The sequence below is a fragment of the Brienomyrus brachyistius genome, chromosome 23 (genome assembly GCF_023856365.1).
Source record: "Brienomyrus brachyistius isolate T26 chromosome 23, BBRACH_0.4, whole genome shotgun sequence".
Lineage (NCBI taxonomy): Eukaryota > Metazoa > Chordata > Actinopteri > Osteoglossiformes > Mormyridae > Brienomyrus > Brienomyrus brachyistius.
Genome location: NC_064555.1, coordinates 15,732,171 through 15,804,259, shown reverse-complemented (window position 1 = coordinate 15,804,259; position 72,089 = coordinate 15,732,171). Strand labels below are relative to the sequence as shown.

Here is a 72,089-nt window from a genome sequence, read left to right as displayed (position 1 = left end):
AACACTTCCTCCATGTCTCTTTCCAATGTATACATTGTACAGAATACACATATTGTACGTGCAATTTGAAGTGTACTCTTTAGGGAGTCACTAAAAGGGCTTATTTCAAAATGTCAACACATTGCACAAATTTTCCAACATTTTGCTTTGAGATCCAACATCTTCAAATAACGGCAGACGAAGGATTTAGCCATTAAAAAATTTCCCTACCCTTGAGGTCTGCAAGAATGTACTGAAATCATGCGCAAATCAAACTGAGACTCGCAAAGTCAAACACCGACATGGAAACGCTGCAGACAATAAAATCTCGGCAAAACAATGCTTACAGTGACCTCTGGTGGCCATAGTTGGTGGCGGACTATACAGGGAAATGTCGTTTGTCTTCCCACAGAGGCGTTTACGCCACATACACATAAAATGAGGCATACGTGATGTGGTATATATAAAACAGACGTACGTAACAGAACATGGTATTCTGGGTAAATGAAAATACGACGTTCAAAACATTAGCTGGATACCTCTAACTACAGTTACCTTTGGTCGAGGCAGAACAGTATTGTACTAACGCAACAGGTTATAACGTCCCTCTAGCATGGGACGAGGGGGAGGGGAGGGAATCCTGTGGAAACTAAGGCAGTTTCTGTCGGGGACTTACCAACACACCTGTTCGGGATTCCGTTACATCGCTGAAAATGAAATGAAGGGAGCATTACTCCCTTTAATGTTACTTGGGTGAAAATTAAACTAATTTTAACGAACATCTAGCAGAAACGCTATTATATGTTGGCAAATACAAAGAAGTACTTACTGAAACCTTCTGATGGCTCTTCCAAGAAGACCGACAGACCATTGTAAGGGTTTGTTTATTAATAATTTAGCAAGGAAGTCATTCGTGTGACGAACAAAAGCAGTAAGGAAAAAAATAATCAAAACAAGGAAAATATGACAATATGAAGACAAACTAGAACACAACCACTTTTGTTCAAAACAACAGTTTTCCCCATTTGGCTTGAACCAATTTATAATGGGGGGGGGGGGCGGGGGGGTGGACCCCTAAACACACTTGAATCCAGTGTACAGAATTCAGCATCAAGGGCTGGGTATTTTGGATATTTGTACCCTGCTTGCTTATGAATACAAGTGTCCCAATGGTGAAGGAGAAGTCAAAAATTGGCTGTCTACTGGCACACCCAGGCATGGTTCCCATAACATCAGGGACAGACTTCGCTGGAACCTGATCTAGATGGAGTCCATCATTGTTCCCAGCCATCTCTGGCTCCTCCTCCTCCATGTCTAGCAATCCCATTTGTGCTGCTGCTCATTCATCCCCTGCTGGAAGGTTCTCCTCGATACGTTTGATGAACTTCATCCGGATCTCCGTCACGTTATCACCCCTCAGCATGTCCTGAGCAAACCGGACATCCACTGCCATCTGGACCTGTAGGAAAGGGTAACGTCAACTGGGACGTTGAAGGCCAGAGTGTAATTTTCATTCTTTCACTTATATGCTTTGAATCCTCCCTCTCTAAATCACATCCATATGCTCATTCACAACTGGGCTACTGAAGGAAACCCCAGTGCGTCCCTCCCTTGGCCAATTAACAACCAGGAGTCTGTGTAAGGTTTGATTTTTATTGGCCAAAGGGGCAGTTTGGAATATCGTCCCTAAATCTTTCAGACATCTCTACACGACAGGACCATTTGAGGGCAACAAATGATCTTCTCACCATCTCCAGTGCTCCCCGCAGAACACCACACAAGAGGTTGGAGTACACAAGGTTGCTGTGGTTGTCTGGCAGCTCTACAAAGTCCACCAAGGGGTTACTCTCTAGAATGAGGGAGAATTCATCCCCCGCTGGGCTCCAGTTGGTCACACTTGGGGTGATGCCCAGGTACATCTTAAATGCCACCTGAGGGGAAATTCAATGAGTACCCAAAAATCTCACTCTACCAGTCCCCAGTCATTATTCTCATACCGATTCAGTTAACAGAATTTCCCGTTGCCTTTTATAAGCTCAATTCAACGTAGCCATCTGAACAGACTGAAACCAACAACACTACAAAAAAGGATCGACACTAAAATTGTAGCAGGGACAGCAATGCAGGTGACTAATATGTAAACTTTCAAGTTTATGGTACAGAGCTGACTGCACTGATCACAATTACAATCTTATAGAAAGTTTCTTGAGCCAATCCTAGTCATTTTCAAGCAGGTATAATTACTGTCTTTCCTGTTAGTTTCAAAAACTTTACACAACGTAGCATAGCGGCCTATTTAGTTTGTAATATTTTAAGCTAAATTGTATCATTTTTTGTCTAACATCCAATTATCTCATCATTTTAAAAGCTAAGGAACAAAAGCAGATGAACTATGAAGGTCCTCGTCATGTTTATATTACCTTGGCAATGACATCGGCAGTTTCTCTGAAGTCGTGGCAGCGTCCCACGCTCGACCGCGCCAGGAAATCCTCTATGAGCCTCACTCCGATGTTGTAACCCCTGCGAAAGAGGCGAGGACAAAATCACCACTGAGGGAAAAACAGCACTAAAGATACCTTTGCTTCAGTTTGTTTGTTTGTTTTCTTAAATTGCACAAATGTTCTAATATTTCCACAGGCACCTAGAGGGCCACAGTTTAGAGGCTTGGAAGTTCTCACTAATCTGAACGGGCACCAAACTGCTTATGGTAAGACCTATCAAAATGCCTGACAATGGCACACGTACTCGCACAAAACATAAAACCAACACACCTGGACATAAAAACAGAAGGACAAGGGCAAACATACATAAATAAATAACATAACCCAACCACTAACTTACCATGTAATTTTCCTCAACATGTGTATGACACTACTTAATATTGCTTAATTTTACGCAATTGAAGATGTGGGTAATAGTTTTAAATATGTTTTTCTCATCTTGGCTAGAATATAACAAGGAAGCCATCCAGAATATTCAAGACCTAGCAAATCGAGTGTCTGTGGCATCTATATACGCTTGTTTGATTCGGATTTACTTAGCTGTCTGACAAAATTAGAGAATGAATTTATGAACAATATCAACGACAAAAAAGGTGATTACTAAGCAGTATCAGATAAAAAAAATACAACCAAGTTCCTTCAGTTCCATACTTCTCCTCCAGGGTTCCTGGATGCATATATACAAGTTTTCATCTAACATCTCAGTGCCATGTCAAAAACAAACTGCTCCACTGTGACAAATGAGCCTGGATTTTACAAGAATTTGCGCAGCACATGGCTGAAAAACTTGTGCAGCACCCCAATGGTTATTTTTCCCCCAGTGTTATTGTAATATGTGATGTCTGTGCTGGGAGTAAAGTCAAGCTGCTGCCTCAAACATATGAGGCCTTCAAGAATGCAACATGGCCGGAAAACTTGGCAACACAGAGACGCACATCTGGCGGGACGGAAGGTTATGTGTCAGAACTGAAACTCAAAGAGGCTCACTTCACAGGCTGCAACTTAAGACACATTGGACCCAGGTAGGAATACAGGCATGCAGGGTGCCAGTTTTTGAGTAGGTGGGGGGCGGGTAATCAAACTTGATTAACTCTGATGAACTTCCATAAACACAGATGACAAGATTATGGGGCAGATTTACCATGTACAAAAAAGTGTGTACTTCACAACTTATTTTAACCATGTTTTAACTTACTTTGTACAATTATTGGGTATACTATTAAACAGATTATTATTATTATTATTATTATTAATTCCATGCCACATTTCACATTAATGATTATACTTATATATATATGTATAAATGCAATGTTTCATCCCCCACCCCTGTTTTTGCACTGGATGGATTTTACTTTGACAGGGACTGAGAAAGGGGTTTGCAAAATGCCTTGTCTGACCATAGGAAGGAAGCCGCAAGCCACTTACATCTTGTCCAGCTGTTTGTTCACCTCCTCGTCATTCTCGTAATCCTTGCAGAGCTGGGTGACCAGTGCACCATACGTCAGAGTAAAGAGCTCTGAATTCTGTACAGGGAAAGGGACAGAAAGACAGCAAGGTGGGTGACCCCCCCGAACAGATCAACGCACCACATTATGCTCAGGGAACGCAAGGAAGAGGAGGAACGAAAACAGGAAAACACCATGGGTGACTCCCCCCCCCGACCTCCCCGGAATCAGCCATGAAGAAAGTCCGCAGATGGTGCTGTGATTCGAACGTCTTACTTGCACACCCTTCTGTGATCCACATGCAAGAAATAAAGCAAATAAACAAAAGTTCGTAATTTGGCACCCATCTAAGCCATGCTTTCTTCATATTTGAGTAAAATTTATTTGGAATATGTAAACAGAAAATAATGACAAATACATTTAAATATTCATACCTACAAAGAAATATGCACCAGGAGAAATGGTCTAATTTTCATTCTTCTTAACCATACAGTTTGTCTGAGTAAACCTGATTTCTTTTTGCAGCTCGGCCTTATCCCTGAAGGACCTTACCACCCAAATGGTGCTGTACGCCTCAAATTGTTCTTCATGATCACTGCACATCTTTGGGAATGGAAACAATCTCTTACTACATCTGATCTGCGATCTGAAACCACAACCAGGTGTCAGAAAGTACTCGGCTGCAGAGCCACTGAGCCTGTTTCACATGGAACGGGGAAGATGAGGAGGGTATGTAAAGCACAAGCCCAGCGAAGAGACAGAACTGCGACCTTCCCCAAATTCCCCTAACAGTACTGCTGCTGTCTGTTAGATGACTTTGCGAGATGCTCCATCTTCAAGCACACAGATCTGCGCATTAAATTAGCTACAGGTTTATAAATCCCTGAGAGGAAGAAAAGTGAGGTTTCTCACTAGCTAAGCTCACAGTCTGATTTTCGATGCCAGCCGTGGGTCATCTTACCCTGAGGAATCGTGCTGACACTTTGCAGAATTAAAGATTGAATAATTTGCCCTGCTTGCCAAATACGCTGTTTTTTTTACATCCACTTCCAGAAAGTGTATCATGACATTTTAACTTTCTGACTGCATTAATAACAAAATGGTAGTAAGTCTTACTACCACATGATAAGATGAAACACTAACACACCCCACAGAACACGCATAACTGTTTTGCTGAGATTCTAAATTTAAAACACAACCAAATATTTTTACACACCAAAAAATATGAACTTGAAAAGAAGGACTGGGGGCCGGAGACTATCTCTGAACATAAAGCCAGATGAGTCCGAGGTCAAGACATGCCTTATTTAAAGCTATCAGACAAATGAGCAACCTACCATGTGACGCATGGATGCAGAGGGTGAAATAAATGGCAAATACCAAAGCTAGGCAATGAGAAGCGGAAAAAGGGGACAGGCAGGATAAAAGAGAGGAGAGAGATAAGATCAGGCACAGAGGTAGTGACAGAATGGACAGACATCCATACCTACCTATTACAGCGCAAGGTACCTAGCAACTACTCTTTATCAATGATTTCAAAATTAGACACTGGTTGGGATATAAAATAAGTTTATTTATGTTGATGCACATCCAAGCATATTTCTAAATGTTTAGCAGTCGTGTATCAGTGGAAAGCAGCAGCGGAGCCAGGAAGCAAGCTGCCCCATTGTCTTACAACTCATACTGAAACCTGAACAGGTAGTCCTGTAATCTCAGCTTTAGAAAGTGCTGAAACGTATCCTAAACTACACAAACTAGGAGTAATATCAGTGGATGCAATAGAAATGCAATGCTAATTTGAAGTTTCTTTTTAGAGAACTCATTATTTACCATTTGCAGTCATGGACCTCATTCATTGGTGGGCCATTCATATGTAGAATGGCAAATGTGCAAATTCGGTATTTTCTAGATGTATGCTGTTTAACTTGCGTCAGCGAACCACAAAAGGCTGAGTTAATGAATGAGATCGGATCAGGTGTCCTCGTGCTGCGCCGGCGTGCATCCCCGCGCCTATACACGTTAACAGCAACGCGCCACCTGGGGGCGGCCTCATAAGCCGGTTCTGACGCGCGCTCGGGCCGCCTGGCCGCCCCGGCTGGCTGACTCCTCCGAAAACATCCAAACACCCAGCTTGTGTACATGTCCGTAGTTCTACCGCAGAAACATTCATTGACAAAACCGCCCGGTACATGCAGTAGACATTGGTTTACTGTTAGTAAGACATCAAGTTAACTGCGACTAAATCAAGATGCTTCCTTATTCCGTGTAATTTAATGCACTGACAGCTTCCAAAGAACGGAGATTACTTACCATCTTCTTGCTCTCCGTTGTTCTGTTGGACTGCCTCGACATTATGTTTCACGTTGCAGACGCGTTAACTTAGTAACAAATTTATTTACGAGTTTATTTTCCCGAAGAGAAGAGTACAGTAGACCTTATATCTCCCTGAAGATGGGAATTATCCTACTTCCTGTTTGTCAGGAAACGGAACATGCGAATGCCGGAAGTTTAAAACGACGTTTATGGGGTGTGTAGTTTTTAGCTTGTAGCTTATCGCAGGTAACGTCATGCACAAGGTAGGGGTACACCCTGGACGTGATGATTTACATAGGAGTAGTCACCTTACCCTAATAGTTAAGTAACTACCTCGAATAAATCAAGCGGAAAATGATGCATGAATGGCTATTTATTTATTTATTTATTTGTTTGTTTGTTTATTTATTTATTTAACTCATTCACTAAGATATTGAATGTACATAATGTAATAAACTACTTTGAATGTTATTGAGTTTGAAGAAAATGTTTTTCAGAATTAGTCATATCATTGACAAGATGTTTAATTATAAACAATTAGAGGTGGATAGTTCAGGTCAAGTACAAATCAAGACCAAAAATTTGTTTCAAGCAGCCATTTGCGTACTCTGTGAATGTAACTCCTTATGTTCAACTGGTTAGTTGAAAGAAAATCTTGGACTGGATTTGCATTTTCTGAACCTGGATTTTCCACCATTGCGTACAAATACAGGTTCTAAAGATGTATATATGCAGACACCACAAGGTGTCACTGTGCATTCTCTTTAAATGGAAAGACCACATTCTGGTATACCTGCAGTACTTCAGACCAGTGAATAATCTCCATCTCAAACAGGCCGCCCATGTAAATTATCTGCTGTCGTCACTAGCAGAGAGATGCTGACCACCGATCATATAATGAATCAATTGCATCAATGTTATTGTTTTTCTCAAAGACCGAATAGCCGTTATAAGAGCCACTTTGGTGTGAATTACGTACACCAAGGTATGAGAGTCTCTTTTGCTGTCAGCGAATCTTTGCACCAATTAGAACACAATGAAGGAGGACTCTCTGCTGCTGTACTTTGGGGCATAAAAGTCCAGTGCTTAGATCATGCGGTCTCACGTTGCCTGGGCTGTTTGATGCCAAGAAACTCGACCATATTATGCAGCCCTTTGAAACTGTCCTATTTTTAATGGTACCGGACACAAATGCCACGAAAACATCCTGTCAGTTCTCTCGTATCATTCATAGGATAACAAGTAAAAAAATAACCCAATAAACTGCAACTGCATAACTCAACCCATGGTACTAACTCTCTTGTCAGTTGTAATGCAAGTGATCCTTCAGCCACTGGCCATATCCCTCATGTTGCCCCAAACAGATCTCAGCCAATGAACAGCAGAGAAGAGAAAACAGACTTGAGAAGACAACTGTAGTTAAACAGGAAGATTCATAAACACAGAATTTCGCGTTTTCATCAACTACACCATTGGAATTCCACAAAGAAGATTACGAACTTTATTTAATCCATGCTGCACGCAACAGTTTCGAACTCTTGGAGGTGCTGCAGGCTCCTGATCAAGCATGAAAAACCAGAGAGTGGCACGTTCATAGTCATTTTATGATTCTTTTTTTCAGTCTCATAAGATGAAGAAATAAAATTGGGAATCAGACCCACAGCCCCGCAGATATGAATCGTTGTCCTGAGCCACTATTGTTTAATATGTTTCTCTGAGCAGGGTTTCTATAAATAGTGTATTTGAAGATAAAGGATATGTTGCAGGGTAGTATTCAGTCAGAGGGTGGCACTGTGGCTTCAGGCCTCCAACTTTGGCGGTCAAAATCCTGCCTTGGCTCCGTGTGCGAGGAGCCTGCACGCTCTCCCTGTGCTGTGTGGGTTTTCTCCAGTTTCCTCCTGCAGGTCAAAAACATGCAGTTTGACTAATTGCTGTCTCTAAATTGCCTGTAGAGTAGTTGTGTGTGAGTGTGTATATGCATGCACCCTGTGATGGACTGGCATCTCACCCAGTGTGTACCCCAGCTTTGTGCCCTTTGCCTGGGGTACACTGCAGGCTCCCCATGACCTAACTCAGAGTTTCCCATCCCGGACCTCGGGGACCTCCCTTGGAAGGAGCAAAAATGTGGACTGTCTGGCAAGGAGCTGGGAGGGAGCAAAAATGTGGACTGTCTGGCAGAGAGCTGGGAGAGAGCAAAAATATGGACCGTTTCTGGGTCCCCGAGGACTGGATTAGGAAACAACGAGTTAAAGGTTGGATGTGTCGCATTCTTGTCCGTGTTTATATATTTATATTCACAGAGACACTACAAAACTACTTCTTCAAAGATTCACCCTGTTTTCTGAAAGGTCAAGACTATTTTGAGCAGTGATATCAGATTTTGTCTGCTTGCTCGCTCACACTAAAAGACGTTTTACTTTCTATTATCTTTCCCTAAAGTGAAATAACAGACAAAAGTAAGAACCGACTTCCTTCTGGGCAAGGTATGTGGTGTCTGGGCAATGGCTATGAGATACAGATCCACTCAGAGAAGCCATGAGGAGCTGGAACACATGCAGAAAAAATTGTGCTGTGATATGTGGTTTTACAAAGAGGCTGTTTTTTGTCACCTAGTCCTAGTTTCACATTGAAGGCACGCTGCACTCAGACTTATAGATGAGCATATGTTCACATAAATGGTAAAGTAAGCATGCTTTGTAATGGAGAGGTGGCTCAGTGGGCTAGGAGGCTATGTCTGGGATCAGAAGGTTGTTGGTTCACTTCCCAGGCTAGACAATAATAATTCTCCCATCGGGGTTCTGAGTCAGGCCCTAAATTCTATGCCACTTTAGATAAAGCAGTTGTATGTCACTTCAGATGTTTCTCCCTGTTTAGATAAATAGAAAACAAAATAAACACCTCTGAGCACCTGGGGATGTTCCACAAAGCAGAGTTTCTTGCTTAGTCAGATAACTTGTTTGATTTAAGGTAGTCTGGGCTAAGTAGACTTCATCTTGGTTCACGTACATTTAGCTCAGACTAAGTTATCCAGCTAAGCAAGAAATCCTGCTTGGTGGAACACCTCCCAGTTCTGTTTATTAACGTGAAATATAGCCTCATAATTCACCTCTATTATATTAGACATCTTGCAAAATAGCAGAGTCTTTTTGGGTCACAAATATATAATGTAACTCATAAGATAAAGACAGGTTTATTGACTGATATAGGTCTGAAGGAATATATTTGAGCTGGTCAGGCATGCGATAAACAAGAATGAAGGTGAGTTATTTGACAGTTCATAGTCTGTGACAGCTAAGCTTTTGAGTGACAATGTTACTGAACTACGTTGATCCTTGACATGAATTTGAATGAACGATACAGAGTTGTGCATGGAAAATCAGGGTACAGCTGGACCCTGGACACTTCCTGGCCTCCATAACTATCATACATGGGATAATTTGTTGTATTGCTTCCAGTATGAACATCATCGAGCCAAGGCTCAAGCAATCATTTGATAACATTTATAGGAATTTGTCCAGAATCACTTGAAGGCTATGCTACGCTATGATACCTATCCCTGGCTAAATTCTGTGAAGTGTTGCTTAGCAGAGAAACAGAGAAACATTAGAATTCCCTAAGGTAGTTTTAAGAAGTCAAGGGTAAGATTATTTATGAACTGCTCTTCAGTACACACAAGACCTTGCGTTTAGATCCTGAATGAATTAACAATGTTAGTCCTGCCACCTGGACCTTAAATGTCATATTTCAAAATACAGTGCATATGCTCTCTAATGCCACAGAAGATTAAAAAATCTATTTAATGCAACGAAAGTCTGAAAGAAAATGATAATCATGAGTACAAGTCTGAAAAGTCAGTGAAACATGTCAGTCCTGCCTTGCGTGCGAATTCCTTCGCCTCGTTTTCTGGGGAGAGACACCCTGCAGCTGGGAGTGTCACCTTGCCAATAACTGAGGAGCCCTGTGTAGTTTTAAGCCCGAAGTCAAGTGAATTTCCAGCTTCTTTGCATTAAGTTTTCAGCTAATGCTTCCTTCCAGAGGGACTTATGATTTTCACCCAGTGTGCACAAACTATTTTCCAAGATCGCTATGCTAAAAAATATTACCAGCAAGGCTTCTCTAGGGACTGACTATGTCTGTGTGTTTAAACCCTTCTAGGAATAACTATGTCCGTGTCATTAATTACTCCAAGGATCATCTATGTCAATATTGTGAACCACTCCAAGGAATGACTATGCCTATAGTCAATTATGCTGTTAACTATTAACACAAACTTCTCGCACACCGACCAACTACTAACTACTAGAACTCTAGTTAAAGGTACCTAAATAATATTTTTATCTGGCCTGACAGGAATAACAATGGAGCAACAACGTTTTTCGTTTAAAGTAAGTATAATCAATTGCATTGAGGCCTCACCACTGCCTCTCCGACTTCCGGGCGAATGTTAAAGCGTTTTCCGAGGAACCAGATGACTTTATTGCTGTCAGAGCATTAAAAGTGGACCTGTACTGTACTGTGTACTGTTATGGTGCCAAATCTGCTGAGTGTTTTTGCCCAAGTGTTGGGACATATTGAAACACAAATTTCCAAAATTCACTCAGTCCATCCTTGATGTGTTTGAAATGAGACCACCAATGACCTAACGTCAGGCTTCCTCATCATACGTTACAGTACCGGGAACCAAATCTCATTTAGTCCTCATGTACTTTAATGAAGAACATTTTGGTGAATTTTCATAACTCACTCAATCCAGAGAAATTTTCTTCGGAGCATATCCTGCGGACTGGAGTGAGTTTTGCAAATTCACTCTTTAATCCTTCCAACATGACGTCAACAAATGTCAAGTAAAGAAGAGACTGCGAACGATGGAAACAGGGTAAGCTGGTGAGGATGGAGGAGAAGATTATAATGGGGCATACGTGTTTCCAAGGTGACGGCCACCTGGTGTGGTGTAGCCCATCATAACCATATTGCAACTACAGCCATAGACACGTAGGGACAGCAAGACATTGTGGGCATCCAGCAATGACCTATCACTCACAAAGCAGTTTATATCTGAACAGGAACCATTGTGATGCTAAAAAAATAGGTGATGTCCATAAAGGGTTATAAAGTGCTCTAGGGGTTACAGAACTACAATCGCGGCCAAAAGGCTACACTTCCAAAGTCAAGGGGAGAAGCACCACTGCACAGCCAAGCAGAGTAACACTTAGCCTGAATTACTTTAGCAAATATCTAGTGGTGCAGAAGTGAAGTCTCTGCAAAGTGAATTTATGATCTCATGCAACGTTCCTGGAGAGCTGCAGTTCAGCTGATTTTATGTGGCACCATAAACGTTTCTGGAGAAATCAGAGTTTCCTGCTGATAGCTGAAATTATGCCAGGTATCATGGAAAAAGGTCAGGGACATCAGACATGAATTTTGTTTGATGTGACTGAATGACGCTTCAGCGATTCAATCACTTATATTCATGTATCTGTAACATCAGTTGGTGCTTTTAGCAAAATATACTTTATCCCACCACGTCTAGACAAATTCAAGCCCTCTGAAGCACTGTAAAAAATATCACTGCTTAGGTTACTCAAATGTGTCCAGCAAAAATACAAACAAAGAAACAATGATCTTTCCAGAACCTGCAGAGGTATAAATAAACTGTCTACCTTTATATTTAAGCTTATTTCACAAACAGCATAACATCATACCATGATAATGATTTTTCAGAAAATATTATTCCATCTGCTCAGATTACAAGCAAGACCAACATCGAACATGTGGATTGTTAAGAAAGTCCATTAATAGAAATATAAACTGTATAGAAACTGAATATGAGATTATGACAGCTGCCGGATGATGGACAGGTTTCCAAGGTGATGAGGACCAGTGGATACAGCATAAAGCTGTTGCAAGCAGTGACCATATACATTCATACCTGGGGCCGTGAAATAACCATCATCAACTTTACACGTATGAGGAAAAGGATGAAAAAAACAGGCAGTAAAAACACAGATGTGTTCATGGGGGTTAGGGTGCTGCCATTGAATTAAATGTTTATATGCTTAATGACAGTTATAATGTTAAATCCTGCAGTCACAGTATTCTCTCAAGTCTTGTTTTTAAGTAGATCCACAAACGAGGACCGCCTTAATGAGGACCACTTTAAAGAGGACCGCCCATAAAGAGGACCGCCTTAAAGAGGACCACCTTAAAGAGGACCACTTTGAAGAGGACCGTCCATAAAGAGGATCACCTTAAAGAGGACCACCTTAATGAGAACCGCCTTAAAGAGGACCACTTTAAAGAGGACCGTCCATAAAGAGGATCACCTTATTGAGGACCGCCTTAAAGAGGACTGCCTTAAAGAGACCACCGTATTGAGGACCGCCTTAAAGAGGATCGCCTTAATGAGGACCACTTTAAAGAGGACCGCCCATAAAGAGGACCGCCTTAAAGAGGACCACCTTAAAGAGGACCACTTTGAAGAGGACCGTCCATAAAGAGGATCACCTTAAAGAGGACCACCTTAAAGAGGACCACTTTGAAGAGGACCGTCCATAAAGAGGATCACCTTAAAGAGGACCACCTTAATGAGAACCGCCTTAAAGAGGACCACTTTAAAGAGGACCGTCCATAAAGAGGATCACCTTATTGAGGACCGCCTTAAAGAGGACTGCCTTAACCGTATTGAGGACCGCCTTAAAGAGGATCGCCTTAATGAGGACCACCGTAATGAGGACCGCCTTAAAGAGGACCGCCTTAATGAGGACCACTTTAAAGAGGACCGCCCATAAAGAGGACCGCCTTAAAGAGGACCACCTTAAAGACCACTGGGGTTTGTTCTGCCGTAGACCTGCTGGGTACATTCACTTTGTAATCATCGTCTAAGTACATCTCGTTCTGTGTTGCGTCGCCGGACAGTACAAAGCCTCCTGTCCAGCTGATTACTGCCATCCCCATTATTATCTCTCGTCCAGCTGCTGGACGACGGGACCTTGCTTGTGTGTTAATAGTGGACAGTCTGCCCCTCCCACATAATGTGATACGTCCCATGATGCAGAACGGATGCGATCAGGCACAGACCTTGAATATAAATGAGACTCTGCTGCTCTCTCTGCCATTTTGCCCATTTTTTACCCAGAGCTCCACGCTGTTTATGTTCTGTGTTCTGTGCCCTTTGACACCAGAGCTAAAAGAGCCTTAATTGCACTTTTCCTCCATTTACAGAACATATTCTACTAGGAGGGATAGAAACAGATTGGAAGTGCTGCACCTGCCAAAACCAGGTGTGTCTTATGGTGCAGGATTTGGGCTCAGTAACTGTTGAGCTGCGTTGGCTGTCAGCGGGGAGGAGGACTAGGGAATATGAATGATGCATACATTCCAGCAGGTGGGTTCCCCTCATTCACATTTCTCTCCGGCGACATCTACTGGCGACTATGTGCCCAGCGGGCTGTGCATTCTTCTGTGTTAGGTGCAAGATGGGTTTTATCGGCCATTCCTGATTAGCAGGAAAATGGGGAATAAAATTAGAAAAAAAACAGCTAGCGAGGGAAGAGTTGCTGACTGCGTGATGTGCATGGTGTCGCCAGGGTGTTCTAAAGCCATTTAAATGTTTAAAGGGCAGCAGCTGGACCTGTTTTATCTTATACCCACTGCTGAGGCTGTACAGTGACTTTCTTTGAGTAAGTAATTAGTTTAGTAATTAGTGATACCTGTTTGGTGTAGTAATAGTAGAAAACAGGTACAGGCCAGCATGTGAATGAAGTGCATTGAAAGAAGGCCATGTAGATGAAGTACTCTGGAGATGAAATATTCTGGAGATATAGTGCTCCAAAGATGTAGTACTCCAAAGCTAAGGTATTCCAGAGATGTTGTACTCTGGAGATATAGTACTTTGGAGATGAAGTACTCTGGAGATTTAACGCTAGAGATACCAGTGATATGGTACTTCAGTGATGTAATACTCCAGAGATGTAGTATTCTGGAAATAAAGTACTCAGGAGATGTAGTACTCTAGAGATGAAGTATTCTGGAGATATTGTACTATGAAGATGTAGTACTGTGGTTCCTTCATCTTGCCTTGCAGCAGGCGTGTAAGCAGCAGGTAGAGCTCTCCACCCATGTGTGTAAATCAGCGAGCAGGCATGCCCAACAGCCTGGGCGTCGCATGAGCCTACTAGGATATCACTGTGAAACCCTGCAGCTGTTCAATTACTTAGCAACCCTCCCATCTTTCCAGCTCCTCCAGAATCCCCCCCTCCATTTTTCTCTATGCCCCCCCTCCCCCCTTATGGATACGAGGCTGGGACTGATAGCACAATTTGTGCTCTAGCTAAGCACTGAAGTCATCATCATTCATCAGCGTGCATTGCCAGGGCGGGGTGGTGATGTTAGCATGAAAAGAAATGTTTCTTAGGAGTGAACTTTAGTAACAGCCCATAGCTAAGCGTAACCCCACAACAAAAATTCAAGAAGATTTATGTTGAAATCCTGCCTGTTCCTGGTCAAACTGACTGATCATGTGTCCTGTTTCCCATCACAGTAATTAGCTAGTGATTCAGATGAAGAAACCCACCAGGATTTAATGGTAGAATCAGCTCATAAGAAACTTCTGGTTCAGGTTCTGCCCATTGTCCTGCTATTGTGCCAATCCATTGAGTGAAGAGTGTCTTACCATCTATATTGGTACACTGAATATATTCCAGTTACTTTTGCATTGTGTAAGTCACTTGGAATAAAGTGTCTTCTCAGCATCTTATAACTGGCCACTCAGAGTTGAGAGATTCATCTAAGGTTGTACTTTAGGTAACTGTTTACTCAACTGTGGATGTGCTTTTCTGATACCTATGGGATCACAGATTACATATTAACAGAAAAATGAATGATAGCATAAAGATTTCACCTTACATTTTCATTCCTGGAAATTTAAGCAACGTCTAGAAAATAATATATAGGTCCATAACGGTCTGCCGTTAAGCATTCACACAATTTACATCTCTCTTAGCTATGAGTTACACCCCTATAATACTCGCTTACTGTAAAAATGATGCTAATGTACAGTTATTGCTATTTACATTTTAAAAGAATTATTGTAATTATATAGAAAAAATAGACACAAATACACACACATTATCCACTCATTACAATCAAAAGAGTCTTTTATAAATGTAAATATATTTCATATTTAATAGATACTTAGACATCAGCATACAGGGGTCTCAGTTCTCTTCAGTAACTGGGAGTTCGGGTCACATACTGGAGAATTTCAAAGATAAATGTGAGAGATCTTCAAAGGCACATGGAGTTAAACTGCAGAAAGAGTGACTGGCCCTCGTTTTGGGGCTGCTACTAAATTCCCTTTTAAGTTTCTCCAACTTCCACCCTAAATTATCAATCGCTCTTAAACACACGGAACCTTAATTATATGTAAGTGGAACGCATCCCAATCCACTCAATTTTTGCCATTAATAAAAGAGGTCATAGAGCTTCTGCTACTGAAATGTCCCATTTCATGTCATAATTTATTATCTTTTGTAGGCAGGGAACATTTTTTTAGTTTCTTTTACATGCATCACATGCTGATTGGCTGAGAAGCAGCATGGTAGATGTATTGTTTCGCCCTGGCCTTTCCAGAAATATTTTACTGCAGCTCTCTGACAATAATATGCTTTTTTGTGTAGTTTGATTCATTTACCGTAAGTCCCTGTATAACATGCATAGTATTTAGCAGGACACTTTCACAACTGAATCAGCAAGGTATTTCCAATAAAATATATAGACCAATTCAAGACAGGCACTTGTGATATATGAACAAGTTCTCATTGATATGGCTGTTCTTACTTCTTAATAATTTAGAAGCAAATTTCCAAAACTCACTCAGTTCACGGGATATGTTTTTGAGCAAACTTCTGTGGACTGAGTGAGGTTTGTAAATTTGATCTTCAATCGCTTTTGAAATGTGATACTCGGCAGATAAGGAACTGGCAAAAGAGGTCAGACCCTAAGCAAAAGTACAGCGGTTTGCATGTTCTCCGCGTTTTCATGCGTTTCCTCCTGTGTCTTTGGTTTTGCTGAGTGTGTGTGCTGTGATGGACCATCATCCCATCTAAGGTGATTGGCTCCAGGCTCACTGAGTCCCTCTACCGGGTAAATGGATATAGAAGATGGATGGATGGATGGATGGATGGATGGATGGATGGATGCATGGATGGATGGATGTGAAACTGACAAGCCTACAGTTACTTCACAAGTAGCATCGTAAGGCAGAAATTAAATAAAGCCCAAGAGGAAGCCTGTGAGTGTTGTGAAACCTCAGTGTACCCCCCAAGCCTGCCCATGCTCCCGTAATGTTGTGCAACATTGCTGAGGTGTTACTTCACTCCCCTCATACTGGCTGAGCTGAGGCAGCCTTTTGGAGAAAATCCCCAGAGAGGAGAAACACGCGATGTTCCACCGGTGAAGATCGGTGGGAGTAACACAAGAGCTCACGCACTGACACTGCCCCTATCGCACAAACCCATATCAGGTGGCTGAACCCCCAAAGTGCTCTCTCTAGGCATGGTGCTGTTTGCCCCCATACCCCGCCATCGCCAGCTGCCTCTAATAAAGGGTGCCGCAGTTAAAATGCGTCGCATCCTCCGAGCGACAGCACACACTGGCACTCGTCTGGCATGAAAATGCCACTGATGCTGCGTTCGGTCGCAGCGATGGATATTCGGGCAGGAAAAGGAGGGAGAGCTAAAAGCGGCTGCAGTGAAAATTTCATCTTCTGCAGTTAGCCAGTTCCCCAGAGTTCTAAAAGCTGGCCGAGAAAGATAAGCGGAGCGACCGGCAATGTGGCAGAGTAGTTAAGAAACTGTAAATGGGGTGAGAGGCCTGGAAGTTTCAGTTGTAGAAGAGTAAATGTGATTGAACTGCTGCACAAAGGTAGTCAACCTTTTTTGTTGTATGCAGTGACTAAACAATGAATCTGTAACAACTGTTGCTTAAATTCTAGAATATGGCATGAAGTGAAGAAATAATTGCAACAAATTAGATCGCGAACAACTTTGAGTTGGTCCGGGAATTTAATGCTGTTTACAACATGCACCTTGCTGTAACTAATGAGAAATTAGCATCTTTTGCTAATTTGAAAGCCTGTTTTTTATACCCCATACAACCAAAACTGGATGAGGCTATAAAGTTGTATATTAGCAAAAAAAATCATGTTTAATTCAGCCTAAGACAAGAACCATCTTGGCTAGTGTTAAATGGAAATGTATAGCTCATTTTTTAGTGGTCTGGTTTTATAGGGGATATTAAATAATCTTTTTTTATAGGGGTTGGTTGAACTTAATGCCGTAATGAGTTTAACTGAGACTGCAGGAGTAGTTGAACTCAGGGGGGTTGTGATGGCATTCCAGCCAGTCAAAACCACATATACAAGAGTCTGATTAAACGGTGGAAAACAAACGTGCTTTATTCAGAGTGTCTTTGCATGTTCCTTAAGGCCAGGGGAACAGATACTATTTCTTTCATACTTTCCTTCCTATATATGCCAGTGCAACCCCCTACTCCAAGAAGGACAGAAACCCAGCTACAGCTCTTGGAAAAATGAAGAGACCGCTCTATATTTTTGAAAAATCTACGTTGTTAAATCCTGATTTAACCCCGGTTCTGCTGGCAGAAGGCTACACTGTGTGGCAGGCTGCTTCCAGGCTGAAAGTTTCTAAGACAGCAGTACACAAGAACGAGGCGAAGCAGGAGACACTGGGAATGACCAGTAACCGGCCAGGCACTAGAGGGCAGAAGCAATTTTCTAATGCCAGAGATGACCGTTAACTTATCCGGCAGTGCCTCGTAAATCTGAGGATGGCCTCAAGTAACTTTCAAAAGGAATGGGAAACATGAAGTGGTGTGAATTGCATGGATAGGACAGTTTGTATCAGGCTCCTAGAAGCAGGACTGAAGACCCATAAAGCAAGGAAGAAGCCCTTCATTAATGAGAAACATGGAAGAGCCAGGCTGGAGTTTGCAAAAAAAAAAAAATGTATATTTGACACAGGAGCCTACCCATAAATTGAGAAATGAGCAAAACTGAAAATTTTGCTGTAGTCTATTATGAGCTGCATGCTCAACATCCTATATTCTTAAAGCCAACTCCCTCTGAAGCAGGGGCAATTCTAGGCTTGTTTTAAGGTAGGGAACATTAGGGGAGCCATAATTTATATGGAGAGGCTAACCTTATCATTAGCCAATGATATGGTTTCGTGTCGGTGAGTGAGGGGGAGGGAGCACTCCAGGGGCCAATCAGCTTTCAGTTTGGTCAGTGCCCTTGTAGCCCCACCCCATATACTCCTCCTGCCCAGAAGACCAGGAATCTAGTGTGTTCAACAATACTGCAGTCTTTACGATTTCTTACCTTACGGTGCCACCTTGTATGACCCTTGCATCAACCTCGTCCTGCTCCTTTTCCTTTCAGCATGTGTCCCATTCGTTCATTCATCACATTGACTTTGCTATCCAATGTCAAAATAGGCAAAATGAAACAAAAAAATGATTAATAAGGTTTATTAGCTCAGTAATGACTGCATGTGTCTTGGAAACATTCCCATCTGCCCGATGATGCTTCCAGCTGTCAGGCAGCAAGGTAAACGGAGCACTGCGATTTTAGCCATTATTAGACAGATCAGTAGCAGTCGGAATGCTTATGATTTCCTGTTACACATTCTGCACAACAACGATGTGTTATGGCCAAAATGTTCCAAGGCTTTCTGGGTTTGGCCTAAGGACAGAGAGCTGATCCTTGGTTAACATATGCCACCGCCATCGTTTGAATGCAGATTTAAGATACCTGACCTTTAGAAAGTAAAAACATTTTCATGCTGAGAGCCAAGATCTATTTAAGTATCAAGGTTCCAGAAAAGGGGGCTGTTCAGATTGTTCTGCTACATGCTGCTTCATCTCACTTTTTTTTCCATGTCAAAGCATGTGCTCTGTGATTTACAGATTTAAAATTAAGGGTTAAACCAGAAACCAGACCGTGATGAAAAGAGACTTTCATCACAGCTAGTTGTTCTACTTATTGCCTTGTGAAATAGAGAATTGTGCATGTGGGACAATCCAGAGTGAAACGGCTGGGATTTGAAGGAGAGTCGCCAGGGTTTCTAATAGTTTTTGGGCTACAACAACACACTCATCTCATGGTCAAGGCTTTCCAGAGTGACTCTGTTTGGTTGTTTTAGACATATAGCTCTTCTTTTCCAGGAGTGGGTCTTAGGCAATAGGGCAGAGTGACAGCTGGACCATAAAAGGAAGACATTATCAGCAGACTGATGTCGCTCTGGAAGCTGCCGTTCCCACTAAAACAATAAAGGATCCTCACTGTCCTCTTGGATTGGGTTTTGTAGGCCGTGTAACCCATTACACCCAGACTGGTCACTCTGGGGTATCTCTGAGATCAGCTGTGCAGGGGGAGGGCATGCCTTGAGTAATTACGTGGAAGGGTCGAACTTCAAACCTGGAAGGTTATATGTAGCAGTTGTGTCGGTCTGCTGCTGAACAAAGAGCTTGTGGTGTCTACTGGTCCATAACAGAAGAACGTTTGATAGCAATCCCTCTGCCGTATAGTGTGAGGGCACCATCTTTTCTTCTATACATGAATATGAGCTCAACGACTAAGCCATCAAAATGAAAACTTTGACCTTATGAAATCCAAAGGGTGCTTTGTGTTAGACTCCAGTATTCAAACCTTTTTATGGACGAGTCCTCATACCCCATCCTACTTCTGTGGTGTACATGTGTGTGTAAACCTTCAGGCAATAAAAATTGCTATACCCTGATAGACAATGTAAAACGACTTGAAACAGATTGAATTAATGCATGTCTGGGTTTGTCATATGTGTCAATTTGCCTGAAAACTCCAGAGCTAAATGGAAAATGTCATATTGAAAATATTCCTACCACATAATAGTAGAATGTATTCAGTGCTATTAAATATGAAACAGATATTCCAAAAAAAGGCCTGACCAAATGATTTGCTGGTGTGAGATCCAGAGGGGGCTTTGCTGTTGTACCCTTGAGAAGGGTACTTATGTTGAATTACTTTTTTACTGCAGTAATTCAGGATTTATCTAAGGTCATCTGTGAAACAGTGCACTACATTCCTAATGGACTGTGGTTTGGCATGGCAAGAAAAACTGGGATTGGATATTTACTGTGGACCCACAATACTGCACTTAACTGGTAATAGGATACTTTGCAAAACAGCCTTGGTCTAAGTTAAATCTGTTAGCTACTGAGACTGAGACCCACTGCATATAGCCGTTCAGTGAACTATCGACTTGTAACCGGATGGGTTAAGGTTTCTAAGCAGCAAAGGGAGTGTTTATGAAGTATTTCTGAAACAATGATGTTACATATTATTTTAGCAGATGATTTGATAAGCTATTTGCCTAACTTTGTAAGACTCAAAAAAAAAATCTAAATGTGCATCTTGGGTACCTGTGAAAATGACAGAATATAGTCATTTGTTGTTGCTTTGAGTCCCTTACATTCAGCGTCAGCCCAGAAATTTAGCAAATGAAAAAAGGAAAACACACCTTCCTTGCTATCTGTTTACTCACATCTCCAGCACAGTATCACATGATGAAGACAGGCAGCTGAATGCAGTTTTTCTCAACACTCCGGCCTCGAAGCGCAAGCAATTAAAAGCAACGCTGCAGAAACGAGCGCGAGTTTACGAACCCCCTCCAGCACCTTCTCGGTGTCAACGGCACAGACGATCTGATATTGCGACGGGCTGCATTATTGCCGCCCAAGTAAAAGCACGATTTACCATGAGAAATGATGCAGGGGCAGATAAGGGGAGCGGTGTTGCGGGAGGCTTCAAGCTCCCCTCGCAAACAGCCTCCAAACTGTAGCTGTGCTTTGCAAGATTATCTCTCGTTTGGTCCCAGTTCATCTTAAAGGCTCAATATTCACTCTATCTACAGTAGCATGGTTCTCCTCCACTGTTTGCAAACATTATTTCTAATGATTAATGTCTTTGCCATGTGATTCTTTGTGTACAGGAAATTACTTGATGTGTGCCTCATAGGTTATTTTACCGGCGTTACAGTGTTGAATCAGGCAGCTTGCTATCTCCAAATGTCACAGTATAAAAAATAAATTTGTCTCGCGTAACCCTGTCCCAGCCACGGTTGTATTATGGGGGGGGGAGACGCTGTACCTACAGAGTGTTTGTGCCACAAAAGTGATCCCACAGTCGGAGAAACGCAACAGCTGCCAAAATGTTTATGTTGCAGATGCAGCGAAAGCAGAAGTGCAACAAATCTAGTGCATGTTGGAACTTTCTAGACTGTCAGTGATTCAGATGAATGGAGGTGTGTGTGTATATTTGTATGTGTGTGTGTCTGTGTATATGTGTGTGCATGTGTGTGTGTATATGTATGCGTTTGTGTGTGTCTGTGTGTGTCTGTATATGTGTGTGCATGTGTGTGTGTATATGTGTCTGTGTATATGTGCGCGTTTGTGTGTGTGTGTTTGTGTGTACAGTACGTAAGCACGGCAGCTTCACTTGCTTATTTAATTGTAACTTTAGCATGAGTTATTTAAAAAGAATGTCTTGCCAAGAGCAATTTTCTATTTTCTGTTTCTATTTAGTTCACCCCATTCCCATCACTAGGAACGATGAAAGGATGCATGAGTCTGATTCAATATGCACCTTCTGGCACATGAAGAAAAAATGGGCAGATATGTGGCCAGCATGGAGTTTCCCACAAACTCTGTCTTGTGAAAAATGCCGCAGGAGCAGTGGCAGGGAAGAGACAGAAGGCAGCGAGAGCAGAGAGTGTTCTTAGTGTAGGTCATCGTTGTGGGGGTTTGCTGCGTGCATTTTTGTGGCATCCTCTTCCAAGCCTGGGTTTGGGGGTGGGGGGCTGGGGGAGTGTGATGGCTGACTGTGTATTAAAGAAGGGGAGGGCAGAATCTGACTGCTTAAACAGCACAGACACCTTTTTACGATAATCCCTGAACTGGCACTGCCCAGAACATTCTTTATTCTTCTAAATGAAATCTTTTTTTCTTTAAAAAAAGAAAACAGAAGAAGACAGAGAGTGCAAGTATACTGAAAAGAGTTTCGCAAGCGGGCGGGCAGACGAGCACGAGGAAACAATCTCCTTAACCTCCGTATCCTGTCAGACGCTGCAGCAAACGGCTATAAAAGAGGATCAAGGACAGAGCAAGGAGAGGAGGAACGAGGAGAACAAGCGGAGTGGGACTACAGTGTCCTACAGGAGAAACTCCCGTCGCTCCCGTTAAATCTCTAAAGGCCAATCCCCGGCTCACCACCGCGACAACGATGCAGCGGTTCCTGGCTGCAGGCAGCCTGCTGGTGGCGCTGTTGTCTTCTGCAGCTTGTGAGCGGCGGCACCACCATGTGCAGCACGGTCCCTGTAGCTACACCTTCCTCCTGCCGGAGATGGGGCACTGCGGCCCCGCCAGTGAATTCCAGGTGACCAACTCGCTCCAGAGGGACTCTGCACCACTTCCTGGGGGTGCCACCCCCACCGAGCAGGACAAGAAGCTGACAAGCCTGGAAAATGCCATGGAGAACAACACCCAGTGGCTGCTGAAGGTAACCCTACATCGAGAAGCGTGATGAGCGCTGGGAGCTGGAACTGGAACCAAGCGATTGGCTGCGTGCGTTCCAGCCAGTTCCGGCTGTTGTACCCTCGAGGAAGAACCTAAATCACTTCACTAAAAACAGTGGATACATTTCCAAAAAGTTGATAAAGTTATGCACCATCAAACTGTGAATTAGGCAAATTTATTTGGCTAAAAGTGCCTTATATGCACTCACAAAAAGTGAAGATTAACTTTATTGATCCCAGAAGGAAATTCTGGAGAAAAAAACTGACTTACTCAAGGGTCTAACAACAAGACAAATCATGTAACAAGTTAACATGCCTGCTGATCTGTTCTCTTGATGCTTAAGGCTGCTGCCGATGTCAAATTCAAACTCTGTTTCTTCCTTTGACTAATCCAGACGTGAGAATGATTTTTCTATCAGTGCTGGATCTAAATTCTTTCAGGACTGCAAACTCCTCTGTGTCAAACAATGTATAACATGGTTGTCTGTGCGATCTGTCAACATTACAGGTAAACATCACACAATTTCGGTCGCATAAACAATTTAAATGGCACAGATCTAAAGCCAGGCATCATTTGTAAATCTTTGTTGTTGAGTTTCAATCTTTGAATCTGAAGTTATATTATCAGCAATGGGAGTTGTTAAAACTTTCTCCATATGGGAAATTGAGGATTTACAAGAGGTTACCCTCTAGCAATGTCACATTGCAGATAAAGCGGTACAAATGCGTCACATAGAGGGGAAAAAAGAGAAGAAAAGTTCTGTGCTGGAAACCTGCCTGTAGAATGGAAAGACCCTAAGGTCGTTCATGGCGCAGCCAGTCTGCTAAGCCACATCTGCTCAGTGAGGGACAGAGATGGTCTTCATGCTGCCGTTCTCAATGTTGTCTTTGTTCTGATCAAAGATAGTGCTTCGCCTCCTTCGGTGCCATCAGACTCCGGGGGACTGACCCACCTGCCGGTAGCTTACTGGCAACCCCCTCCCCTTACTGTGATCCTGCGTACACGTGGGCATCACAGAAACGGGGCTCGCAGGCAGACGGGGGCTTGTAGCCATGCGAACATGCATATCTTCCGGCTCTACCTCCCACCCTCCCACACCAGGCCAGCATAATTCCTATAAAGCTTACAGATAGAAAATTACTGTATGATGCACTGTATGGACAGCATCTTGTAGTCAAGTTGTAGGATGGATGGATGGATGGATGGATAGATCGATTCTGAAGGAAACTGCAGACTTTCAGTAGCTTAATATATACATTTAGACAGTAACAATAAATAACTGACAACAATAATCAGTAAAAGTACAAAGAATGTCAGGTAAAGTCCATCCATCCATCCATCCATCCATTGTCCAAACTGCTTATCCTCCTGGGTCACGGGGGGTCCGGAGCCTATCCCGGAAGCAATGGGCACGAGGCAGGGAACAATCCAGGATGGGGGGCCAACCCATCGCAGGGCACACTCACACACCATCCACTCACACATGCACACCTACGGGCAATTTAGCAACTCCAATTAGCCTCAGCATGTTTTTGGACTGTGGGGGGAAAACGGAGTACCCGGAGGATAACCCCACGACGACATGGGGAGAACATGCAAACTGTCAGGTAAAGTCTTACACGGAATTCCATAGCAACGCTGATCATGCAGATACATACAGTAAAACACGGTACCTGCAGCCAAACTTAAACTTGAGACTGAAACATTTAAAAAATAAACCAGTACTCCAGGTACTCATGGAGCTGAGCAGTTTGTAGCATTTTCTGGCATTTTATCTCTTTCCTTCAATCGGAACTAATTTACAAAGGGTTATCTCTTAAAAGCTGTGCTCATCCATTGCCCCGTGCTCGGCTAATGCCATAGGTCTCGGAAAGTAAGAGAGAGATTCCTCCCTACTCTGCAGTAACGACCTGTAATCATCTCCAGAAATGTCCCGATAAAGAGATTTACTGCAGAAAACTGGGAGCTCACCATTCATTGGAATAAATCCCATTCATCCAGTACAGCCAATGATCGTAATAGTCAATAACGTACTTGCTGATACACGTTTGTTCTGATTGATTAAGAGGTAACAAAGGGAGTCTCTGCATGTTAATTAAGACACCCACTAATTCAGATAATCTGGTTTCATCTACACATTGTTCGAACTAACAGACAAATAAGGCAGCACATTAATTCAGATCACACTGGAATTTGTTAAGCACGGGTCTGGTTTTGATGTAGTATGCTTACCTAAGAGACCTGATTACTGCAGGAATACTGTTGCCCGACACATTGCGTTCACTGTAACAGAGCCACACTGGACCATGTTTTAAGGGAAGGGATGCCATTTGCTGTGATTTTGGCTTTCCAGCTGCCCTTGTGGTCAAGTCCAGGTTCAATCAAAGAAATTTCATTTCCGTGTCTTTCTGCCAGAGTCAGGACCACTGGCTTATGTCACCATAATTATCATTGTTGTTCTCTGTTCCTTCGTTCAGTCACTTTGATTTTTGAGCCGACCTGCTTGTAAGTCCTGTGCTTACAATCATTCCTATGGCCTTGTGAAGCAGCAGGAAGCTATTTAATAACTATTTAGGCGAGCATTTTAATCGGACCCGTGTTTTGCATTTGTTTGTCTCTCTCCACTACTTGACCTGACTGTGTCCAGGTTGTTAGGAAAATCATTTCCGCTCCTTTTATCACGCATTCAGGTCAGTTTCAATTCACATTTTTCTCCACCCCATAACCCAGCGCCCTGTATCATATTCCACTCGAGTGCGGTAAAAAATGAAGTAGCCTTTGTTGTAGGTTAATTAAAAACAGCAGAATGCGCTAAGAAATAAAACGATTTCACTCGGAGCCATTGTTCAAGGTGCCGCCTACATATAAAACCAATTTAAAACTCTGTGATGGATGAGAACCCTGGTGTCATGGGTCTTGTTATTGCAAGTCAACAATGAATTTAGATTGAAGTGAATTAAAAAAATAAATAAAAATGGGCTCCCAATGCACAGGGGCAGAAGTGCCAAAATTTTAAGCTGCCCTACCGCTGCGGGGCATGCGAGCGAAGCTGGGTGTCTGGATACAGATGCCGCTTCACAAAGCATCCTACTTTTTCCTTATTTTCTCAACCCTCAACACCACGGTGCTGTTCGGGCCCAAAGGATGACCCTGAAGAATAGATGGGGAACTTAACAGCACTGGTAAAGTGTGTCACGACGTTCTACATTTCGTTCTGGTACCAAGGGGGGCTGAAGCTGACAAGAAGATTGATTGTCCAGTGCCTCCCACCTTTTAACGCGTAATTCCCTCCCGTGCTTCTGCCTTCCCAGTGCTAATTTCTGTTTGTGCTCGCTATCAGAGCTGAGGTTCTCATTATGATCTGTCATATATATAATAATTATTAAGAAAAAAAAATGTTAAAAAAGAAGCAGTTTAGGGTTAATGCTGCGCCCTTGAGAACTGGGTGTGAATTAAGCCGAAAGAAAAACACTGAATAAGCTTCTCAAAAACCTCGACAAGGTTGTGACTGCAGCAGGAGAAGTAATCTGCCATTCTCCGTATAGTATTTCAGGCTATGTTTATGCTCATAGTAACTCATAGCATTAACAGAACTCAATGTCATACACACGCAAATGAGTGATCCAGTTTAGCAAAAGAATAACCTTCCCACTCAATTTCAGTGCCTGACAAGCAAATCAGGCCCACTCACCCAGTGTGCCCACATTATTTGTACATCTGAAGGATTACCTTTAATGCAATCAACCATGTTCCACAATTAAGTTAAAAACCATCTGTCAAAATATTTTTGAAAAGCTGTCAGAAAATGAGAAATTGTGATCTTGAGGCCTTTTGACTTTGTTGCATTAGAACTTTCCGGGCACATTCTCACCGTTCTGTTCTCATAATATCTCTTTTGGATAAACACTGCGATGTGTGAAGAGCACCTGTCAGCTGGCACAGACTACAGCAGAAATCACACCATCCTGCACGGCTGGCTGCTTCAGCTCGTGCATCACAATCGAACTTAATGCCAGTTCTGTAACATTCACAGGAAGCAACTGTTGGATAATTTAGACTCTGGCATGTAGCAGAGAAAAAACACAGAAGTCATTTTTTGTGATTTTTTGATCAAAATGCCTCAGAATTAACCTCAAATCGAAGCATGAATGAGATATGAAATATATAAACATGAACTACATGGACACAAGTATTGGGACAACAATTTGTGCAACGTCTAACTATCAATCAAATGGTACTAGCATGAAGCTGACTAACCTTTAGCTTAATAAATAGCCTGTACTCTTCTGGGAGGGCTTTCCATCAGATGCTGGAACGTTGCTGGTGGGATTTGCTGCCCTTCAGGTTGGTTATTGATGTTGGGTGATCAGCTCCCTGTCTGTGAGCTTGTGTGACCCCAACTTCACAGCTGAACCTGCTCCCACATGTTTCCACTTCACAGTCACTTAACTTAAGGTTGACCAAGGCAGCTCTAGCAGGACAGACATGTGGAGAACCGACTTGCTGGAAAGGTGTCCACTGGTGTTCAGTGGTGTTAAATGGTGTCCAGTGGTGTTCAGTGGTGTTAAATGGTGTCCACTGGTGTTCAGTGGTGTTAAATGGTGTCCAGTGGTGTTAAATGGTGTCCAGTGGTGTCCAGTGGTTGACTAATCTCTTTTGTATGACCCCCCCCCCCCCACATTCTGCTGCCATTGTTTGACACTGTAGATTACATGGCTGTGTGCTTAATTATACACCTGTATCTCCGCAGTGGGCGTGGCTTATGTGGCCAATTCCTGTAATTCCTGAAAGTGCCCCAATACTTTTGTTCACATAATGTATAAACATGGTGAAACTGACTGACTAACCAAGTATGGATGCTCTGTCTAGCATGGGTGCAGGCTGTGCCACGGTATTTATGCCACTACACGTTGTACTGAGTATAGCTGTATGCGTTACAAGTAAAATTTGATATATTGGCAGCTGGAGAACTACATCCAGGAGAACGTGCGGTCAGAGATGGAGGAGCTGCAGAGGAACACTGTGCACACGCAGACGGCTGCCATGCTGGAGATCGGGACCAACCTCCTCAGCCAGTCAGCAGAGCAGACCCGTAAACTGACAGATGTGGAGACGCAGGCGAGCCAATGGGGTGAAACCGCAGCCTGTGGCTCAGACTCTAATGGTTTATTTTTATAGGCCGACGTCTGGTCATTGTTTAACCGGCTCAGCAATCCCATAGGACCCGTTCATTACCTGCTTGCGTTCGGTTGCTGAACTTGTAATTTTAGCTGATTAATCACCTTGCTGTTTTGCGCGTGAGAAAACAAACTACATATATACGCACGTAGCTGTCATTGGAACACATGAAACAGCAGGGGAAATGTATTTTAATCAAAACAGTACGACCAACCGATCTAAGCAACTGTTATTTCAGAGCTCACCATGATGTTTTGTTTCCGTGTCTTTTTCCGTCTTGCTCGTCAGCCGGTCATTGTGTACAAAAATGCAACCTGCAGCAATATTTTGTCGGCTTTGTTCTGTCTTCTGTTAGCTTGGCCTATGAGGCTGTTAAAACAGCAAACGATTAGAACAGAACTTTGTTTTTGTTTCTTCAAAAAACTTAACAACAGACAATATTTACCCATTATGGATACACTCAGTTTTGCTCTGTTTAGAGAACTGGAATAGTTATAGTCTGAAATCATTTAGAAGTTAGCAAAGCACTTTTTAAAAAATCTGCTACCTATATGTAGCATAGTGTCCCTCTTTGGGGGACAAATCGTATCCATTAATACAACCGCCTGTGTAACGTGAGTGGGTCAAAGACTCAGGAAGGATTTCGAGCACTAATCTTACAACTAAGTCTTTATGGCTTGTAAACCTTCTTGAACATTACTACAGATAATTTTATTCTCCAGATAATTGTTAAATGTCTGGCAGCAAGGTGACTGCTGCTGTACTGCATAATTCAAAATGCAGAGACCTTCATACAATTGTGTTCCAGAGGTTTCCATAGAAAAAAAACTTACATTTGTGCTTCCTGCAGAAAGAGTGTATTACTGTGTAACAAAGACAGTAGACCCATCCAATTTATTAGCATGTTGCAGGAGATATAACCACAGTGTCTGCTGGTCTGCAGATGATGAACCAGACCAGCAGGCTGGAGATGCAGCTGTTCGAATACTCGCTCTCCACCCACAAACTGGAGAGGCAGATCCTGCAACAGACTCAGCAGATTTCCCGGCTGAACGATAAAAACAGGTCAGCTGAAGGGGTCGCTAACAGGGGTCCTCGCCGAGTGAGTGAGTGTGTGTGTGTCTGTGTGTGTGTGGGGGGGGGGGGGGGGGGGAGGGGGGGCACAAGTACAGCCATGGTGTGAAGGTGCTGAGATCTCTGACAGGGAGTTTAGGGTGAGGAAACTGAGGGGTACAGCGAATACATGCAGTGAATACATCCAGGTCATATCTGTGGAGATTTGACTCCACTGAGCTCAACGTGCTGTGGGAATAATGGCTGCAGGTTCGTATAGCAAAGTCCCATGCGGTTTCAATCACAATGGCATGATGCGGCAGCGAACTTACAGATGGAAAACACCGGAAAAAAAGAACAATCTCAAGGCCTGCAACCCCAAAGCACAGAATATTTCTGAGCATCATCTAAATCACAGGAAAAACTGACCACAATGTCAGACAGAAAAACACACCTACAAACTATAAATTTCATTAATCTTTTGTGCTAAGAAAAAAAAAGTCCAATTTAGTTTTTGAATCAAAAAGGCTTTCAAGAGGCACCTTGTCATAAAGCAAAGAAAATCGCTTTTTCAGTTTGGGTGACTGTTCCGTTTCAGTCAGTAACCCTGGCTAAGCTCTTTCTTAGCGTTGTCAATTCATGCAGTGTGAATTAATTGTGCAGATTTTCCTGGTACATGGTGCCTGATGTTTGCGATTGTTTCCACTCTCTGGGTTCTCAGTCTTCCTCCCGTCTCCCTCTCATTAAAAATCACCGCATGTCTAATATTCTCTTTCATTTTCAGTTTTTTTGTATTTCTTTATTTACTGAATTGTTAGTTTTTTTTTGTCACCCTTGTATGGGATGAACAATAATAGCTCCAGAATGTAATTAAGCAGAGACTGAGCCAAGGAAACGTGAAGCTACCTGACCAGCAAGCCAGTGCTGATACAAATGAAGTGGAAATTTCCAGAACTCACACATTTCTTGTTGTTTTTGCGATGATACCGCCAGTGACCCAGAGTTAGGCTGCGTCATCATATGTTACAGTATGGGGAAATAAAACTCACTCAGTCGTTACGTAATCCAACAAAGAGAACGGCTGTTACATTTCCACTAAGTCCACGGAAATCGACTTATTCCACTGTACAGTAAAACCTTGGGCAACATAATTTGTTCCAAAGCACTCGTATATCAAAGCAAATTTTCCCATTAGAAATAATGGAAACTCAGATGATTCGTTCCATAACCCAAAAATATTCATATAAAAATGAAAATATACAAATATAAAATAAAAACACAAACAAATTAACTTGCACTTTAACCCGTACGTGGATGGTGTGAGTGAGACGAGAGAGAGAAGAGGAGGGTTATTTTGCAGGACGACTTTCACTATACAGTCCGGCCTTGATTGTAGTGGAAGTACATCAAGCGTTTGTCTTTTTTTTTGGGAGTGAAGAGTGGATCGGCTGCTTTCTCGGGCTGACGCAGTTTTTGCCGCATTTCTGATTTCCGGTCACTGGCGCTTTAGCCTTCTGGAGCGGCGGCTCGCAGCTATGGAGGGCGGGCACACGCTGCAGCTGCAGGCGCTGCTCGAGGAGAAGCAGAAGCTGCAGGAGCTGTTGGCCCGCCAGGCGAAGCTCGTCGCCATGCTAGAGGTGGACCTGGGGGGCTCCATTAGAAGCGACACATCGCTTCACCACCAGCAGGAGGCGCTCACAGGCGCCTTGCAGAAGCTCTTAACAAAGGTTCAGCACTGTAACGGTCAGTTGCACCTTCACACTATCCTGGGTTTGGTTTCAAGAAAACGGGGGGGCTGCGGAGCATATGCGATGTTTTATGATGGCTCCTTAGAGCAGTGGTTCCCAATTCGGTCCTCGGGTCCCTAACAGTCCAGGTTTTTGCTCTCTCCCAGCTCCCTGCCAGACAGCCCACATTTTTCTTCCCTTCCAGTAAAGAGCTGGAAGGCAGCAAAAACATGGACTGCCTGCGGGTCCCTGAGGACCGGATTGAGAACCACTGCTTCAGAGGCATCATTTTTAAGTTTGATTTTAGATGTGCAAAATAGTATTAGACAAAACACTATTAATATATTAAAGTATTATCCTTTTAGTTTGTTTTGAAAATAATCAGGTCTTATTTTAATTTTATTATGTAATAGAGTAAATGGAATATCACAAGGATCTTGAGATACCATGTAATTTCACGCATGCAATTGTAGAGGATAAATATTGTTAATTACTATATAAAACAAGGATTTTTCAGTCATACTCTTAGTTAGACCAACTGACTCATTTTCATAGCAGTTATTGACTGGCTTTCACAAATATACTACCTTAGTGCCAATCTTAATGTTTGATTTGCTGTAGAAAATATAACAATGCAACCCAAAGTATACGGAAAGGGTTAAAGCTGAAGGCGATTAAGAGTGTGGAAAGAGTATTGAGGAGAATTAGAGGACATTTGTTTTAGCTGTCTGGGGGCGTTTATATAGATGTGATGCTTCCTTTCAGATTCAGTTGTTTACCCTAAAGCTGAGATGCTCTTCTTAATCTGAAGGATCTACCCTTCAAGGGGAAATTTCCACCAGAGCCAAAGAAGAGGCTCCAAGCTTCCGCGACTGTGCCGAAATCTACAAATCGGGGATCACGGAGAATGGGGTGTACAGGCTGCACGTCGCCAACTCAACACAAACATTCAAGGTGAGGGGACCGGGGGGTGTAATCGATTCTGGGTGTGAGAAAGCCCACTTTAGCCCAAGTTAAACCAACCCTTCCCCTATCGGTTGCCCAGGTCAGTGTTGTGGCAGGGCTTGGGACCTATGACAGGCATAGAGCACAAGGCCGGGGCACACACACATGCTTGTATTCATCTTTGTGGGGACCATCCATTTAATTGTAGAGCATAACCCAATCCCAACAATGACCACCTTGACCCCTACCCAGTCCTAACCTTAGCCGTAAGTAACCAAACAAAATAGACTTTTGGCAATTTTAGTTTTTTGATGGCAGTCACGCAGTTTTATAAAATTTTGTTTCCCATATGGGGACCAAAATAGCAGGTTTTTATCCCATTGTGGGGACATTTAATCCCCACAATATGTAATGTATACATGACACACATACACACACGCACACATATAGTGGGATTCCTCCAGATATATATATTTTCATTTAATTATCATAGACTTTGTAATCTCTTGAAAAGGTTAGCAAATATTGAAAAGTGATAGTTCAATAAAAATAAATATTGTATGGGTCAAGCCATTGCTGTTCATCCGATCATATTCCAAAGGCTTATCCAGGACAGGGTTGCTAGAGAACCTGGACCTAAGGCAGGTGAACATCCTGAATGGAATGGTAGTCCGAAGGCCGGCACATGCAACAACCATTCCTGTACAGCAGGGCTTCCCAATCCGGTCCTACGATAACTGCAGATGGTCCATGTTATTACTCCCTCCCAGCTCCTGGTAGGATTAAAATGTGGATTGTCTGGCAAAGAGCTGGGAGGGTGCAAAAATATGGACTGTCTGGCAGAAAGCTGGGAAGGAGAAAAAATGTGGACTGTCTGGCAAAGAGCTAGGAGGGAGCAAAAATGTGGACTGCCTGGCACGGAGCTGGGAGGGAGCAAAAATGTGGACTGTCTGGCAGGGAGCTGCGAGGGGCCGACTGTGGGTCCCAAGGACCGGGTTGGAAAACACTGCTTGCCAGTATATTGATTTTGCTGAAAAATGTTATAAAATCAGTGGGTAAAATGTGTTTTTCTTGTATGACTTGTGTGTGTTAAGTTGGTTGCTGTTCTAACACATTCGCATTCAGCAGCTTGCAGCTGCAATGTCACATATACTGTATGTAAAATGGCAAACCTTGTCAATACTGACATTTTAACAGTTTAACGCTTTTCCAAAAGGGGCAGAAAAACTCCAGTGATGTGATGCAATCCATACAAATATTTGATACTGGGTGGAGAGAAAATGTCATCATGAGATTAGAAAAGTAATCAAGGAACATGCCCTCAGGCATCTGAAACTGAAGTAATTTAATTTTATTTTTTTTTTCGGGGGGGAGATCTTCTATCGAGCCAGAATGTCCCAGCTGATACACGTGTGACTTTCACTCACTGGCGATTCACACACTCTGATATAATGCCTGGCTGCAGTTCCAGGGACATAATGCTTACGATAAAATTACAAGAACTGTGCACACACACACAGACACACACACACACACACACAAACTCTCTCTCTCTTTCTCACTTCTCGCTCCCTTATATTTGTTTCCTGTGGGCTTAGAAGCCAGATGTTTGGCAGCAGAACAGTTGCTTCCTGCCATCTCAGAGCCAGTGTTGGTTTACAAAGAGCAAATCCATGTACGCAGTACTGCCATCTGTTCAGTCTGCGGCTGGTTGCATCGGGTCGGCTGGCCACTTTGCTGCCAACCTTTTTAAACTGCCCCATTTATTCCGTTATTATTATAAGCTTAAAACTACTAATAATTAGCCAGTATGTTATTGTTTTCACATGCAAAGTGTGCAATGCGGTTTGTGACAATGAATAAAATTTTACAGCAGCGCCACTAATATCACGTTCCACAGTATTCATGAGACAGATGTCATGTACATCCACCATTTTCTTCCTCACACTCTTTTCCTTTCGTGGGTCAGCTTGGCTGCCCATCTCATCTGGCGTCTAAGTGAGATTTACCTACCCTGCGTTTGCCCGGGAGAGCTGCAGCTGAGATGGTGACCGTATGGGATCCTTGTGTTTAATTAAAGGCTGAGCTCACTCTGTCCTCCTCATTAGCAACAAGAGCTCTCAAAGTTGATCTCAAAAAGAGGAGGGGAGTCTTTGCAATCAAAGTGCAAGATAGAAGATTCTGGAATGAAATATATGTAAGGAATCTTGAATTTAAAAACAAACGCAATTCCAATATCAAATATATTTCTCTGAAGCAATTGTTAATATTGATGACTAATATTAATTTTTCACTTGCATAAAGCATCTTTATGACTTCCACAGCAGTTTATATTCCATTGTCCTTAAGCACTATGCTTTCTGTTGCTACACAGCATATATATTTCTGTTGCTAAAATATATACTGTTTGTAAATATACAGTATACAGACGCTCCTCTACTTACGAATGAGTTACGTTCCGAATGGCCATTCGTAACTTGAAATGTTCGTAAGTCGTTATTCAGCATCATTTTAAGGCTATATGCAAGTACAAAGATGCTGGGAGTACGCACGCTATGTTGCTGCCAGAAGTCGTACCAGGAGGAATTGGCATGCATAAAAAAAAAAAAAAAAAAGATGTTGCGGACAGGAAATGGGAGCCCAAGGAACAACTAACAACTAACAGTCCTCTTTGTTCGTATGTCTGAAAGTTCGTAAGTAGAGGAACGTCTGTATAATATATTATTATATACTGTAGCAACAATTTAAGCAAAATTTTTGTCAGTAGTCCCAGTCATTAACCACTAGGCCCATGTTGTGAAAGTGCATTTTATCTGTTGCTACAGGGTCATATATGAACCTATAGAGTGAAATACTGAACTGCCATCTCATTTACCAAAACTGTGACTCTGGCAAAAATCACAGGAGACAATAAAGCAGATCTGAGTCATTTGCAAGCAGCCACATTAAGGCATGGAGCATATTAAAGGTATTTTCTTTTCAATTTGCATAGCTAGTAAAGTTGTTAAGGGAATAAACCACAGCCCCAGAGGCCAAGGGGATTTTTAGCAATTCTAAAATTAATTAGGTTACTTTTCACCATATGGGCTCGGGGCCCTGCTGCAAGATGAAATCGGTCAGATTCATTACTCTTTTGCAGAGGCATAATTGCATGCAATCAAACTAAGAGAGAAAATGTAGGCCGTGACTGAAGCCTGGGAGTCGCCTGATGAATTTGCCCCATGCTGGCCACAGGGAGACCTGAGGCAACCCCGGCTTGCCGGTCCTACGCATATCCTGTTCCAAGTAAAAACAACATTTTAGTAGGAAGGTGAATTTCAAAAAATAAGGGTAGGCATTATAAGCAGCTGGTTTGCAGAGGTACAGGAGGTTGTACATTCTCTATTTTCAAGATTTCTGTTAATTATGAAACAAGTAACTTTGAAATAACTCACTGCTACTATTTTTTTTCATTTAAAAACATGTTTTTTCTTTCTTTTATGAAAAATTCCCTATTGCAGTATTGGAAAATGTGTTATCTTCTTACCGCCTCAATTGTAGTCACACTGATGGTTGCAAGTGACTCAAAGGCCTGTGGGTACGGGGAGGAGTTGTTTACAAAAACATGATGTGCTGAGATTGATTTGTTTTTCTTGTGTGTGGGTGTGTGTGTTTGTGTGTGTGTGTCTAACGGTTGCCGTGGAACCATCAGTCGTACCCTCCTAACTTTCCAGCTAATGTTCACTTCCACATCTGTTGAGAGTTTCACAGATACCCACCAGCAGGAATTAAAAAAGTTAATTCATGTGAAACAGAGCTGGTGTCTACTCTACCTGCCATTATCTATATAAACATTTAGCTGGTCATTAAGCAGGCACTCCCACTAACTAACCTGCAAAAGGATCATTAACAGGCTCGAATTCGATTAACGGCCCATTATGAAAGGGGTATTTAAAAGGGGGTTTCTTCATTCATAAAAATGCATCGGAAAGACTATGGAATTCATTAAGCTGGGGAAAGTGTAGCGTTTGCTGATTTATTATTGATATTTATTGAAGAATCGTGATTAAATTTTACAGAATTACATGCCATTTTCGATTTATGAAGGAACTGTAATTTCCCCCTGAATAGTGAAACAATGCTGAACTCATGGCTTTTTGTTAATGACGTACATCAAGGGCAATAAATGATGGTGTTCAGTGGTTGGTGTAGCTATGGGTCTCATGGGGGGGGTAGCGGATGCTTACCAGCGAATGCTTAGTTTCGTGTCTCTTGCAGGTTTTTTGCGACATGAAGACCCGTGGCGGAGGCTGGACCGTGTTGCAGTGGCGCCAGGATGGTTCGGTGGACTTCCACCGCAACTGGGCGGACTACAAGACCGTGAGTGGCTACCTGTCTCTGAGTCACTGCGCAGTTCGTAAGCCGTCTCTTCCATCTCTTCCCCAGAAGGAGATTTTTCTAATAAACATTTTTAACATGATGTTGCTAAGGAGAAAAGGCTAAGTCAATGGCAGCTGGGGGGGTCAACAACCAGCATCAGCCAACAATGGCTGGACGGCTGGACGTCTGGTTTGGAACAAAAAAAAACTTAACAGAAGGTGGTTTTCTATTATCAGTAATTAGTTACAGATGAAGAAATAGGCTGACTACCTCATTTCTCCATGCAGCTTCAAAGATATATTTGTAGCAGTAGTTTTTTGCCTTCACCACCCAAGGTCGATACCTTTTTTGCAACAATTTTAACATTAGAAATGCACACCAGGGGACTCACCAGGACCTCTGACAAAATGTGAACATTGCACAGGACGAAACCGCAAAGGCTTATTTGTAAAACTATTGCTAAAACTCAAGTTCAGAAGTGAAGGGCACTGTGTCTCCATGAATATGCAGGAAGAAGTGGCAGCCAGGACACTTCTGTTTCAGAGAACATGGCCATGCTTTGCCTTTTCACCTGCACTGTGCAAAAACAATGGCAAGGCTAATGCTTTTCCACTCCCGGGAGCCCACCCAGTCCAGGGGCTGTTTCCAGTGGTGGCTACCATTAAGTTTGAATATGCTTACCATCATCAACCCTGTCAGACTACGTATGTTTTTATTTATCACCCACCAGGACCACTAGGAAACTTTATTAATAATAATAATAATAATAATAATAATAATAATAATAATAATAGGCTACATTTATATAGCGCCTGTCCTGCCCCCATCGTGTGCCACGCTCCCTTGTTAACCCTGTGTGGATTTCTTGTGTTCACCAGCTGTTTCCTGTTGCCGTCCTTAGTCCAATGTATTTAGTCCGCGTTTCAGTTTGTTTCCCCAGTCCGGTCATTGTAGTTTCAGTCTGTCAGGTGTTGAAGCACACAGACCGGGGAAGCAGGCAAAGGACAGAAAGGCTGGGGCAAAAAGGGGTTTAATGGGTGAATGGAGAGGCTTACAGGGACAAGAAGCATAACAATACAATGACTGAATTAAGGGAACATACTCTGACGTGGACTTAAATACACAGAACTAACGAAGACAACTTGAAACAGCTGATAAACACTGGGAATCCACACGAGGTAAACAAGGGAGGCGTGGCACAGGAGGACCGGCACAATCTCAAGGTTGCTTTACAGGAGGGTAAAAGGAAGTGTTTGTATAGTATCCATCCATCCATCCATCCATCCATTGTCCAAACCGCTTATCCTACTGGGTCGCAGGGGGTCCGGAGCCGATCCCGGAAGCAATGGGCACGAGGCAGGGAGCAACCCAGGATGGGGGGCCAGCCCATCACAGAGTTGTATATTATCAGTAATTGGATTTTCTTCTGTCAGCCATCCTGGCTGATGACTTGCCACTCGAGCCGCACCCCAAAATTCGGTCTTGATCCTAGTAGACCTCTCTGCAGATTAGGTACAGTTAATCACTAAATCCCCTCGCCACCCTTTCTCAGCTTGGTATCACAGAGACTGCTGTGTTGAATTGACTCATACCTGTCAGAAAGATCATTCTAAGTGGCTTGTGGTGCAGACGTGTCTAAGTCACATCAGGTAACAACTGGTGTTCCCCAAAGCTCTGTTCATGGTCCTCTCCACTTCTCTGTTTACATTACCCCTCTAGGACAGATCATCTTATCTCCTGATTTTGCCTAACACTACACTGAGATTGTCTAGATCTACTTGACCTTCTCTTGTGATGACACCATGGTTTCTTATCTTCATGCCTGGCTGACATCACAGCCTGGATGAGGGACCATCACCTCCAGTTTAACCTCTCCAAGACTGAGTTTCTTGCTTTTCCCTGCCAGCCTTTTCCATTACGCTACTGTTCAGCTTGAATCATCTGCACCCTGTCCATCCAGGTCTGCTCAAAATATAGGGGTAATGATTGATAACCAGCTGTCCTTTGCAGAGCACATAAAAGCGTCCCCCCAGTCTTGCAGTCAGCAACTGTGTATAACATCAGGAAGGTCAGGTCATTTCTGTCTTAGTATGCAGCTTAGCTAATAGCACAGGCTACGGAAGCCCTGAAGGGCAAAACACACTAGCAAATACAAAAACACAAAAGAATATATGTCAGCAAATACACAACACTAAATATGAAAACATGCCAGCAAATTGGAAGAAGATTTACTGCAACATTAGCGGCACTCAAAAGGGAAAAGGTATGTACCTACTGATCATCAAGTGCTTGTTACTGATTGGACAGGGAGCCCGTCAATCAGCCAAGAATCGTAACTATAGTTAATCCATGCCCTGATTATGTGAATACACACTGTTTTGTCTGTATTTTTTCATTGCAACTCTCCAACACATCGTATTTGTTCCTATGGTCTCAACAAAGTCGTATTCTCAAAATCACAAAACAGAAGTTGTAATTAAACATAGCAGATTCCACTGAAATTCCATGGCTAATGCTATTGAATCCATGCTTTTTTATTGCATTCCCACATAAAATCAAGAAATATCCCATGTGCTACTCATAAGGGGGGGATTCTCCCTTGTTGTGAGAAATGATTTCAAAATTAACAGCGACAGTAAAACTGTATTTCACATATCCTTTATATCCGGGCTTCACATCATGTGCCAAACCGAGGGGGATCCGTTCTGATCACGAATCAGTTACTGTCAGCTTGCATCACTAGATTTAAAATAGGGAGTGGAACAATAAATATATTCAGCACGCACAAGTTTGGGCAGGATATGAAAAGTGCAAAGACAAGATAAAAGTGCAAACAAATATGCAAACAGTACACACAAATGTGTGAACTTTTTCCTGAGCAAGGAAACAGGATCTCCCAGAAGTAACGAACCTTCTTTGCAACTTAACAGCAGATTAATTGATCTTGAACCAAATTGATCTGCAATTTACCTATATAGCACATTCACTTATGTGCGATCAAATCAGAATTGTTGTAACAATAAAAACAGGCACAACACAGTAACATGCAAATACATGACAGAAATAAGATAATATATTATAATAAATGCTGAGTAAACAAGTGATTTATATTTGCACTTACTTGTGAAGATGGTGTGAAGTACTGGCTCCTGTTGAACTGCAGGGTCTACAGAAGTGCCCAGTTTGTGAATTTTGAACACAGACTTCTTGTTGTTACTTAGAAGATTCAACTTAGATCCAGTAGGCTACAACCTAGTAGGAGTATGAGGCTGGACTTAGCCAGACTCCAAGATCAGGCTGCTTCTGATGAGTTTGAATGCAGTTTGTGTGAGGAACTTACAGACTTGGGTGCGACTGCTGACTCTAATATGATGTGGGAGACCTTCTATGACAAGACCCTGAAGGTAACCGAGGGCTGTGTTGGTGTTGCCAGTGTTCCCAGAAGGAGGTGTTTCATCTTGCAGGGCACCTTGGATATTATTGAGAGGAGTCTCTGCACATGACATGGTTGCGACTTCAGAACTGAGAAGTCAGAGCGGGTGATGGAACGATCCTTATGGATGACACTACAATAGTGACCCGCTGGGCCGGCTGCTTTGAGCAGTTGGTTGGAGTTCCCAGACTCCATCTGGGATGTTGGACATCTCTGGGTCCAGAGTTCTTGAAAGATTTTCTGATCTTGACATTGCTGACACTGGGGTGATCTTAGCAGAGTCATGGGGGACTGGAAAGGGTTGTGTGGCACGCTCTATATCTTTGCAAGAGGACGAAGATCCAAGTCTTTAGATTCCTGGTGCTCCCTGTCTTGCAGTCTAGCTGAGAGACATGGACGCTACAGTGAGCTGAGATGAACATCGGACTCCTTCGGTACGGTGTCTCTTCGGAGAATCCTTGGTTACCGCTGGTTTGACTTTGTGTGGAATGAGCGGTTGCCAGAGGAGTCCGGAATGAGGCACATTGCCTGCATTGTGAAGTCTCTGATACGGCACTGCAGCCATGTGGCACATTTCTGAGGGTGATCCAGCACGCAGGATCCTCATTGCTGAGGTTTCTGAGGGTTGTGTTGGTGTTGCATGTCCTTCCAGAAGCTGGTGCTTCACCTCACTGATCCTGTTCTGTCGTGTGGTGGGTGTGGTACTGATGGTAGCGCCCACCTTTTCTTCTCTGGACAGTTTTTTTTCCAGATGCCCCAAACAATCGGAAATGGGATTCCTCTGAGAAAATGACTTTACCACAGTCCTCAGCGCACCAATCCCTGTACCTTTTGTGGAATTTCAGTCTGTCCCTGATGATTTTCTTGCAGAGAAGTGGCTTCTATTATGTCCTTCTTGACACCAGGCCATAATGCAAAAATCTTTGCCTCACTGTGCGTGTACAGGTAGATGCACTCACAGCTGACTGCTGCCATTCCTGAGCAAGCACTGCACTGGTGCTGCCCCGATCCCACAGCTTTTATCAACTATAGGTGCTTGCTGGATTTTCTTGGGCACCCTGAAACCTTCTTCACAACAATTGGACCTCTCTTGTAGAAGCTCTTAATGATCTGATAAATGGTTGATTTATGTGCAATCTTACTAGCAGCAATATGCTTGCCTGTGACGACCTTTTTGTGGACCACAATAATGACTGCATGTGTTACCTTGCAGGTAACCATAGTTAACAGAGGAAGAACAATGACTTCAAGCACCACCTTCCTTTTAAAGCATCCAGTCTGCTATTCTAACTCAACTCAATCAGCATGACAGAGGGATCTCCAGCCTTGTCCTCGTTAACACTCTCACATGTGCTAACGAGAGAATCACTGAAATGATGTCAGCAGGTTCTTTTGTGGAAGGGCTGAAATGCAGTGGAAATGGGTTTTTTGGGATTAAGTTCACTTTCATGACAAAGAGCGACTTTGCAATTAATTGCAATTCATCTGGTCACTCTTCATAACATTCTGGAGTAAATGCAAATTGCCATCATAAAAACTGAGGCAGACTTCGTGGAAAATTATATTTGTGTCATTCTCAAACCTTTTGGCCACAGCTGTGGGACTTTCAGCAGAAGGTTGAATTATGCATCTGGAGGCAGTGCATTCAGCCTCTCTGAAAAATGTGTGGTGGCACTCAGTCCGTTTAATGTCGTGCAACTTTGTGTCGGCTGTGTATAGCTTATAGGCAGAAGAAAAGAGTTTGTTTGTTTGGGCAAAGCTACTTTACTAAAAATGTAATAGTAATAGTGTTTATTAATAGCAGTGGTATTTCACTGCACCTCTTAGGAGTTTAAATTAGTCCACTGTATCATTTCATTGTACATCTAGACCTGTCACATATATAGTTTTTCTTGTTACTTTTTGGTCTAATAACTGGTTCTTGGAGGTGCGGGGGTCCAGCTCATATGATGTGTGGCAGTGGGTCTCATCTGGTTTGCTATGAGGATTCACATTTTCCCTTGGTCATAAAGTCACAAAATGTTGTTGAGCAGAGCATATATGTGTGTGTGTGTGTGTGTGTGTGGGGGGGGGGGGGGAGGGGGGAGCGACACTGAAAATGGGCCTCACAGCTAAAAGTTAAGAAACACTGATCTTGGCGGACTCCAGACCAAGCCGGCAGCCTCTTAGCTGGTGGAATGTTGATGATGGGCTTCTGACTACAGGCAACAAGGAGAAGTTCCCAGAGCTCCTCTGAAAACATGGCACGTGCCAAAGGGCCACGCCGCAGATGCCTGGGACCGGACCGCGCTTAGGAAGGCAGCATGGGTCTTTGGATACATAAAGCACCAGTCAAGCAAAACAACCACTGCCATCGCTAAAAGCTGATCCACCCAATGGATTTCCGTAGAAAAACACAACTTGTTTATCCAACTGGATGGTCTCGCTGGACCTCCCTTCACGTGTCTTTTCATCAAGTTTGACTCTCTTCCAGAATAAGTCCTACTCAGACATTACCTATAAACAGCCAGCAGCCTTAAACTGGAGTTAAATTTCAGACCTGTTTGCCCTGTTTGACCCTCCTCTCTTACCTTCTGTGCATCAGGGTTTTGGTGAGCCCTCTGGGGAGTACTGGCTGGGCAATGACTTCATTCACTGGCTGACGACGGGCCAGCACTACGTTCTGCAGGTCCAGGTCACAGACAGAGAGGGCAATGAAGCCTATTCACAGTATGACCATTTCTACATCGACGGAGAGGAACACAACTACAGGTACCAGCGACCATTTCAACCATCTGCCTCAAACAGAAACCGCACGTTTGTTCAGTTATAGAACCAAATACCAGTCAGAGGAGTATCAGCAGATATGAATAGTGCAAAACATAATGGGAGGTTTAAGACTCACCAAGTTAGAACACTGTACCCATGACTGGAAGGTTACCAGTTCAAATCCTGAGTTCAGCAGACTGATATCACCTTCTACAAGGCCCGTAAGCCCAACTGCTCCAGGAACTTCATGATCCTACTTTCTTAATTGCATGTGGCTTTGGATCTGCTATAAAAATATGTAACTTTGGATGTGCTACAAAAATAAATTAAATGAAAAGCAAAAATATATAAATGCTCCTCACTTTATGATATTTCAAGTTTACAGTGGCGTGATAGAGATGCACATTCATCAAACATCACAAGAATTTTGATCTGGTGCCAGGCTAGGATATGCTATATGATACCGTCTACTGAATGCAGGCAATGACAGCATCTACCCAGCTATGCTTCTGGTCTCTAGCTATCGCCATCATAAGCACCTTCTACAGTGTTTAACAGTGTATCCATTATGGTCTTTTTTCAGTTTAACTAAACATAACATTCAGTGACAGAATATATTCATATTCGATTTACGATATTTTCAACTTACAATGCAGTCATCGCAACATAACCCCATCGTAAGTCGAGGACCATGTGTATATATGGCCATGTGACCCGCCATGGCCTGACTAGCTCTGGGGTGATTTTGAAGGGAGTGAGTGAATTCAAAGCCAAAAACTTCAAAATTCAAACCTGTGTGTCTGTGGTTTTAAATCCCACTCCTTGCAGGCTCCGTGAGTGTGTCATTAACCGACTGAATTATATTGGGGCTACAATAACTAGAGCACACTCAGGCGCGATCGCTTAGATGTGAACCTGGTGCATGAATAGCACAGTCCAAGCTACAGTAACCAATCCCCCATTAAATTAAAAATTATGTTGCTAAGATTGGCAATAGTGCTGGCATAGAAGAAGGAGCAATCAGTTATTAGGGACAGAATGAACATGGTTATTGCATTAACGTCATAATTTATATATCATTGATTGAACTGAAATTCCCTTCTGAAAGTCTATTTCTTAAAGAAATGGAAAGAAAGCTGATCTTTTGTAAAACATGAATATATTTCTGTAAAATCTGCCCTTGAGATTAGTGCTTTACTATACATGTTTAAGTCAAATAGATCATAGCAAAAATGTTAAAAGGCCCGAGTCTGGTACTTTGCTGAATTAGCTACATTACAGCTAAGTACCCTGATTAGTGATTACTTACATTTCTGTCCCAAACTATCGCATGACTGTCTGAGAACATAAAATTCATGAGCATCTGAAGTCCCACAGACAGCAGATGCCACGTAGGTCTGAAATATGTCAACTTTGTGTTGCCAAACAAATCCATTTCTACAACAGTAACAATATCGGAACAAATTGGTACCAGGGAGGCTCACTATGCACTTGAACCCAAACCAGAAATTTCAAAGTTAGAACCCAAAGTTGAGGAAAATTAAAACGCTGCTGTTGAAAAGTGCTTCTGATGGCCTCCATGCTGGTAGATGAAGTGAAATGCTGTGAAACAGTGTGTGGTATCCTAACGACACACTGATTGGGCATCCCACCAGCACCTGACATCACCTGACTGTTTTTTTGTTATGACCCATATGTGGGGATTTTACTGCCTTGCTCTGCACTCCAGGGCTGAGCTCTTACTGGAGGCCAGCCGGGTAACTCTGGGGGTGAGAAGCTGGCAGCTGCTTTGCAGCCAAAATGTCTCGTCTGGGTCTCATATGTGTGTGTGGTCCCACTTCTCACAAGTTTAAGGTCCAAGCATTGCATTAGGATGCAATCACATCAGTTATAATAAAATATAATTACCGTTAAAATATACCCGAGAGCTCAGCACCTGGGAATTAGTCAAAGCGGAATGTGTGAAAAAACCATAATATATACTTGTTTAATCTCAGTAAAACGCTCTATAAATTTGTACAAGAACCATTTTGCTTTGATTAACAGGTGTCATGAATTACTCAGTGACTGTTTAATGTCATGTACTTTTGACCCCGACTCTCCCTCCCAAAGTGATGTTTTTGGTACGCTCCACTGATGAAAAGTGGGAAGTAAAAAGAAATGATGGCAGTTTTTTGATAAATAAAAGTGGTAACACTTTATTTCGGGGGGGTTGGGGGGGGGCACAAATACTTAGTATTCACTCACTTACTACTGAAGCACAAACCATGAACAAATATAGATTCTACTTGGGATATAAGATGCGTCATGATTCATTAATGATAAAAACATCAATATTACACTTGTGTTATTCATGATTGTTCCGTCAGCAGTTCCCTAGTAGTTCCTTCCATAGTTCACAAAGGTTTACAGAATTAACAGATACAGTAACAAATATTATAACTACTTGAGATAAAACATACGTCACAATTCGTTAAGGATGAATAAACATGAGATCAGTAAGTTATAGCTTAATACATTTTTTGTGCCCCCTCAAGTAAAGTGTTATCGAATAATTCATCATCTTGGTGGTCAGCTGGTAGTGTGCTGGTTCTAGACTTAAACCTCTGACCAATTTAAGTCTTAACAGAGGCCTTATTATAATATTATTGGGTGAGTAACTTAACGTGTATTTCCCCTGGACAGGCATCTAACTGTAGAACTGTAAGTAGTGTGACTCAATGCAACCGCCATGACAAAATGAACAATTCATCCAATAGTGGAGTGTTTCCCAATCTGGACCTCGGGGGCCAACAGACAGTCCATGTTTTTGCTTGGTGGCCCAGCTATGGGTCCCCGAGGACCAGCTTGGGAAACACGGCAATAGAGAGCTAACGGCTGTGAGTCCTGACCTTCCAGCCTGCACTCCCGAGGATTCGGCGGCACAGCAGGCCGAAGCAGCAGCCTGGCCCCCTCCGGCACTCCGTTCAGCACCAAGGACCGCGACAATGACCGCTGTAGCTGCAAGTGTGCGCAGATGGCGTCAGGAGGTAATGGCTGCTCCTGGAACGGCCGGCCAGCGCACTCATTAGACTCCTCAAATCCTTTCGGATGACCTAAGTCATCTCACACATTGGTAACAATGACACTCCTTATAATACTTTAACACAGAAACAACAGTTTAAGGCTTATATTTTACATCATAGCTATATTTAGAATTTAGTGATCGATGGTCATTGTTGACACAGGAACACAGTGCACAACAATGAAATGTGTCCTCTGCATTTAACCCACATGTGACGTAGTGACATAGCAGGAGGCCGCTAATTCAGTGCCTGGGGATCAGTGCTTGGGGGCGGTACCTTGCTGGTCGGGGATTCGAACCTGCAATCTTTCAAATACAAGTGCGCTTCCCTAACCATCAAGCCTCCAATGCCCAAAAACACGTGTTCGCCTGAACAGGGACTTGAACCCTGGACCCTCAGATTAAAAGTCTGATGCTCTACCGACTGAGCTATCCAGGCTCCAATATAGTTTTTCTGTAGACTGTTTGTATAAATATAACCTGTAGCCTGATTGGATTATTTTAAATCCTCAGTAATATAGCATAATTTCTTTCACATTGATGTATCTTCTACTGGACCTTTAATGATTTCAGGGTGGTGGTTTGATGCCTGCGGACCCTCCAACCTCAATGGCGTCTATTACGGCGGCAAGTCCAATGTTCTCCGCTTCAACGGGATCAAGTGGTACTACTGGAAAGGCCTGCACTTGATGGCTCGGGCTACGGCCATGATGGTGCGCCCAGCAAGGTTCTGAAGTCCATTGTGATGATGAGCTGATGCTGCAAAAAATGGGAGGAGCCTGATGATGTCAGAAACTGGAGAGATCAGTAGCGTTCATGCCAGTTCTTATCTACAGTAGCCCTGCCATGCAACCGTGTCAGTCAAGCCTCTCGTTACGTTGATATTATTTTTGTTAATCCTATATGGTCAACAGCTGATAAGTCTACAATGATTGAACCATTGTGGGATGAACAAAGACATTTTTTCAGGGCAGTGGACAGAAATGGAACCATTACTGATTGAAGAAACTCCTCCACTGAATCTATGTTATTCCTCGACTTGACTGTAAATTACTTTCTATGTGTTTTTTTTTACATGGTCTGTCATTGTCCCTGAGCACCTATAACCTTTTGTTTGGAAAAACCACTCTTTTGTTATAGCTATTTTATGTAGCTGTAGGACTGTTTAATAGATAGACTTGTCTCTGAAAATTTGCATGATATTTTCTAAGGAATATTTTCAGTTCTTTTTTACCGTAAGGAAATAAATGATTCTTGAAACTTTCAGTGATTGAGGTTTCTCTCAATATTATCCATAATTAGAATAAAAAAGACAGATTGGTGATGACACACTGTGTATGATGCTTAAGGGTAACCAGCAAGTCAAGCACAGAAAAGCAACCACAGATTAGCTGTAACCCAAACCAACTAATGAGTAGTTCTGGGATCATCAAACCTACTTCAAAGGAACCAATCTTTAATCTCCAGATTGGTCAAGCAACTATGTCCCATGGTAGTATGTAGTATGGAAAGCTCGACAGCCGGTTAACATATTCCCCAGTCCTCCCAGTATTCAATAATCAATAAAGCCTTGCAGAATTCATAAGCCAAAAGTCAACATAGGACAAGCATTTCCTAGAGGCACAGGAAGGGCCTGTCTGTAAACACACTTTCTAATACATTATGACTTCTGCAACCCTGCATAGATCCTTCATGCTGTGTTTCATTAGGACTTTATTGATGCACTAGGGAAGGTACCAGCCTCAGCGTCTGTTAAAGGACGTAAACAATGGGAACATTCCCGACAAACACGGCACAATTTAATTCTGTGTTTGCTTGGGTGTTATTGCCTCTGTTGGTTTGCAAGCAGCTCTAACAACATCATCTCTTATCAAACAGAGGTGGTATTACGTTATTATTATTAGCCCTGTTCATTTATTTTTGTTGCCTTATCTAAAATTTCTTTTATCCAAAGAGATTTACAGCTTATATGGCATGAAACAGCACGGAATTCAGATAAAAAAAGAAAATCGAATTCTTTTAAGATGTCAAGCAATGACCTTATTAAATATTGACAGAGAGAAGTCAAATTACATTTTATATCTAGCCATATTTTACAAAAAGGGTAGTATTTTACTTAGTAATAAAAAAAAAGAAACATTTGACTATTTTGTGATTTCTTTGATTATGCGTACCAGTTGCAGGTATTGCAGAAAGAAAGCTGCCTTTTTCAGTGCCAGGCTGTCTTCCACCACTAAGGGGCACTGTAGCCACAGACAATAACCACGTCACAACATGGAGTCAAAAAGAGTCGGAATGTTTCATGTTTACAAGCTGAAGTGAAGCAGCCTGTTAAGATCCCAAACCTCATGGGATGACTGCAGGAGGATCTCTCGCTCCCTCTGGTACATGGCAACCATCATCTGATTCCTGATAAAAAAAAATCTAATTAGTCAAACTGCTTAAAACCAAAAATGAAATATTAATATTTGACAAATGAATTGGTAATCGGTACTATGTATGTTTTGGTGAAAATTCCCTCCTCGTTAATGCTTATTAATGGCTATAAAATGATGACGCCACGTTAATTTCTTAAACTGCGTGTGTCCGGCCACCTGTGCCACTTAATGCCATGTCCACACACATGCTAGTGAAAGTGAAATTCCCGCGAATCCCCACTGAGGATTCCCAGGTCACGTAATCCCTAAACCTCTGCCCTACTTAATATGAAAAGTCAAAAAATAATAACCCACAATCACAGCAGCCCCAAGCTCTGAATGCCTATTCACTGGGTACCACTATTGGCCTACAGTTCATGTTAAATAATTAGTGGTAGTAGACAGCACTGTAGTCCCAAGATGTAAAGGGTTTAATTATTCATTTATTCTGCCTATACCTCCTTGGCAGAAGCGTCTGCTTGGTCTCTCCCATTGTGGCCTGGTACAGAACCACAAATACATAAGAGACAAGATGTGAAAGGGATGCAATTTCTATCATCAGTGCTACCTTCATTTCAATGCTATGATCATTTGTTTTAATGGTGCAACTATTCTCAAAAATGCATTATTCTTGCAATATTCCTGGGCATAATTTTTAAATTATACTGGCTTCTTTAAAAGGCATGAATATATACAGCATTCAGACAACTTTGACCTATAGAGTCCTTATTGTTTTAAGGATCTTAGTTAACAAATAAAATGCCTCGCATAGAGGAAAAAGGTAGCTCTTAACTCGCTAACTGGGTCACAAACATTTGCAGAGCGGCACTCCTTGTGGGCCAAAGCATCGTCATGGGCGGGGGAATTAAGACTAGACACTCACTGTCAAGCTAGACTTCAGACTTCAATAGCGGTAACTTCACGCTCTCTATGGCCTGAGAAAATCAGGCAAGGGTGATGGGTCAGGCGGCTCCTCCTAGTAACATCTTGCAGCATATTGCAGTATGCAAGTGAAGGCACAATAACCAAATCAAATCACTGTATTTGTCACATTGCTTGACATTTAGAAGAATGCAGATGAGTGAAAAACTTGTCTGCATGTTTTAAATAGTAAATATACACAATAACAATAAATAGCATGAGGCTAATACCATGGACAGTAATTCAGTAATACCCAATTCCTACACAAGTCACATATACCTGTTTCATTTGCCAATAATATATACCTGATTCCTGTACCAACAATATGTACCTGATTCCTATATCAGTAACATATATATGATTCGTTTACCAGTAATATATATCTGATTCCTATACCAGTAACATGTACCTGATTCCTATATCAGTAACATATACCTGATTCATTTACCAGTAAACTATGCCAGATTCATATACCAGTAACATATATTTGATTCCTGTACCAGTAACATGTACCTGATTCCTATATCAGTAACATATACCTGATTCATTTACCAATAAAATATGCCTGATTCCTATACCAGTAACATATACAACAACAACAAACTTATTTTTGTATAGCGCATTATCACATTACATTGTCTCAAAGCGCTTTACAGCATCCGCAATACCTGGGTATACCTGATTCATTTACCAGTAATATATACCTAATTCCTATACCAGTAACATGTACTTGATTCTTATACCAGTAACATACACCTGATTCATTTACCAGTAAACTATGCCAGATTCATATACCAGTAACATATATTTGATTCCTGTACCAGTAACATGTACCTGATTCCTATATCAGTAACATATACCTGATTCATTTACCAATAAAATATGCCTGATTCCTATACCAGTAACATATACAACAACAACAAACTTATTTTTGTATAGCGCATTATCACATTACATTGTCTCAAAGCGCTTTACAGCATCCGCAATACCTGGGTATACCTGATTCATTTACCAGTAATATATACCTAATTCCTATACCAGTAACATGTACTTGATTCTTATACCAGTAACATACACCTGATTCATTTACCAGTAAACTATGCCAGATTCATATACCAGTAACATATATTTGATTCCTATACCAGCAACATATACCTGATTCATAAACCAGTAACATAAACCTGATCCATACCAGTAACACATACCGGATTCATACTGTATATCAGTAACTTATACCTGAATCCTATACAGTACCAGTAACATGTACCTGATTCAAATACCAGTATAACAGACTGCACATCGATTACTAACTAGGCGTAGTATTATTTACACGCAAAGCAAGTATCACATGCATATCAAGGACAGAAAATGAATGATAAATAGCACTGATAATTATGGGTTAGTGTTTATCCTCCTTGCAGAGTCCAAAATCATTATCATTGTGCAGAGGACATTGGACCATTACCCACAGAGTCAGGCAGTGAGACCGTGACCACTGAGCTGCACGCAGCAACAGCTGCAGCGGTCCAATCAAGCACAAGCTTGTTTTTCCCCTAACTGCCAGGACATGGTGCAGCTTCTTCTGATCTGTGTTTTAACTCGCTGGACACATCAGGCATGGTGCTGTTTCTATGGCTTAAAAAAAGAGCAAAATCCCTTTTGTTTTGCTTTCAGATCAAAGACACACGACTCTCCGATTTGAAGAGCCCTGTATGTCTTCACCTTACTGCAAGAGGAAAACTGACAGCTGTAGATCCAAGAAAAGGATTTATGAACTTGTAAATCTGGTGGGTCTTACCGAAACACTGTACTCTGGGATATTTGTTTGCCTACACTAAAGGCACACTGTGATATGCACACTACTTATAAATAACAAACAAAACTAAATTCTGCAAATGAATAAATATGTTCTCTTTATTATACTTCAATTAAAACACATGGCCATAATATATGAAAGATATAAACCCCAGACTGAAAAATAAAATTGAGGCTGGTTTAAATTAAGCTATGTATTACATATGGTTAAATAACAAGATGGCTTAAAACAAGTACAATTACATTTAGCTATATAAACTTGAGAAAATTGTTTCTAAACACACATACACACACATTTTCATATTCAGGTTTTTGTGGGGAATCTCTACAACATGTATTAAATTTCTCTTTATAAAACTGAGTTTCCCCTTTTGGGGCGTAAAAGGTGTTCCCCACAATGTCAAAATAACTGGCTCGTATTCCATTGTGTCAGTGGTTAGCACTGTTGCCTCACACCTCTGGGACCCGGGTTTGAGTCTCCGCCTGGGTCACATGTGTGTGGAGTTTGCATGTTCTCTCCATGTCGTCGTGGGGTTTCCTCCGGGTACTCCGGTTTCCCCCCACAGTCCAAAAACATGCTGAGGCTAATTGGAGTTACTAAATTGCCTGTAGGTGTGCATGTGGGAGTGAATGGTGTGTGAGTGTGCCCTGCGATGGGCTGGCCCCCCATCCTGGGTTGTTCCCTGCCTCGTGCCCATTGCTTCCGGGATAGGCTCATTTGGTCCCCACAATGTAATATATAGATAAACACGTACACACACACACCCAAAGTTGACCACAAACCATTAGCTCTGTCTATTGCCAAGGGGCATTCCTGCTTATATCTGTGCAGCCCGGCCTAATTCTGTGGATAAGCACATATGCTGTAAATCTGGTGAAACTTCCTGCATAAGAGCTACTTAAGTGCAGGGGCAATAAAACTACTTACTGACTGATTGATTAATCATTAAGCATGCGTGATTTACAGTGCGCTAACACTTGGAACCTTGAACGTTTTAATCAATGTCTCTTTGAAAAACCCAATTAACCATTTCTTGTTTTGTTTAAACTTCTCACCCCTGCTGTTGTGCCTCAGTCCTAGACAATATGTTTATTCACAGGGGCTCATTTAACAAAGAGGAGGTCAGACCAGACTGACAATACATTTACATTTAGCTGCTTTGCTAGTGCTTTATCCAAAGTAAAGTCGCTCACGCTTTCAGACTCTCATGCTCACGTAAGAAATCTTCCAGCAAATCTATATTATTCTCCTAAAATTAGCTACATCAGAAGCATTGGGGTAGTTTGCAAACCCTACAGACTCTTTACAAGGTAATGAAACTGTCACGTACATGTGTGCATGTGTGTGCAGACTTGTGTTGAATAGAAAATCTCACGCCAGTCAGCTGACCAAAGCTTTAAAACCATGTACGAAGCGAGCCTGATGGAGGCAGAGTTGGACCTTAAACAGCCTTCAAGAAGTCAGCATAGCTATGGGCCCTGAAAGAGAAGGTGCACCAGACATCATTCTCACCCAGTGTTTTTTTTTTTTCACTGCTATGATATGCATTTATAAGTATTACACATTTACAATGCTGTGCCTGAACACTGTAGCGATGCTAGGCATGTCAAATATGCATGAAAATAAACTAACAAAGGTGATTGTGATTCTCATGGCTCAGATTCAACCTCAAATGGATTCAAAATGGCTGTGGCTTGTGGAGATATAAGGCAGTGAATCAGGAGCGTGAGAATGACGCTTCACACTGAGGAAAATACAATGAAAACGGTGTGAAGGCTATGAAGTGAGATGTTGTGGTAGCACTTTACTTGAGGGGCACAAATGATGTAGTATTACACTGTTACTTATGTATTAATTAACCACAAACTATGTCTTGCAGTGTTACATACTGATCTCATGATCGTTCATCATTAATAATAGTGATACGTTTTATCTCAAGCAGTTACTCTATTTGTTACTATATCAGTTAATTCTGTAAACCTTTGTCAGCTACTAAAGGGACAAGTCATAAGTAACATAATTGTAATACTGATCTCATGTTTGTTTCACATTAATGAATCATAATATCTCAAGTAGCTACTAGAATTGTTTGCGATTTTTATGTCGCCTCAAGCTAAGTGTTACCGATGTTGCTTAAATAATTTTACTCACTTATACTGAAGTGGCCTGGTGGCACATACTGTACAGTATGGAAAAGCAGACCCTGTTTTCCATGACAGAGTGTGGACATCACTTTATTTTCAGGATTCTGCTTGAGACACATTGCACACAGGCAATGTAGAATTCCTGATTTACTTTCCATTAGCTAATGACATGACAGATAATTCAAATTAGTTACAATTGGGCCCATTAGACCACGCTGGGATAGACGACAGTAGGAAGAGAGAGTGAAAGAGAATTGTGTTGATTTACTACAAATTGGAAACATGATCAATGATACAGAGCACACAGAATGCACACACACAAATAAAAGTTCACGGTAACTTTTGGAAAGCATGGATGTTAGTCTTAGTTATTTTTTTCTCTTGGGAGACATTTTCTGTTTCTGCCGAAAATGATTATTGCAGCCTTCTCTGCTGTGAGAGTCGTCTACAGGGCCAAGAGCACTGGAACACTCCATTTGCCCATTTCGGCTGTCAGTGTCGCACCACCATCTACAGTATAACACATCGCATTCATGTTGGCGCTGAGTGTTTACAGGGGTGAATAGAAGCCCTGACTCCCCCCAGAGCTGTCAACACTTTATAGAGGGGATTTATTTCTGTTAGTATAGCTTCCGTTAAATAGCTTTTTTTCTCTACCTTAATTGATTCCCTCTGGAAGAATGTCAGTGTATATTTTTTGAAAAAAGAAGGAATTTACCTAGATTTTGAGAGGGGCATAACTTCAGTGTTTGCCACCACTGAAACTGTGCATTTGCTTGGGGACCCCGAGGTTGGGGGACCCTGAGGTTTGGGGGCCCACTGTTGACCACAAACACTAAATATTGAATAAACATGTTGCTTATACAGGAGGTGCTGAAGTAGCATGTCCTGCTAACCAGCTACCTAGCTATGAAATTCTGAATCTTGACACTGGCTATTTATGTCATATTTGAAACAACTCAGTGAGGATGGGGGCCTCAGAGGGACAAAAAAAAAACCTGCCCTGTATAACTTTCATACGTATATAATAAAAAAGGCGGTTTTCCATCATCTGAGTTGCACATCTCTCACAGTTACTACTGGTTTATCACCCACCATGTCAGATAAATAAACAAAATATCTTGAATAAGAAAGTCGTGTAACTGAAATGAATAAAGAGCGTGGCCACTATTGTGTTTCTGTATCGTTCATTTGTCCGGGGATCGGGTGTCTTATTTTGAATTTCAAATAAATCTTTCCATTTATTAACTCTGATTAATTCTAATCCTTGCAGTGAGCCAAGGGAAAGGTCTTCAGATGAAGTGTATTGAAATAAATAGGAGCGCAGGAAGCAGACTGTGGTAAAGCCCATACCTGGGCACGGCCACTGACACCAACCACTGGTGAAATGCAGACTCATTTACAAGGTGCGGCAGAATGATCAAAAGGAGCTCTGAGATCTATGCATTATTGAAATAATTGCTGCGGAAGCTAACAATTGGTCTGACAATCCGGATCCGTCAAACGTTTGGTAATTTGCCTCCAAATTATAGGGATAATGAGAAAAGAAAATGAGGTATAAAATCAAGTCACCCGCAGAGAAGATAGGACGCGTGCCAGGAGAAGTGAGAAGTATTTCACAGCATACTGTCATACAGACACTGCAGCGCAGCTCGAACCCTGCTCTCCATTGTTTCCATTTCAGTCAAAGTAATGGAATATAATGAGCAGAGACCTTCTAACAATTATAAGGTTTGTCATTTATAGTTTGATCTAAGCCCTACAACCTTCTGCTTGGTCTCCATGACCTCTGCTTTACTCTGCTGTCTCTTCCTCATCTCTCCCAAGACAGCCAAGCAATCGTTTTTTGGGATCGGGCAAATAATTCCATTACTGCTGGGGTGTGAGAGAGGGGGAGAGATTTGACACGCCGGCCGCCATCCTCTGTCCAGCACTTCTCTAAGCCCAATTCCCTCGTGTCGGTTGGTTGGAGAGAGTAGACTGGCGGCCCAAGCTAATCACACCGGCTGCCGCCTTAAACCCCCAGCACATAAAAACGCCTTTCTGATGAAAAACCAATGTAAGTTACATAAAATTATCCATACATAAAGTAATCCAAATAGTCCTTTGGTATATAAAACTTGTCTAAGTTGCAGCTGGGAAATGATAGCAACTCTGCGCTCGGGGAACCCGCAGGATGTTCGGCTCGCTAGCTGACATATGACATTTCACAGGTATTTCAATCCCAGACAAATACCCCCGGCCGCATTACAGATCGGCCAATCGTTAAGCGACGCCTCCATCCGTGGCCCCGGTTGCGAGCTGGACGGACGTGGACGCTGAGGAGGACCCCAAGGGTTTGCGCGATAGCGAGGATAGAGAGTATGGCCAGCTCATTGAACTGTGACGCTTCTCTGCGCAAGTCCAAAGTGGGACTGAGACCTTCCAGGCTGATTCCCTCAGGTTAACTGAAGCCCCATGATGAGCTGCTGGGGGCGGGGGGGGGGCACTGTACAACCTGCTATTATTCATTTACTTCTTTTAGGCTTATCAGCAGGAGACTTTCGCCAAAGCAATTTCACACAGCTTGCAGTTTCAGTGCTGATCCATGCTCATGGATACAGTACCTCTACCAAACCAATTCCAGTGAAATACATTCATACTTTAAAGATTTATTAAGGCCAAAGCGTTTATGTCTTTCAACTACCCATTTGCTTGTAGTTTGCTTTTTTATATATATATAATGGAAGCGACATTCACTGGTAACAATGTCTCTATCATGAATAATGACATGGCATTCAAATGTTCACTAGCAGCACCGCAAAATCTATGCACTGCAGACTTTATATACTAGAACTGGAGTCCCACGCACTTAGAAAATGGTCTTTTATCTTAGCAAAAACACAGGTGCCATCACTGAACAAAGGTCAAGAGTAATCAAGTAAAACTCACAATGCAATCAAACCTGCAGGTTTCAGAGAAGTGTGAATAGGTCAAGAAAATGACAATTTGCTGCTTAGAGCTTATATGGAAAAGTAATGTGTGAGAAAAAGCAATTTTCAGTAACACTCATTAGTTATAAAGCCATATTTCTTAATATAAAAGATCCATTGATTTAAATTACTGTATATATGCCTCCGGTACCCCTGCATGGACCCATTTAACGTTTAATTTAACTACAGGACAAATCATTACGCAGCTTAACATTATTCATTTTTAGTCATGTCAATTTGCTTTGCACATTCGACTAAAGGTATAACTTTTTTGGAAAAACTCGATAGTCTAAAACCATATCCGTGTCATAATTACCCTCAGAACAAGATAACAAATTGAAACCTAGTGGACCCTCGGTTGTATTTTAAGAGCGACTGGTCAGAGGGATCTCACATGAATGGTGCAGTGCATTGAAACACGTTTCATTTATTTTAATATAAAGGTTTTTATACTATGATTCTGAATTCCATTAAAATACATCATTGGGTTTTGGAGTTCATTATTTCTATGAATTTCACAAGACTCTGGCAATCCTGGAAGCCTTGATGATTCTCACAGAGGAGTATCAATAGAAATGTTGCTGTCAGGCTACTGAAAAGGCAAATTTACCTCATCCAAGATCCACGAGGACATTATGTGGTTGTAACATTTTGTTCCCAAATACAGGGGACATGGGCAGGCAGACTTACTGTATGAAGTATTTGTCTATGCTTAATACGTGGATGAATATACATTTCTTCATGTTGTATTGTCTCTTGTTTGTTGATTTCTGCCTCAGCAACAAAAATATTGCACAAAAAGTACCATTCAATACAGTCTATATTATTTTGAAGGGATCCACCAGTTTCAATCAGTGTGGAATACTGATATGGACACTTAACTCAGAGTTATATCCAACCCTCCTGGGAGGCATTACTGCTGAGCGTGGAGTTTCTCAGGAATTACCCGCCAGCTCCCGCTGTTATAATGCACCATAGCCTTTTACGAATTCAGTAAAAAGCTTCTTTTTTTTTTAACTTCTCGTGATAACCTGCATCGCATGTTATGGCCGTCATCGGCCCTAATGCAGTGGAGACTACAGAGGCCGTGCGGGGCGATGAGAGGGAGCTGGGAGAGGCTGGAGGCGAGGAGACGCAGGCTAGCGCAGGCTAGCGCAGTCAGCACATTCGGCCCTGCGCTCTGGACACACTCGTTTATTTATTTTTTTTCCCTCTGGCTTTCTCGCGCCAACCCTGCTGGAGCGACATAGGCTCAGGATAATCCGCGATGTGGCCTGGCGGAATGTTCGCACCAGCTCTCGGGTTCTCGGTAATTAGCTGCGTATGGCTCTCCTCGGGCCATCATCCCATCACGGTGCTAGGGCCCGCTAGCACGGGTGCACTAACTCTCTCATATGCACGATAGACACAAATAAGAGAGACATATACTGAATAAAAAGAAAAGATACAGAGAGACAACCTTGTGGTTGAGCCGTCGCAGCACACTGAATACAAAATGAAATCTCTTACAAAGCGTGGCTATTGATTTTACCTGAGTGGGGTGTATAGAGGGGTGGAGCCACAGGCGCACTCACCCACGCTGAAAGCTGATTGGCTTAGTCTCCTGTCTCTCAAAACATTCAGACCACATGCCTCTCTTATAGCCGCTGACCTTACACAAATCCTAGACTTGCCCCTGTTCAGACATGATATTTAGTACTTTTTCACCACAGACTCGTTATCAGCAGGTAGCTTGGAGCACCGATCTTTCAGGCATCTGAATTGACAATCAGAGAGGGTAAAGGGAGCGGGAAAGGGGCGGCACCGGTCAGGTATCTGAGAGAGAGCGAAGAGAGGGTTTCACCTCTGTCAAATAAACTTCTGCTGGAGGGCGGCTCCTGTTCTATAACCGAACAGATGGCGAGAAATCTGGAGAAATGAGGCAAGATGGTAAATAAAAACAGTCGCTGATGTAGCAGTTAAATCGCAAAATAATACCCACATTACTATTCCGAAACGAAAATGCATGTTGTTTCACAAGACAGTTTTACTGGTGTGGAAGCACAAGGCACATCTGCTACTCATCATCTGAAGATGCTTCAGTCGAAGGATGATCACACCCATTTTCTCCATGTCACTCACAGTCTGGGAAACATCCACAGCTTTGCTCCACACCCCACCATTCTGAATTGATCCTCTACTCATAATAAATACCCTGTGATGATCTATGTTTCCCTAAACCATAGAAATCTTGCTTCTTGGCTCCTGTCTCACTGCATCATCTAGTACATCATTTCAGCTGCGATGACCATATGTATGATGGCGATTCTCCATATAAGGAGCTTCTCTGGAAGTACTGCTTAGAAAAGCTATAGATAAAAGTGTATTCAAAATATATATGGTGGACCTGTGCTGCCTTCAATAGTTAAACAGAATATTGAATTAATTTAAAGAGTCTGACTGAATAACAAGGAAGATAATAGACAAAGGACACACAAATGGCACATAGAAGCCACACAGAGTGACACTGAGTGAATCACAAGTGACTCACGTTTTGGCTACGCATGCAGAAATCAGATCTACAAGGCACTTAAAAGATTACTATGTACAAACTTCCTGCAGTCTATGCATAATTCAGGAACTCCAGGAGGCAGCGAGCAATGGGCGGAGCATGCCTTGAGCTCCACCTGTCACGTCCACTCATGGGCGGAGCATGCCTTGAGCTCCACCTGTCACGTCCACTCATGGGCGGAGCAAGTCTTGAGCTCCACCTGTCACGTCCACTCATGGGCGGAGCATGTCTTGAGCTCCACCTGTCACGTCCACTCATGGGCGGAGGTCCGTGTTATTCACAGCAGCCAACGTGCTCTGCCACTCGAGGGTTAGCCTCATGGTGACATTTGGGAGTTAACCTGGTGGTGACATTTAACATCACAGTATCTTAAGTAGCAATTTTACACAGTAGGCCCTATTAGCTGATCACAGGCAGGTGTCGCACTATGTGCTTCCCACCAACGGTATCCCACGGATGACACATTCCTACTAATAATAAAACCATTAATAAAACCAGAATGCATCCCTGGATATGAAATTTATTTTTGCCTTTTATTACATTTTCAAGTGGCTCGAAAATTTTGAGTCAAGGAGTCAATCCTTTTGCACAGCTTAAAAGAATATCGATTAAAAATTCATAAATTAAATACACTCGATGCACCGTGTCCATGGCCTGACTGATAATGGAGAGTGGATATTGCAGTAATGCTTACAGTGAAGGGATGAACCATGCACTGTGAATTTAGAGTAACAATATGCAGGTTAGGATGTGATTCTCCTATTGCAGCACAGAGCTTTTTTGAGGAACTTTCTTGTTCATATCTCTATATATCATGTTAACAATCTGGCTTCATTCATATTTTGGTTAAATTTTGTTGGCTCTACTAATAGAGTGATTTCACACAGTTGCCAAGACAAAACTGTGAGAATGGATACCGTATTAACCCCTAATCAGCCCTAACCTTAACCAGAAGTAACAAAACAAAAATTCAAGTCTTTTGGCATTTTTAGTTTTCTGATTGCAGTCACAGATTTTTGCAATCAAAATAACAAGTTTTTATTACATTGTGGGGACCACATGTTGTATACCTGGACCACACACACACACACACACATACACACACTACTGAATGTCTCTTCGGACCCCACCAGCGTGTTTCCTGATTTTTCTGAAGCAGAAAATATCTTACAAAGGATGGGGACCTAATGCCCCCCTGTCGTCTGCAACTTCAAAGAAAGTGGCAGCGCTAAGAGCAGCCCTGCCAGTAGCTGAAGCTGTTATCAGTAGGATGCAGGCTCCAATCCCAGGGGCCTCAATCACATCAATAAGTTTCCTTTTGAATAAATGAGCAATTGAAAATGTGCCCTGGACTGAGATGGCTGCCAAGCAGATAAGCAATGCAGTGTAGGGATGGGTGACGTGGGTGGTGCTTGCGAGGTGTAGGTGAAACAATAATGGATGCTTATGCGATGCAGTCTGCCTTCGGATGTTTTGCCTGTTGACAGAGCTTGCACGTTGGGTGTAGATTTTGATATCTTTTGAGCCCACACTGAGAATCTCTCTACATTTTTTTTTTTATTTTCCAAGTTGAGGCAGGGCAGTGTCATGTGGTGAAGACTAGCGTAAGGTAAGAGTAGGAGTGGCCAGCACGGTACCGGGAGAGTGAACGGCACGAGCGCAGCGAGGCTGGGATAATGAGATGTTCCTTCCTTTGTCTGACGCTTCGGAAAGTGCAGCAAACAAGTTTCCTTGGGGGAGCCTCTCGACCACTCAAATCAGGCAAATTTTCCCTAACAAAATGTTGACGTGTAACTCGAAAAAACAAGACAACGGTGTCAGAAAAAATCTATAGATAGACTTGATAAAATGAAAAGAGCCCAGAGGCACGCCGTGGGAGACATCATGGGAAAATCACCGCACTCAATCAAGGTAAACTATTATGCCGGTATCATGGCGCCACCCGCGTTTTCAAATGAATTCAAATGAATATTTAATTACTTTAGAGACACGGGAAAAGGCACAGGAGATGAGGGTGTAGGAACGTACCCCTGGAGGAGTGGGATTTATTCAGAAATTACAAGTAAATATACAGTATACAGATTGTTTTAAGCTGCATCAGGGAAGGCGGCGCCACCTTCTGGTTGGGGCAATTAGCAGCTGCAGGCCACATCCCGTTAGTACTCCTTGTGGCTGACCGTGAAGTAACCACAGGTACCATTGGCCTACATTAGGGGTGTCCAATCGAATCCACAAAGGGCCAGGGTGTATGCGGGTTTTCGTTGCAACTCCCTAATTAGATTACTAATTAGAGGACTGATTGGCTGAAAAGTCCTCACCCATGGGTTTGAGGTAAGCTGTCCTACAGGTTACCTCAAAAACCTGCATACACACCAGCCCTTTGTGGATAACATTGGACACCCCTGGCCTGACATGGTTTTGATCGCCCCCTGCTGGTGGGTAGCAGTATCGCGGTGGACCATTCCATCAAACAATGCAAGCTGTTTGACACGACTAAGCAGAAAAATATCATACTAATCAAATCAATCGTGTGTGAGAGAGCATTCAGAAAAGAAAACCTGTGGACATTACACTGCATCAACATGGAGCAGTGGTAGGACAGGTTCACTGCAATCGCCGAAGATTTCATACAGAACCGGGGAAACAAAGGCATGGGCTTCAGGGAGATAAATGGAGTGGGTACTGACATCAAGAAGTGCTCCATCATCCTGTCTACACCTTTACAGGGTGATCCTTTAGTGCACCCTGCTACGCTACAATTAGCAAGCTGAACCAACGGAACAACATGTGTCACCTGCCAGATAGAGATCAAGGCTAATTTACAGTTCATATGTGCGAGACAGGTAGATGAGGTGAGCTTTAAGGTATGAGGTAACACTACAGCTGTTAGGTGTGTAAGAGAGGCCAGCTGATTGGTTGGAGTAGGCGGGTGTGATGTGCTCCGTGCAAGATCTGAGGGCAAACAAGAAATTAAGTGAGAATTCTTATAAAAACAATATGTTGTAGTCCAGGAGTTTTAAGGATGTTGCAGTTCCATAGTATCCAAGCTTGTAGAAGCCAGTTTCTCATTAGCAAATCGCGCTTTGACCTGTTTTTTTTCTCTTCCTCTCAATTTAACAAACTACCCACATACTGTAGACCTTGCAACCTTACATCAGTGGAAATAATAAAAAAAAAGGTGATTGAAGTGAGTTATTTACAGATGCGACAGCATGAATAATGACCTTTAATTTTTCCTCACTTTCCGCGCCTGCTTTGCAGGAAGGCACAACATGACAGTGGTAAACAATTTCTCTCGCTGATGGATTTTACAGGCAACTGTGAATGAGTCTTAGAAATAATTGTAGGACAGAGAACAGCCTGAAGGTCAATGTTTTTGGTCAGGGCTGCCAGTTATTGATTGGGATGGTCCTTAATTGTCCTTAATTGGTCTATCGGGAAAGTAAAAGCATTTTATTATTCAAATTCTCATTCCAACAGATTCAATAGATTTGTCTTCCTTGAGATGGCACGTTGTCACAATTCTTCTGTTCTATCACTTTGCAGGGGAAATGAACACGTATGCTACCTTTAGATTTGTTGACAGTCCAGCCCAGTTCATCGTTACCTGGGCGCCTAGATGCTAGTGAGGTCGCTGTCCCATTTTTCAGTGTACCGTTTCTAGCAATCCGTCATGCTGTCAGAATTTAGCAGAAATCCATTTGGGATTATGCACGGAGTCGCTAAGCTTTACCTGGGAGGTGTCGACTGCTGGAAAGAGGTTTCTTGAATGAAATATCCGATCAACACGATGAACAATTGCGACTTTTGGCAAAGTATCACAACTGATGCTAACACTGAAGTTCACTGTCATGGCTACCAATACTGTCGATATAATGCTGACCAGCATCTTACCTGGTATAGCCTAAAGAGCATCATGGCCCACAAAGATTACAAGTAAGGAAGAAACTGTCCAAGGCATGGTGTTGGTACTCTATGGGCAGGAGCTGTAAATATTTTGTGCTTTTTAGCCATTAATTTTGTTTGGGGTAGCACATATCTCAGATGACCAGCACCAGTGCAGGACCTTATTTTGTAGTAAGACTGGGAATGAATATGGGCCCATGTTAATAACCACACAATTTGAATGGTAGCTCTTCTGAAACATTCCTAAAAGCATCATAACCAATCATTTTTTTATAAATAAATAAATGACTAAATGAAATTGAGTGGCATGACTTGATGGTCAGTAGGCAAACACTAATTGTTGTAAAATGATTTTAAAATGAAGTCTTCTTAAGCCTGGGGATAGAGAGAGATGTGTGGCTCTGGAGGTTGGTCCCTTTAACCATAATGTCGTCGGTTGAAATACTTTGGCCTGTGGAGTGATGTCACAACTGGACCCCTTAACTCCAGTTACTGCAGGGGCATTGTACAGTACGCTGGCTCATCCTGTATTCTGCACCCCAAACTTGCTCTCACTTGCTATATATGTCTGTGTGTCTCATGGAAAGAAAGCTGGAATGTGTTAAGAAATAATACCCAGTTTCTCCATGGGGGTGAACAGAGTATTACTATTCCTTTCTATATTACATGGAACCATTGAAGCCTGCCAGAACGTGGCTGTTGGACTGAGCTTAAAAGACTATTTCTGATGCCTTAGAAGCAAAAAAATAATAAAATAAATGGCAAACTATCAGTTTTATTTTACTGATTTTCTCCATACACTTGAAGTGTGTGGCACGCAAATGAAGGTAACATTGTTGGGAACTGGAGGCTGTGATTACAGTATATCAATCAGCAAGCAAATGGATGCACCGTTAAACACGCATGCAGATACGAAGACACAAAGGAATTCGTAATAAAGACCTGTTCCGGAAGTCGTGCTGGCATAGAGGACTGTGCTGGATTGTATGTAGTTTGCGGGCTCGTCGCTTGAAAGCCCAGGATGCTTGTTGGGTGTGGGAAAGAGAGATCTCACGGGCGTGTGAGTTTATACACAGAGGTGATGGAAATGACGGATGGAATCCATACATCTGCTTATATATGACTTTTACTGCCAGTCATAACTATAAGCACCGTGGAGAAGCAGAGATATAAACAGTAAATAGGGAATATCATACAGAGAAATGCTGGCAGCTGATATGCATGGATTAGCATACAGTGCATGAACTACCATCGAGGGGTTTTGTAGATATTAGAGGATCTTCTCTCATCCAGAGTATTAGGCTCCTTCCTGTTAAGGCTGCACTGTGAACCTTCGCAGTCAAAGCCAGTCCCCCCCCCACCCCCCCCCCCCCTTTATGCACAACAGATGCTTTTATCCCGAGCTAAATTAAGAGATAGCAACTGTGCCCATATTCACAGCCAGATCACGCGTACATGTGGCGTGTCCCTCATGGATGAAAAGCATGGCATGGCACTCAAGGGACTAGCTATACCTACAGCTACAGAATTGGGGTTTGTTTGCCTGTTTGTTTATTTCTTTGTTTGTTTGTCTTATTTGTATCCCCCTACAGCCCAAAGAAAAACTGGTTCTCCGCTTGTGCGCTCACCTTAAACACTGAGACTTTAAATCATTGCAGCGTTAATGAAATGTTCCCGGTATTGGAAAGGGATAGGCGAATGCAATACTCAACAGCGGCTTTCCTGGAAGTTGGAAACTTTTGGTTACGAAAGTCTCCTTATGTGCTGTATCTGCCAGGAATAAGCTGACAGCACCCACCTTCTCTGAGAGCTACATCTGGGGCTTTTCTGCTACAAAGAACCAAGAGAAAATGAATGGCACATGTAAAATCCACATCCCAAAAAGGCCTTTAGAAATGGAGAATATTCATTCCTTTCTTGAATGGGGCTCAGGCTACAGCAAACCTAGATTGAGCGCACAGATGCTCTTTATCAGGAGTGAATGACGAGGAAAAGTAAATTTGACTATAGCAGCGCAAAGGACTCAAGCGAAGCCTGTGAGACCCAGAGATATATGAGAGTCAGCATGGGATGAAAAATGTAGTGCGACTCCTCTTTCCCTTCTTCGAATTTAATTTCAATGCATCATAAAGGCTAAAATATAGCCAGAAATAACTGCCCCCCTCTCCCCCCCCCTCCCCGCGTTCCCCCGTCCCACGAAGCCGTAGAACCCAAATCGTCTTTTAAAACTTGCTTCTGGATAATGCAATTTCAGTGGGAAGGACACAGGGAAGTAAAGAGGAATAAAATAAATAAATAATGAGGAGATTTATGTGATTATGCCACGGCACAGTATTCTGAAATATTGTGCAGTAGAAAGACATTTTTCAAACATGGCCGCCCACACATGGCAGCGGTCTCCCCTCTCCTAGTGGCACCGGGGAGCAGATGGTGGCGGCTTGTGCCCAGCAGAAGAAGCCTGGAACCTCCACAAACATTCATGACACATTTAAGTAATAGCTTTAGACAGCATCTTGTCTCACCTACATGTCTGTATATCACAAACGTGACATGAATCACGGATCAATTAGAGGAAAAAGTCTGAATGAAAATATACACTATATAGAAATATATCAAATAAACAATGGTATCTTCTTTTTTATTAATGATTCACCGTGAGGGGCTACAGATGTCTCGAAGCTAGCCCTTCATCTGCGCGTGGAAAAAAAGTCGTCTGAGTTCGAACACGATAATCGTTTATTTGATTGCGCCACATAGTCGACAAACCGATGGCATTAATCATCTGAGAAGTTAGAGTGGTGTGTTTTTTTTTTTTTTTAACTTTTTTTTCTGGATGTTGTTATATAAAAATATATTAATTCAGGTTTGCAGCCCAGAAATATAGCGTAATAACTTATGAATTCAGATAGTTCTTCTTCTGTAAGAAAAAAAAATGGAGATGAAAACGTAGAGATTAAAGCACTTGGACGCAGGCCCAAAGAACACAATCCTCCTTAGCAGTAGATTACTGTGCTGTACTGAACTATCTCTGACCTGACTTGCCTTGGTCTTCTTATTGCTTTATTCAAAAGACTTATTCTCGCATTATTGCTTCCAAAAACACCGACCACCGTCAGAACAAAAGCACTGTTCTTTGCGTTCTTCCATATCTCCAAATTATTATGACTTATTATGAATTATTATGACTGAATTTTCGCACAGGTTCGAGTTGCTTGGCAGACAATCTTACGCAAAGTGACTTACTTTTACCCCTCGGCCAAACTTGGACGAGAGTCACTCCAAGAACTTGCTCAAGCAGACAGAGACAGATGTGTATACCTGCAGCTGGATCTAGAACCTTATGGTGACAAGCTCCACACTTTAATCACCATGGTAGGGGGGTTGGACTCAGAGGCCCTGTGAAGCAGGGATCAAGACAGATACACACCCTTATGCAGAGCTTATCTATCAGTAACAGATAATGGAATCAAGTCCAGTGACGGATGTACCAGGGCAAATAAGTTGTCAAAGAGCATGGGCCCCTTTATCAACAGTATCGCCATTTAGATGTGACCCTTCAAAAGTTTGAGAAGAACTTTATCAACGTCACACTGGAATGGCTAGACTGGATTCCTGCCCCCCCCCCCTTTTTCCTCTGACATAAAGAATCATGTAGGGTCAGGAGCAGAGCTTATCTAGATGAATCTCTCGAGACTGGCCTGCCATGTCTGCCTCTGTCGCGATCCATGTCTCTCCATTCATGCCTTCCGCTGTGGAACATGCCGTTCTCCTGCTCCGCAGAAAATTAGCGAGAATGGAGGAAAGAAAGCAATCTTCTGCATCGCTATCGGGACGATGATCGAGACAAATTTAAATGAAATGAAATGGAGATGGAGGAGCTGCATGAACAGGGAGGTGAAGCTCAGAGTCCTATTTTTGGTGAACCTAAAGCTGCAGATCATGCTAAGGATGGTGGAGAAGATAAGAGGATCCATCCTGAGCTGCCCAGGGCCCTTTCAGGCACGTACTTTACTTTCCATCATTGTGTCATTCTCAGCCTCCAGGGGGATTCTCCACTTCCGTTAGGTTCAACCCTCACTTCTTCTTACAACCAGAGCAGATTCTGACCTTTTGTCAGTCCTCTGTCTAACATCTGCTGCATGTGCCTCTCACTGACTCTTAGGGGTCTTACACATCAGCATCCATGATTCATTTCCGCCTTACAAAGGTTTAACAAAAGAGCCAGGCAGTGCGCGTGTCTGCGTGTGCATGTCTTTGCATGATTATCAGACATAAAGCAAAAAGATTGATGTATAGGAAATACATGCCACACGGTCAAACCATCCCTTAAGTTAAAAAAGTCACTATATTCCATGCTATGAAACTGCACTTACAGTGACCTTGGCTAATTTCGGCAGCACAAAGAGAGCCTTTTGATAAATGCATGCGGACAATCAGCCGAGAATCACTTAACCTGTAATTCTGCAGTCTCCAGAGTTTTTGATTAATCCAGATGAGGTTTTAGGATTGGTCTGAGAAGGTCAGTTTTATTTAGTCTAAAGGTAGGCAGATGAGAGGTCGGCCATCGTATAACTGAAGTCTTTCACTGAAAGCATATTGCAGACTGTTTCTCCGCAATTAGTAAACAAGGCAAATCTCAAGCACCAGTAAAGGCCTCGGGGCAATTGCATATAAGCACACTCACACGCACGCAAATGCATCTGGCCGTCTTGGGCGAAGGACCAAAGAAAGTCGGAGAACTCTATTAATATAGATAACACCGGATTTCGGCCACTTCACATAGCACAGTGGACAAGGCGACACGACAGATGCGAATGCAGACGAGTGCTGACTTCAGAGAGGTGTGATTAGTCACTTTGATGGAACAGAGCCCCTGTTCCTGTGCTGTATTCTCACACAATGAGAGCTTCCTCAACTAGGTCCGGGGTCTCAGAGGGATCTGGCCTCCTTTGTGAGGACCAGTTCCCTGCTGAAGACAGACGACTGCAGCAGGCGCTAAGGAGAATACTTCCTTTCTTCTCAAAGAGATGGCCCTTTTCTAGGGAGAGGTTGTCTACATTCCGTAAAGGCCAGGTAAGCCCCTCCCCCGCACCCCCACCACCCTAATTAAAACCGGCACCCCCTCAATGCCCAGTGATTCCGTAACGCAGCTTTTTACTATTGTGCTGAGCAATAAGAAAAAATGACAAGTCAGACTGGGATTTTTTTTCCACTACATTTAGAAACTCGGACCTAGCTATAGCAAATCATTCAAAGCAGCATCAAAAATGGTCAATCTAAAAATCAGTAGACGATACAATTTTGCGTGTATGTGTGTGTGTTATGTATGTTACATTGTGGGGACCTGTTTTTTGACATTGTGGGGACCATTTTATTGGACCATTTTATTGGGCCCCACAAGGCGAATTTCAATTTTATAAAAATCTGTAACTGCAATCGAAAAACTAAAAATGCTCAAAGACTTGTCTTTTGTTTGGTTACCTATGGTTAAGGTTACAGCTGGGTAGGGGTTAACGTCATCATGCTGGGATTAGGGTTTTGCCCATAGAATTGAATGGATGGTCCCCACAAAGATATGATTACAAACGTGTGTGCTTGTCTGTGTGTGTGTGAGTGTGTGTGTGTGTGTGTGTGGTGTCAGTGTGTGTGTGCCCTGCTATGGAACACTAGGGGGCATCACTCCAGATTTATGAGGGTGGCTAAACCTTTCCTAAGGGGGTCTGATTTTAATGAAAATTAATGGGAACACACCATTTAATCTAATTAATCTAATTAGTGTAAATTTATTATTTGCTAAAGCCCCCTTAAAGAAGCCCCAACAACACCCCCCGGTCAGCATCCCATCCAAGTTTTGCAGAGCCTGGAACCACGTGTCTCCTGAAAGGGTTAAAGGTAACAGTGAAGTCTCGCAGGCTAATCAAACTGCACTATATATCTATGCAAGAGACAGTATCATGACGTGTAGAAAGCAAAGATCTAAAGGACAGATTATATTGTTATATTGTGAACTCTAAACTATCATGGATATTTGTATTGGTGTCTTCAATTAAAAACAGCACAAAAATAAGAAAAGTTCTGTTACTGGGTGGATATAATCCGGAAAGCAACTTCGCCTGGCCGTTCTTTAAGGAATCTCGCTTGAATTTGCACTTGATTGTTTAACTGTCAGGTTGTGTCGTGTCAGGAAATGTTAGCTGCTGCCCTGGAGCGTTCCCTGTTCCTGACAGAGCATTGAGCAAAAGCTGATTTACCTACTTCCAGGTTAAATAGAGAGGCTTAAAGAGACAGAATCTATATGCCTGGAACTGACTGAGAATCAGAACAACGAAATCACTTTGGCCTCTTTGAAAATGTCCATGGAACTGTCGAGGATCTCCAGCTAAGAGCCTTTTCCTAGGGTAAATTGGCCTGTCAGAAGTGCTCGGCGAACAATAAATCGTTGCAGAGATATGTATATAACGAAAACATGAAATCCGACTGAAAAATTTATACCGTTATATTCCCACATCTTCTGTGCCAATCCCACAGAATGCCCCATAAATATCCCCTCCCCATTTATAAAATGTTACCCAATGCTGTTGTGATCCATTTGCATTAGCTCTGCACATAGCTCATTGATTCACTGAGATTAACGAGAAACGCACACCACGAAGCATTAAGTAGGTCAAGGATTCTAGAGGCAGCCAATTTTCGATCTGGTCAATGCTGATGGTGGCCACGGGGTGGTGCTGTAGTTCCATTGAATGGTTTGGCCTTGAGATACAGCATTTGCTTTGGCTCCGTCTTATACTACATGCCAATATTAACACAAAATGCAAACAGGATGTCTACAGTATCTTGTGCTTGATTGGCAGTGCACATGACTTAGGATTCAAAATAACGAGGGAGGGAACCTGCAAATGATTCATAACCTGCAGAAGATGAAAATAACCCGTGGAGAGCAGCAAAATGTAAACTGTTAGCATTTGAGCCAGTTACTTGAACTGTTGAAATATTTTTTCTCTTGTTTCTTTTTATCAACTATTGTTTGTTATGCCAGTTTTTTTTTTGCTAATATTTCTTAAAAACCTGAAATTGTTTAATTCTTAACAATTTCATTAAAATATAAAACATATCCTGTTATACCCACCTTGCCACTGAAGTCCTACAAAAGTCCTTTACATTACGAACTGAATATGGCAGTAATTACGGAGTCTTTTCTAGGAATGTTCGTATATACACGATGGGGATGCGCAGTGCGTTTGTGGGTGAGGATATAAGGGGTGGATCACAGCTATCCTAGGTTGCAAAGTTTTTCCAGAAACACAAAGATAAATGAATATCAAGATCAAATGTTAACCAATCCTAAATATTATAACTGAGTCATCCAACAGTGTGTACTCATGTGCGTTCTCTTTTCATAAGGGGCAAAAGCCAGCCGTGTTTTCCATTGTCTTTGTCATCATTAAGCCCCATCCTGAGCTGGAGTGAAAGCTGTTGCACCTGATTACATTGCCGACAGCCCTGGACGAACATTCAGGTTGTCACACTTGAGATGAGCAAGAGGCACAGCAGTCCTGCAGGGTCGCTAATCTAGTCGTTTGAGAGGCTCAGACACCCATCCCCACACCGGCCTGCCTGTTGTCTCAGGAATGCATCGAAACAAACAAACCATCCGAAAATCAGTGCCAAGCTCTGATTGGTGATGCCTGAGATAATATAAAGTGACTGAAGATGCCCATGGTGCCAGGTATATATATCATAGCAGCCAGGAGCCATGTGTCAAGTGAGAGGAGCAATGTCGAGGAGGTGGGATTTATCACAAGGGGTAGGAGGAATTTATGGTTAGGGTATCAGATAAAAACACTTATAAACCACTCCCACATTGCCTCTCCTATTCAACATCGCCCCTCCTATTTGACATTGCCCATCCTATTCAACATTGCCCCCCCTACTCGACATTGCCCCTCCTACTCAACATTGCCCCTCCTATTCAACATTGCTCCTCCTATTCACCATTGCCCCTCCTACTCTACATTGCCCATCCTATTCAACATTGCTCCTCCTATTCAACATTGCCCCTCCTACTCGACATTGCCCCTCCTATTTGATATTGCCCATCCTACTCGACATTGCCCGTCCTCTTCAACATTGCCTCTCCTACTCGACATTGCCCATCCTATCTAACATTGCCGCTGCTACTCGACATTGCCCGTCCTATCTAACATTGCCCCTCCTACTTGACATTTGGCTACTGGATGCAGCGATATGCTCCTCCATGGTGCTGCCAAAAATGAGGGTGGCAGGATGGAGACGGACACATCGTTAAAGTATGTCATGTGCAGAAAGAAAAACGTTTTCCCAAGAAAAAAGACACGATTAACAATACACACAAAAAATACCCCAGTATAGATAGAAAAAAAACACACACACATACATAAATTGATCAGGAATTACTCAGCTTATCATGGCAAGTAAACATTCAAACCAGCAGAGGTAAAATGAATGCAGGATGCTTCAGTAGTCACAGGGAGCCTGAAAACAGGATGCACTTACAGGGACTGGCTAGAGCAAAACACTCCCACCAGTGGGCTGACCTGCATGGCTGATGTGGCAGTACGCAGCACTGGAGGTGCCAGAAACAGCATTATTCTCCGTTAATCATGTTTGTGCAATAGTTCATTAACCAAACAATTACTCACTTGTTTAGCAGAGGTTTTATCTGAAGCTCATGGGTACTATAACAGACCCCCTCCCCAGAATTAAACCGACACGCTTCTGGTTCTGAGTCCAGGTTCTTCAGCTGTGTAAATATCATTTGGTGGGGGTGGGGGCAGGAATGGCATACTTCCCTTCTGCATGGGTGGGGTTCAGAAGAAAGAGCAACCCCCCCCCCACCACCACACACACCCACATAAGAGTGTCATGCTTACTGTCTTACCTGCTGAATTTATTACACGACCATATCTGAAAAACATGGTTTTATGAAAGTGTTAAATGAATGAATTAATGAATGAATGAAACAAAGAATGAATGGATGATTGAATTACAAGTGTTAAAATATCAGAGTGTGCTCAGTTAACTTGGTCTATACAATATATATGATTTTATGTAATGAAAGAGATACTGAAAAGCTTTTTTTTAAAATTCCTGCACAATTTGTCCACATATTAAAGCTACAAATGGAATGCCTGGTTCAAATGAGGAATTATTTGGACAATGGAACCATTCAGTAAAGAACAGTGGATTTGTAAGTAACCATCTGGCAAGTAGGGTGACCAGACAATCCATGTCAGCGAGGACATTTTGAGCTACTTCAGGCTTTACACACTACTTTAAAATCATGTTTGTCGTTAACATTAGTGACACATACATGATTATAGGAGGCTGACCAATCAGCACACTGCAAGAGCTCAGTGCTTAAGTGAATTTCGGGTCCTGTTATTTGAAATGGTAGTTTACAAATCCTGGATTATCTGGTCACCCTACTGGTAAGGAATCCAAGGGAAGCACTTTATTAAAGATGTTGACGATGGCAGAGACCGGACCTGGTGGTGAAATCCATTGCTGACCCATTGCAGATGACGACCTCTAACAGAGGATGGTGCATCCAGCTGGTCATCCATCCTCTTTCCGTTAGCGCAGTACAGGATTGTGAAACACAGACGACACGGCAGGGGACACCCTGGGCAGGATGCAGAAGAACACTATAGGAATACATATATATATGGGTTAGAGCCAAGAGTGCCGAAGGTGGTAAATAACCCAGCCTGGGCTGCTCGCTCTTAATTATCACACTGGTATTTTCTCATGGAGCCATTCTTTTATGCTCGGGGGAGTTTACTACCCCCGGCCAACCTTTCCGTCCCCCAGCGGCACAGCAGGCTCTTTCAGTCACATGTAATTGACTCGTGTCTGAGAGGCCATAAACGTTTTATGACGATAAAACTAAACACCAGAGAGCTCACTTTTAGCAGCTATTAATGGGGCAGTCCCATTGTTAAGAACT

The 72,089-nt window shown here is 42.5% G+C and overlaps 2 protein-coding genes and 1 non-coding gene across 3 annotated transcripts; 1 reads left to right on the top strand and 2 right to left on the bottom strand.

Moving 5' to 3' along the window:
- Positions 1-847: 847 nt before the first annotated feature.
- trappc3 (trafficking protein particle complex subunit 3) lies at positions 848-6,412 on the bottom strand. The gene is made up of 5 exons (XM_048993710.1): positions 6,236-6,412; positions 3,906-4,003; positions 2,400-2,499; positions 1,728-1,910; positions 848-1,438 (listed from the first exon to the last, which is right to left on the bottom strand). The coding sequence occupies exons 1-5, from the start codon at positions 6,275-6,277 to the stop codon at positions 1,319-1,321; spliced, it is 543 nt and encodes a 180-aa protein (XP_048849667.1). The 5' UTR covers positions 6,278-6,412; the 3' UTR covers positions 848-1,318.
- A 15,762-nt stretch (positions 6,413-22,174) lies between these two features.
- On the top strand, positions 22,175-46,640 carry angpt2b (angiopoietin 2b). The gene is made up of 9 exons (XM_048993706.1): positions 22,175-22,850; positions 27,830-27,985; positions 28,989-29,110; positions 30,609-30,841; positions 31,637-31,779; positions 36,028-36,129; positions 42,147-42,313; positions 45,209-45,339; positions 45,948-46,640. The coding sequence occupies exons 1-9, from the start codon at positions 22,575-22,577 to the stop codon at positions 46,106-46,108; spliced, it is 1,491 nt and encodes a 496-aa protein (XP_048849663.1). The 5' UTR covers positions 22,175-22,574; the 3' UTR covers positions 46,109-46,640.
- On the bottom strand, positions 45,741-45,813 carry trnak-uuu (transfer RNA lysine (anticodon UUU)). The gene has a single exon. It is a non-coding gene; the product is annotated as a tRNA-Lys (tRNA).
- Positions 46,641-72,089: the final 25,449 nt, after the last annotated feature.

Excerpts from the sequence above, each read along its gene's own strand:
- trappc3 (XM_048993710.1), bottom strand. The coding sequence starts at position 6,277 with ATGTCGAGGCAGTCCAACAGAACAACGGAGAGCAAGAAGATG. Across the intron at positions 4,004-6,235 it reads CAACGGAGAGCAAGAAGATG|AATTCAGAGCTCTTTACTCT; the intron begins GTAAGTAATCTC and ends TTCCCTGTACAG. Across the intron at positions 1,911-2,399 it reads CTGCCGATGTCATTGCCAAG|GTGGCATTTAAGATGTACCT; the intron begins GTAATATAAACA and ends ATTTCCCCTCAG.
- angpt2b (XM_048993706.1), top strand. The coding sequence starts at position 22,575 with ATGCAGCGGTTCCTGGCTGCAGGCAGCCTGCTGGTGGCGCTGTTGTCT. Across the intron at positions 29,111-30,608 it reads CGGCTGAACGATAAAAACAG|CCTTCTGGAGCGGCGGCTCG; the intron begins GTCAGCTGAAGG and ends CTGGCGCTTTAG. Across the intron at positions 31,780-36,027 it reads ACTCAACACAAACATTCAAG|GTTTTTTGCGACATGAAGAC; the intron begins GTGAGGGGACCG and ends TGTCTCTTGCAG.